At 28.0% G+C, this 62989-nt stretch overlaps 1 protein-coding gene and 1 pseudogene across 1 annotated transcript; both read right to left on the reverse strand.

Moving 5' to 3' along the window:
* Positions 1 to 26721: 26721 nt before the first annotated feature.
* On the reverse strand, positions 26722 to 32041 carry LOC136082626 (uncharacterized). The gene is made up of 4 exons (XM_065802040.1): positions 29734 to 32041; positions 27903 to 29665; positions 27631 to 27798; positions 26722 to 27432 (listed from the first exon to the last, which is right to left on the reverse strand). Exons 1-4 carry the CDS (start codon positions 32039 to 32041, stop codon positions 26722 to 26724), a joined length of 4950 nt encoding a protein of 1649 aa, XP_065658112.1.
* Positions 32042 to 33171: 1130 nt separating this feature from the next.
* LOC136082627 (uncharacterized) lies at positions 33172 to 36027 on the reverse strand (annotated as a pseudogene).
* Positions 36028 to 62989: the final 26962 nt, after the last annotated feature.

Genomic DNA, 62989 nt, shown 5'->3' on the forward strand with positions numbered 1-62989 from the left:
CGAAAATATTTTCTATTGAGAAAATAACTTTTTTCAGTTTGTTTTTGAAAGAAGAAAAATTCCAACTTTGGGAAAAATCAAAATTTTTTAAATTTATTTGGTTCCACAAATAAGCTCCGCGATAAGATATAAGAGACCTTCCAAAATTTGTATGCGAATAATGTTGATAAATAAAATTGTCATTTCTTAGATCATATTTGTTTTTGGGCTTTATTGCATATAAATTTTGAAAAGGTATTGGAGCTAAGTTTATCTTACATTTAAATATAAAGCAAAGAGTGCTAAAAACATTTAGTTGGTATATATTAAGAATACTCATTTTGAATAAAAGAGGTTTTGCATGAGTAAAACGATCTTTAAAATTTATTAATCGTGCTAGATGTTTCTGTTGCCGATAAAGAGGATCTAATTGACTTTTTTTAGCACTGCCCCATGCGATATTTGAATAATTTAGATGGCATTGAATAAGTGAGTAATAAAGTTGAACTAATGCGTGTCTATTTATCAATCTTATTTCGTTTTTTTCTTGAACGCTTATTTCGCTTTTCATGATATACCTATATTTATTTTAGCTGCTTTGTTATTCTTTTTTTTTTTTTTTTTTACTTGTTGAATTAAACACCCTTCCAGCCTCTACACTGCTCAACGCCGTTAATGCAAGTTCTCAAACTTTTTTGTCTTGTTTGTTCTCGGTGATAACAAACATAATTTTTTTCCGGTCTGCAACATTTGTTTATAAACAATAAATGTTAAGCATTAAAAGATATGTTAAGTTTAAACAATATCTATATGTATTGTTTAAAACTCAACATATCTTTTGCGATGGAGTAAGAAAATATGTATACATATTTTATACAAAAAAAATAAAAAATATATATATACTCAAATAAAATATATATATTAATCTAAGGTAATTTAAAGACCGGAATTTTAGTCAAATAGTTTTATCGCATCATAAATTAGGGGGGGGGGGGTCACATCACAGTAATGTTTAAATTTTGAGCTTAGACTCTTAAATAAACCTTAAAAGGTTTAACTTTAAAAGTCTAACGAGTCGTATGTCAATTTGTGTGTTCTTCACACTCATATTAATAAAAACTTTCATATAAAATGGAAAAAACAGATTTTAAACTTGAACTAACTAATTTTTTTCAATCTTTAATATGTTTGCAGACATATTACTAGTTAGAAATTAAACACATACCTTAAAACTTGTTTGAAAAAGTTATTTTCTCAATTTAATGTTTTATCTTCATTAAGAGCAGCACCATTTTATACTAAAATATGGCTCATCAACTATAAAGCAAAATTTTATATCTAAACTTGAGTAATTTAAAAAAAATTTAACTTTGTTTGATTTTAGGCAAACTAAAGCGCTAGGAGAAAAAAATATATATATAAAAAATAAATTATTCGGGCTAAAAAAATGCAGTGAAACATAACCTTTTTATAAAAACGCAAAATTCGTGTATTTTCCAGTACATGCATTAACGGCGTTGAGTACTGACAGATTTTTTTGTTGATATCAATGAAGTTTTTAAACTGTTAACACTTATTTTCCGACGCGCAAGAGCAACTTAAAAAATTACATTTGGTATGACAACTTTATTAATTTTTATAGAGTTATTCAAATAAGAAAATGTTATTAATAGTTATTCGAAAATTTTACTTACGCTTATTATAATTTTTATATGCCGGCTTAATTTTTTAAAATGCTGCTAACTATTTACTCTCCCCTGCTGAATAAACGGGAAGGGGTGGGGGTCTTAATAAACGGGAGGGTCGGAAATTTTTCTAAAATCTAATAAACTTTAATAACAACGTTTAATAAAACGGGAGGGTCAAAGTTTTAAAAAGCTTAAAATATTTTTATTGGTTGGTTGTTCATATTTTCATCTGATATTGAGAGAAATTTTTTCTCAAAGTAAAAAAATAAGAAAATATTTTATATTGCTTCAAAATTATTAAACGGCGGGGGTGGGGTCCTAATAAGCTCCGAGGATTCGGAAAAAAATTAATAGACGTCCCCCTCTTGCTTATTCGGCTAGCGAGAGTACATTCAAATCTTTTAAAAAGATTTTGACGCTAAAACTGCTCGAACAATTTTAAAAACACCAAAGTGGATAGAATCAAAGTATTTAATTTCATTTAGTTTCAAGAACGTGAAAAAAGGTTTGTTTGCTGTTGGTTGTTTTGTGTTTTTTTTTTTGGGGGGGGGGGGGGGGGAAAGGGGGTGCTGAAATATGCGACATATTTTTAATGAGAGAGGGGTGCATGTATATCTGATCGTTTGTGACAGGAGGCAGGGGTTAAAATTGACAAATATTGGGTGACATACTTTATGGACGCCCCCTTAATTGCATTTACAAACCATTTCTTTTACGAAAACAAAAATATAAAGTGAATAAGAATATAATTTAAAATAAAAATGGTTACACCCTTTTATTTGGTTTAAATACTAATACGTCACGGTGAAGTTTTTTCCGTTATGATCTGGCTCTTACCGACATAAAAGTAGTGGGATTTAGAGATATCTTTCACTTTTTTGGCTTGCTGGATAATTTGAGATAGTTAGAGTGCACAATTGCGCGCTGATTTTTTTTCTTCTGACAAATATAGAACTTTGACATTTATGTCTTGAATAGCATTCACAAAATCATTAGCTGATTGGATTTCAATTTTTCCAGACTTTACTCTGTTGGTTGCCAAACGCTTTACAGTAGCCCCAACGCCATCGACAACTCCTTTGCCGTGCATTGCTGTAAAAAATTGCCAAAATATTATTCTGTTAAATTTCTTTTCAAAGTGCATTATTGCGCTCATCACGACTTTATTTTTAAACTGCGATGTAGCATTATTGCTAAAAATGTGAGTTTCTTGGGTATTAAATAAAATAAACTCCAATAACTTATTCAAAAAACTTTGCAATTAAGGAGGTCTTTGTGTGATCCAGAGAGTCAGATGCAATTGTGAAAGTTTTAAGATTTTTTTGCCAGATAGCTGCAGTTAAAAGAGAAATTTGGTTTTGGCCATAGTGTGCTGCTTGAGGGTCATTCTGACTAAAACACTTAAAATTTTCTGCATAGTCAACCTGAATAGTAGCAACATTCAATGATGGATTCATGGATTTAGTAATGCTTAGTTTAAAACATTTAGATTGGCTACCCTTGATATTGGCATGAGTTGTAAATTTTTCTCTCATACTCATAATGTGAGCAATCAATTCTTTACCACTTCCAAACTTTTTAACTTTTTCGATTACAGCGTAACGCTTTTCATTTGGTTTCTGCCATTGGTACCAACTTGTTTCAAAGTTAAGGGGTTCAATGGTGGTCAGGAATTGCTGGAAAAACTTTAGATCTGTGTATTTGTTGCATTTGTTGTAGAAACAATCATTTAATGAGTCCTTACAAACAAAATTTTGAGACATATCTTTCCCAATTTTAATGTTAGACAACACTAAACGATCAACTTTCACCAAGGAATCCAAAGCAAATCGCATATTTTCGTGGTAAGTACAAACCCATTATGAGGTAAATTTGCAATAGATCGAACGTTTACTGGTCGGAGTTCACAAAACCTGCTTAATCCAATCTTAATATCTAAGTGATCATGTTTAAAAAGCTGGTACGCTTCTTTCATGGTTAAAAGAAACTTGAATCTTAATCTTTTTTCCATTTTCAATTACTTATACAAAGTCCCTAACATTTGGAGACAGTCGAATAATGTCATCTTTGCAGTAGAACCTTTTTACTTTTATTTTTACTTCAGTTAAAGCTGGATTATTCACGCTATTTAATGGAAGAGTAGTTTCTTTGTTGAATGATTCATTCAGCAATGTGGCTAGGACTTCGTAACGTTGTGCGGGATCTTTGAGCAATGATTTTTGGACTTTCTTGAGCAATTTCCCTTTTGTTTGAACACTCATAATGGTAGAAAAGTTAACTGTTTTTGCAGAATCTTTTTTTTTGATTCGATACTTTCGGACTCTTTCCTTTATTTTTTCTCTTTCTTTCATTTTTTTTTCCGGATCTTGTTTTATTCGTTGACGATGAGCTTTTTGGTGATCAGCATTCATATATTTTTTCCGTTCGGAATCACGCTGGCGATAAGCAGCTAGATAAGTTTTAACTCTCTGTTTAGAACTTTTAGCCATTTTAAAATACAAAGCAAATTTTGCTATGTTTTGCTTGAATAACTTTTAATTAATCAAAACTTATTGACGTATAAAGAATAAAAAAAAAACCTTTAGGGAATTGCGATGTAAAATAGTTTTGGTCTTTAAAAACAAAAGTAACTTAAAAATTTTTTTGTTTTTTTCAAACCTCTTGGGAGTTGCGGTGAAAAACGCTTTTTTTATGTTAAAAAATTTTACGATAAAAGCGCTAAAACTTTTGTAAATAAATGTAGCTTTAACTTACGTTACACAAATTCAAAATTAAAATGTGCCTTAACTAAGCATCGTTATTCAAATATCTTAATGTATAAATATAAGATTTAATATTCTTTCACATATAGTATTACAAAATTTAAGTTTTAAAATTAAATTTTAGAAAAAACAAAACTTTATCATGTTTTTGTTAACTTACGTTACATGAAAATTGCAAAAGTTATTTTATTATTTTTTTGAAATATATTTATTTTTTAAAGAAAAAAATCTGACCAACAAGAAATTGAACATCTTAGCTCCATTATCACTTTAAAATATTTCGGAATATACAAAAAAAATCATGGGTACAATAAAATTTTACAGTGATACTTTTTTAACATGCACAATGAGAAAAACCGTAACTTTCGGAACCATAAAAATGACTTAAATACTAAAGGTATATTTTAAATAAACTTTCATGTGTCTACATCAATATTCATTTGTTAAAAACTGACAAAAAAGAGTTTAAAATTTGACTACTTTTTCAGTTTCCGCCGTGGAATTGCCCATACTACAAATTGAATTTTGAATTTGAACGAAAGATCAAGAGCAAAATGCGTAATAAAATCTATTTTTGTTTACTCTCCTGATTAAACGGCATTTTGTGAAAATGTTTTTTTTTTTCAAATGAAATTTTTGTGAAAATGTTTACACGTCGAGAAAATGTTTATATATTTTTTTTAGTTTAAACACAAACCAATGACAATGATGTGATACCAGGTGTTTACTTTGGGTTAGTTTATACTATTTATAGGCGATTTGAATTGTAAAATTGATTGATAAAATAAAATGATTAATTGAGAAACACTGTTTAATTATTTAACTTATTAACGTTCTAATTTGTTGTTTTCTCTACTTTGTTGAGATCTCCATGTTGTTTCCTCTACTTTTTTGAGATCTCCATGTTGTTTTTTCTACATTGTCGAGAATTCTATGCTGTATCCTCTACTTTATTGAGATGTCACTCCATCGCACTGCCACAAAAAGCACTCCATTGGTAGATTGAAAGATTAAAGTTTGTAACATACTATAATTACACATTATCCACAGCATGAAGATCCACATTATCAAGTCCACATCAGAGGCGATATTACAAGGGTGTTCCACCCCCTCCTCCTCACAGAGTAGGCCATTTTCAAGTTATAGTCGGTTTTTTTTACGAAATTAGATGGACATTTGACCAATTTAGACGGGTTAATTTTAGTTTTGAGGACCTTTTTTTTTTTCAAAGCCAGTCGGTACTTTTTAAGGATTCACCCCCACCCCACCTCCTCATTTTAATTGTAGAATCGCCTCTGGTCCACATTCTACCTTTTTGTGAAGAAAATCAATGCAGCCTTGCCATCTTTGCTAAACAAACAGAGAATCTTTCTCTCCAAATTAAATCAACTTGGTTGAGATATATAAAGCTGTTTGTCACCAGGATTATGAAGAGAACTTGCTTAAGACAGTTTCTGACCAGTTTTTATCACAAAAACTGGAAGTGTCAAGAGGATTCTTAATTTGGAACACCTTGGAACTTGTTTTATATTTGATTTCATTTTACTGCTAATCTAAGCTGCATTGATACCTTTGGAGTCTCCATTTGCAAAGGTTTCTCAACGTTTAAGCAACGTTTTATATGTTTCTTGCTAGTTATACTCTACAAACTGTAAACATCTCAAAGGAAACAAAATACCAAACTAATTTTTTGCATTAGAGTAAGTATTTTGACAATTATACCAACCATGTTGAGAACAGTAAAGTAAAAGTTATTCAGAGATATCTGACTGATTGCAATTTAAGCATTATCTACCAGCATGGGCTCCCGCAGGATTTTCTGATCTTTTATAAAGGACACTTTCACACATTGTGCAAACTCCAAGCTTAAGTATGTTCATACCTATGCCAAATGAGAAGGCGTTTCAAAAATTCGGGATGGCGGAGGTTTGGGAACAAAAAAAAACTAAAACGCTTGCCTTTTCCACAGCTCAAACGTAAGGACACTGATGAAGTAAAATTTTAAACTTTACTATCTAAAACTAAATTTAAATTTATCGACAGATTTTAAATTTCGTAAAAATATCTTGTAAATTGCAAAAGGTATCACCATGCAAAATATGGAGCCTCCTCATATAGGGGGATCGGCCTCCGCCAACCCAAATTTTTTCAACGCCTTCTCATTTAGCGTAGGTATTAACATACTTAATTTTAAAGTTTGCTTAATGTGTTAAAGTGTCCTATCTGAAATATCAGAAAATCCTGCGGGCGCCCATGTCTACCAGTATTTTTTAAAACTCCCTATTTTTCGGCAAATCACATAGAACTTTTCTGTTTTATCCATGTGATTTGTGTATATCTATTTATTTTGCCTGTAGTTTCTTTTGTTTACTAGTTGTGTTTATTTTAAAAAAATGTGCTACTCAATCAGAGAAAAATGAAATAAAAACTAAAAACTAAAAACTCGTTTTGCAATTACACGTTCATCTTTTTGTTATGTATTACAAGTTGCCACTGTTAAGCTTGTAAAATCAATCTCTACCAGAGCAAAGAAGATATCGCCAATAAAATAGCAAAAAGCTTTCAAAGCATAAATTTGACTTTCTCATTTTGATTTACTCAGTTAAACAGTGAGACTAGAACAGTGAGACTGGATTCGAAACTTCCCCACAACAAGTTGATGCAGAAAAAATACATAAACATGTTAACATAAGCACGAAACCAAAGATAACTGTTGCTTTTAAGCAAATTTATCACCATCAACAGTCAAATTTAAGGTGTTCATATTGCTGCCATTGTTATTTTATGTAGCGATTTTTTAGTACCACCCCAGAAAACTCAATCTTAACAGCCACTCAGTTTGCCTTGTGCGTAAAGCAGAGCTGGTGACAAAAAACACCGTTTACCTTTATTTTTAAGTATGTAATTAAACTTTTAAAAAAGTGTTGATTGGATGAAACGATAGATAATAAAACAACCAATCGGTGTTTTGAGTAACAAAACGCCTTAATTATCGGTTTTTTATCTTGTGTGAAAATAAAAATTTAAAAATATTTCTTTTTAAATAAATATTTTTTATTTATTAATAGTAGTAACCCAAAGTAGTATAAATTTAGTTTGAAATATAAAAAATAACTTTAAATATATTTCGCAGTGCTCTGCGATAAGACCATTAGGGGTTCTTAGAGCACCTAAGTAACTACACACACACACACGCTATTTGAGACAGTAATATAAAAATATCAATTAAACAAAACAACGCAAAACTAAATATAAATAAAACCACCAGTTTCTTCTCGGTTGACTCTCCGGTTCAGAAAAAAATCAAATTAAGTGTAAAACAAACACAAGGAATCAAAATTACAAAAACAGATTTACCAATCGGCAGACCAAGGAATTACCTATCGGCAGACCAAGTTAAATAACAACGTCAGATTTATCGATCGGTAGATCAGACAATACACCAACTACAGCTGGCCAAGTTGCTGGGCATTATAGCAAAAGACAAAGTTTTGTTCCAAATACAAGTGGCTTTGTTTGTCACAAAGCTTGGCTGCCCAACCTGCCAAAAAGTAAAATCACTAGGTGTAGAAGCTAAGATGGGAATGAAAATATCTAAAAAATGGTTCAATTATAAGATTTCTTATTATGGCGAAGATAGAGAGCAACTGTTAAGTTAGATACGTAAGAAATATTTGATCGCAAAAAATAAGGACATCAAGTCTGCATTAACAATAATAGAAGAAGCTAAAAAAAAAATCTCTTAAAAAATATTATAAAGTCTTTAACCAGAGAGAAAATTGTAACAGCAAAAACTTTTAGAACTGCAAATAAAGTTGCAAAACAATATTTACGGGTTCCTGAAACTAAATGTTTTTTTCTTTATCAGCGTCAGTTTTTTCAATATCTAAGTTTGAAAATAAAATTGCTTTAGAGTTGCTTGATTCACCTCAAACATGCCATATCTGTAAAACGTTAATACGTGTTTTAGTTTCTGAGACCATTTTGATGTCTGAATCTGTATAGTCAACTATAATTCAACTATAAATCAACTAGTTGGCATAATGATGCAGCAACATGCTTACAACAGCCCCCTACATCAGCTTTAGAATTGCATTTAGCATTAAGTATTTCACCAGTAGACTGCTACAGCTGTGTAAAAATTTCTTATTGTTTACGTTTCGAAGACGCTGCAACATTACACTTTGTAATAAAAAAACTTATGGATGCTTTTACATTTTTATAAAATTTTTTTTAATAAGCGATAACCAAGAGTTGCTTTTCGGCTCCTCTTTTACAATTATGTACAGATATAGTTCCGTTAACAAGATAATCCTTGATAAAGTTGTGAGTTATATCTGACTAAAATAAAGTGTCTCTTGTTCAAGTTAAAATACTGTTATTTATAAAGTCATTGAAAGCAATAAGTTCATCATGTTTACGTTCACAAAAAACACCTTTAGATGCAACAACAGCTTGGAGAAGAACTAGCATAAGTTTTGTTTTCTAAATTAGAATCAAAAGAACTTATCACTCCAATAATATCTACTTCAGTAAAAAAATTTAATATGATTATAACTCCCACAATACATTCGACGATTTATGGGAAAGGTCTATTGCTTTATTTTTGACTTAAAAAAGTTAGAGTACTGGCACCTTTTTTTCTAGAAAAAAAGTACTATATATATATATATATATATATATATATATATATATATATATATATATATATATATATATATATATATATATATATATACAAAACTTGAGTATAAATTTTATAAAAAAAATCAAAACACGTTTTTAGTAATCCCAAGTAACTTTCAAAGTATTCAAAACAAAGTTATACATCGAAACAACGCAATGATATTGTAGGAAATTAGCATCGGTGGCCGTGAAAAAGAAATTAGCATACTCTTTTCACAAACTGCGTTGTTGACTTAGGAGTTCCTGAATTTGTCTTAGGAGAGATTTCATATTTCAGTTGTTTTTGATGAGTATAATGTTGCAGATTCTGTTATTTAAGAAATGTTAGAGTGTTTAATTCCCAAAAAATTTCTTAAAACTATTACGTTACTTGCATAACATAGATATTAGATAAAAATATAACAGATATTTTGGTAAAAAAAAACGTTTGTTATTTTTTCAAAAATTCAAAACTTCTATTAGAGGTTGCAATTTTGAATCTCCCGCCACTTTTTTTGGCTTTAAATACAAATAACTTAAAAATAAATAACTTTATGTTAGGTTACTTGGTGTGTATATTAGCTGTTATCAGACGAGCATTTGCTCAAATATTGAGAAAAAGTCAGTGAATTATTTGATTGTGCTGATGAAGAAGATCAAAGCGATACTGATTTTACTACTTGACTTTCAAAGAAAAAGAAAATGACTTTTAACAAGTTGATTTTAAAAATCAGCAAAGATGCCATCAGAAACTAATTAAAATTCTTACTTGCACGCCAAAACTTTTTTAAATATATCTTTAGTTAAACGTTTAACCGGTAAAGCTCAATGTGATGCTTTAACAAAACTTTAGCATGATTTAAACATTTTGAAAAACATTGTTGGTAAATGTTTCAAGACAATAGCCTGCAACATAGTAACTATAAAAGAAACAGTAACTTTTATCAAAACTGAGTTGAAAAGAACTTCTATGGCTGGCATGTTGCTTACGTCAAAATGAGCTACACATCAACGTACTTTCACCGCGATAGAAAAAGGAGGCAGCAATAGAGAAGATAATGTCTTGATGAAATTTCTGTCTTTATGAATCACTTTTTAAACAATTTCAAGCAAATTTTTCAATAACTAACATTCATTATTCGAACTTTATTATTATTGAGTGGGCTACTGATATTAAGTTCAAAATATTAAATCGGATAATTGGAGTTAAATCTTATCTATTTATGGGGGCAACTACTAATTCTATTTATAGGATTAAACCATTTCTTAATTTTAAATCACTAAAAGATTTGTAATTTGCTTTTAGTCATAGTTACGTAACATACTGTAACATCACTTGGCAAGTACTAATCATACAAAACTAAAAAAGCTTTACTGTAAACAAAAACATGCATGTCGAATTGTATTTGGTGCTAAAAAAGAAGAACCTTGCAAACCTCTCCTGTGTTTACTTGGAGCATTAAATATATATAAAATTAATTTACATCAAATTTTAGTCTATATGTATGAACTAAGTTAGGATTGGTTCAAAAATATTTGAATTCTACTTTAGTGAAATCTGTCATAAATACACTACAAGATTCTCGAAAAACAACTTTGTTGATTTAAAATATAGTTTCAAATTGAGCTCCTACTTAATTAAGTATCGTGAACCATATCTATGGAAAACATTCTCAGACATAGATAATAAAAAGATAACCTCTCTTGCTCTATTTAAAAAGGAATCTAAACAATACTTCTTATTTATGGATTACACTATGCTTGATTTTAAATGTTTCTTTTAAATAAAGTTTAACTCAAATATAAAATTAAGATAAATTAAAAAAAAAAGTTATTATCAAAATTCATAGAACAAAAATTATTAATGATTTAACCTCTCTCCGAATAGTATGTGTATATGTATGCGGATGTATGTAATGGTATGTGTATGTATGTAATATGTAATGTGTATGTATGTAATGGTATGTATATGTATGTAATTTGTATTTTTTTTTTTAGTAAAAAAACTTTCAATCTTAACCAGAATTATGACTGTAAAAAAGCACTTTTTTTACACCAATACCAAAATAATATTTAAATGGGAAATCGCGTTTCTAACATTAAATTTGTCAACCTTTTCTTTTTTTATTGGGCCACGTTATTTTAATTTTAAGTCAAAAAAAGTTTAAAATACACCATTTTTTTAAAACGGTGATCTCTAGAATAATTCCAATTTACTTAGAAAATTACAGGTATGTTTTTTATTTCATATCTACCTTGTATATGAGAAACGTTATTATTTTCAAAAATCGTCCGAAAATGAAACACCGTAGCGGATGCTAGATTTTTGCCTTTTTTTTAAGCATATCTTTAAATTATCTTTTTAAAGTCGTAGATTGTCAAAACTTGTCAAATCGGCTGTTATAATTTATACACAGAAACTGTTGTATATACTTTTTCTCAAATTAAAAATCAATGGTTGATGTTGCTAAAAATGTTTTTCATTTTTTGTTGTTGTTGTTGAAGTTAATTGTCAATTGAGCTTCGAGTGGGTAAGCCGGATTCTTAAACAAAGATTCACTAAGGATCATTCATTTGCATAAGATTAAATTTAAAAATGCTTTCAATGTTGTTAATGAACACTAATTAAATCTCATTTAATCAGTATTTATTCAATATTACATATAACTAAATTATACAAAATATTGCATATAAAATACAAATAAATATTAGCTGCAATGAAAAAACTCTATACTTCAAAGACATCCTGTGGAAAAAAAACTTTCAATGTAATTAATAATTTTTTTTACGCGTGATGTGGTCAAGGTTTTTCCGGATTGAAAAAAACTTACATGTAGTTGGTGGTTAAAACAAAAAATGAAATAATTTGTAAAATATTATATTCAACATACGCAAACAGTTTGTAACTGAAAAAAATAAAAAAGTTTTATCAATAGATTTATGTTAATTTATATAAAAAAATCCTAATAAAAATTTATCCACTTGTAAAGTAATTATTATTATATTATTGTATTTTATCTTTTGTTTTATAATAATCAAATGAAAGGTAAAATGATAAAACGTCATTTTACCTCATTTATAAATATTTACTTAAATTATTAAATCATATTTATTTACTAAATTATTAATAATTATTTACTCGTATTTGTTTACTAAAATATAGCAGGTTTGAGAACTTTTAGATTAAAAAATATTTTATTAATTTTTTTTAATTCCGTTAGTTAATTTTTGTATTTACCCAAGCAATATCCATGGCAAATAATTACATACTTTTAGTTAAGAATAAACCCTGATATGTGCATTAAGCATCATACTTAAGTTCCCATATAACACCTACGATTATCGTAAAGTTATTAAACGACCATATTTAAAGTATCTTAATTAGCTTTCTTTTTAGGAAGCATTTCCAGTTTAGTTATTTAAGTATCGGCAGTTTAATTTAAAAGTTCAATTTTATTATTTATTGAAAAATAACGTTTGGTAGGCAGCTGGGTCATTCATAAGGCTTTTGAAAAACCCAAATGCTTTCCAGGTGTTATTTTTAAATTAATAAAAATTTATCACGATTTTATCGCAATGACAAATCTTGTCTGATGAAGTACTGATAGTTATTTCTGCTGTTCCAAAAGCACGAGAAACTCGGAAGTTTCTAATATCCGCCTTATCCAATAATCCAATAATCCAATAAAATGAGCTTTTTAAATTCCAGCAATTATTTCAGTGGTTGACTCTAGCTAACATTTTGGAGCGAAGTTTTGACTTTCCCGTAAGGTCTATTCAAGTTGACGGAATGTGCAACAGGAATGGAAAGATAAAAATTATCAGTTCGAAAAAGTATTGCTATCAGACTTCTTAAAGAGATATCTTTTAAACAAATTCTCTGGAAAATGAATGACTTTGACTTCACCTAACAGTGTGCTAACTTCTCCTCATTAATATTTAAATCAATGTGTTGTCTGCTACAAGAGACAGACACCTTGCAAGCAGGGTATAACAAGTTTCACTATTTCAGATGTGACAATTACAACTCAGCTTAATTTTTAGTAAACTCAAAATCTTTAACTAATTCATCAGTTTCTTGGTGATTAAGAAATTGTGGGTTACCTTAATCTCACACTACTAATTGTCATAATTATTATAATTATTTGAACCAATATTTTTCTTTGCTACTTTATGGAGTAGAAGGACTAGAATGAGCAGATCATCATTTTGAGACAATTGAGCATGGGAGATTATATACAAGAACACACTTAGCTTCTCTATAATATAGATTTTACACAATTTTTTTTTAAATACTCCGAATAGCAAAATCTATTGCTGATTCAGTTGAAAAATCCAAATTTAGTTTGGGCATTTATCTAAAGCTTTTGATAATTGATAATAACCTCTTTTCAAAACTAAAACGCAAAACGTTGTCAGCTAAAAAGTGACAGTTTAACTAGCAGCAATTCCTTATGCCTAATAATATAAATAAATAATATTTACCTATATGAAATATATTATATGATAATTGATTGCAAGGTAGGCATAACGTTAAAAAACAGAGTGCGATCAAATATCTGGCGACAACATGTAAAAGGTTTATACCGTTTTTTTTTTTTTTTTGTTTGTCTCAAAAACCGATATAAAATAATAATATACACACAAATATGCCAAATAAGGCTCATGCATACATTAACGCGATATGTTTTGTGCAACTCTAACTAAAACTACTTAGACCACGTTACATTTTTATTTTTTTACATAATGGTAAAAGAGGGTAAAAAAAGCTCAAAAGTGTACATTTAAAATGGCGATGAGATTGATTGTGATTGAGAGATTAGTTTTTATATTTAGCTTCTAATTGGCGATGTTCAATGTTTTCAAAAAATTACGACTAACTCTGGTGAACTTTAGCTCCAAAATAAGCGCCACTATTCAAAATAAAACATCTGTCAAAAATAGTTTGGTAAAACGCTTTGTGAATAAGATTATTATTAGTCAAATCGTTGTTTGTATGTTTTGTTTTTTATTATTCAAAGAAAATTAGAGGTAAGTCTCTTTATTATTTAAATAAAAAACAATGAACATTAAATGACGTTCAACTTTTTATTAGGAACTTTACTTAGTTTATACAAACTTTTTTATTTTTATTTATGAGATATTTTTATCTATGATCACGCGCAGTTTTTTTTGGGCCCAGCTGTAATATTTAGCTTCGTAGTTGACGTATCATATTTTGATGCAAATATGTTTACTGATTCTTAATTAAAGGGCTCAATGTTTGGTGTATGATCAGTTAGATTCGAAAACCTAATTTTTTGTTTAATTAAGTTTCTAAGTTTCTATTTTAACTTGAATGAGCAAAAATCTTTTTTATAATGCTGTTTGGAATTTAGTTTTGAATCAGGTCTATAAACTACATACGTTTATAAAATAAAAATAATAATAATAACAATAACTATAGTATTAATAACAATAAAAATATTAACAAACGCGCCTTACTTATTATATTTTTAACTGCTGCTTTTTTTGTTAGCTATATTACCAGTTTAAATAGATTTAAAAGAAAACAATGTTTATTAAATCAGAAAATTGTTATCTAATATCGGAATATTAGAACTTTTATTGAATTCTTTTTCCCTCGTAAATAATTTTGATTTCATTATTTAAAAGTTAGTAAAACTGTTGTCAAGTTTTAGACTGAAAAGTAATTCTAAAGTTAATTTGAAAGATGCATCCTAATTGTATAAACTTCTTTTCTCTTTTCATCTGATTTTCTGTTGAAATCGCTTTCTTAGATATCTGATAATAGGAAAATTGATAATAGCTTGAGCAAACCTAAAAGTTCTATAAATAGACAGGTTGTTGAAAATTAATTAATTGAATAAACAGATGTTGAATATCAGAAATTTAAACAAGACCAAAAAACAAAAACAAAAAACTTTTATCAATTATGGGGTTATATGAACCTTTTTTATGGCTTTATTAAATAGTTTAAGATTTTCACCCTGTCATTTAGGCATTTTCAAATCAGCAACAATGAAATTCAAACAACATAGTTAAAAGGGTCAATATGCGCCACAAGTTCTCTCTCTTGCGCGCACGCTCTCTACCTGAATTTATGGTTACATAATTATTTTTTATTGCTCAATCTTGCATTTTTTTGAGAATACATATTAGGTTTAGGTCCAGACGATTACTCGGCCATACAAGGACTTTGACGCGATTTTATTATATTTTATATTTTATCTCTAAAAAATCCTTCACAAGCTTGGATCTGTGGAATGAAGCGCCGTTATGCGTAAAAATTGTGGTTTTGTGAACTGTTTTATACAGATTCAACTTTTCTCTGAGTAATTCGACATACTTTTGTTCATTTATGGAAATGAATGAACAAAAGTATGTTATCTCCTAGGACAAAAATGAATCTCCATGAACGGACTTTTGTTCATTCATAGAGATTCATTTTTGTCCTAGGAGATAACAAATATTGTCCAGCGGTACCTTATTTGCTCATGGCACCCCTAATCATCTGACTCGGTGGATGTTTCATGGTCGAAACGGTTTTAAACTGTCAAACAATGAACTGTTGTAATGTTGATTTATCGGAAAACAACACTTTTCCCAATTTGTCCACAGTCCAGTGCTGGTGATGTTTGGCAAATTCTAATCTTTTTTTTTCGTCAAAGGTGTCTGTGGTTAATTTTTAACCAAAAATTTCTTGTTAAGGCAACGCGAAACTGTGCTGATACTAAAAATAATACCTTTTGTAAAGAGCTGAGCAGGAATTTTTTTCCAGAAACTTGTTTGAGATCGCTCAACGATGCGTTTCACGATGTTATTGTCTCTAGGTCTTGTTTTGCCCGGTCTACCACTTTTCCATCAGTTGCCATAAAATCTTATAGTAAATAACAATCAAATCAAAGAGCAAAAGACTATAAATTTTTAGGATTTTTTGTTCATAAACATTTATTATGAGTCTCCAGGTCGCTCACAGAATTTTTTTATGTTTCAGATATGACTCTTTCACGCATTGTGCTAACTTTAAACTTAAGTATGTTTATACCTATGCCAAATGAAGAGGTTTTGCAAAAAAATGCGCCTGGGAACAAAAATACCTTAAGATTTTAGCCCCCCTTGCCCAAAGGTGCGGGTAGTCATGTAGTAAAATTTTCATCTTTTTATATTCTGTTTATATGTGGTATATTGATTTGTTCTTAGAAAACACTTCTCATTCTGATTTTCATTAAATTCACTGAAAAGATTTCAGGAGTAAGGTTGTTAGAATATTTATCCATAAAATTCCTAATATTGGGGTTCAAAAGGGGATCGGGGCAAATTCAATAAGAGAATTCAGCAATTGAAATGGCTAGCCAATAATTTGGAAAGAAACGGACACCGGTGGTACTACTTTGATATACATTTTAACTCCAATAGGAATCTCAACTTGCAACCCCACATACGGAATGATGATAACGACGACAACTGCAATGATATACCTTTCTAAACTTTATCGTCAACACTAGTTCTTGCATATAATAAATTATATACTATACTTACTCGTGGGATTTTACTCTAGAAAGACTATAATTAGACAGTTATAGACAGATGTACAATAGAAAGTAATATGTGTACCTACTTCTTCTACGAAAGCTTTAATTTTTTACTGGACATCTGTCCAATTTTAATAATCTGATACTAACTCTCAATCTTACTAGTTAAATCTTCCTTACTTCTCTCAGGCTATTACGGCTGCAATACCATGTTATTAAATGTTACTGTACCTACTACTGCAGCAGGTTGCAGGTCATTTATAAGTCTTGGATGTCACTTTTGAGAACTTTTGAGGTTAGACATTAGGTTAAAATTTTTTTAATTTAATAAACAAACTATAAATTTCAATAAAATGTAACTTCAATAAAAGTGTAGGAAAAAAATGTCAAATTGCAAAACTAAAATTTGATAATGAAGATATAAAGAAGAAAAAATTTATTTTGTACCTGTAATTTTATTAAAGCTAGTTTTTGTAATTAAATAACGTTAAAAAACAAAAAGCTTTAATATTTTAAAAGCAGTAACAACTGCTTATCTTTTTAAGTTATACTGAATTTACTATGAACTGCTTATATGCTCATCACAAGAGTTAAAAATACTGATAAAACCAAAACTTGTTAAATTATTCATAATGTTCCAAACTATACATTAAGAATTGAGTGTCTGAAACTTAATTCAGTTTCAGGCTTCTTGGTTTTATACGGAAAAAACCATCCAGCACAGCTTTATGATCGAGGTCGAGAAAAACCTGTACAAAAAAATTTTTTAAGAGACAACATCTAAAGTTGTGATATCGCTGGAATACTGCTCTGTAAGAAATTTAATAAGCTCTAAACAATCCATATCCTAAAAAGTTTTTAAATTTAGGGTTTGAATTTAAAAGCGACTTTCATTAACTATTCAAAACGGTTCTTTATTGTGCTTATCACAGAGTCTGAATGAGCAAAACTTGGTACGTAACAATAACAAAATTCTTTCGTATCTCCTTTTTTTTCATCAAGATCAATTTACAAAATAAAAAAAAACGAACAATATTAAAAAAGTTATGTCAAAAAAAAAGCAAATATAAAAAATTCTTGTATGTAAATAAACTTAAAAAAGTTTATAAAGTACTATTCGGCAAATTTTTTTTGGTTATTAAATTACTAAACTAGTATATTTCATAAGTTTCTAAAACGATAAACACATAATTTTGCAAAGACGGTTAACAGCAACCAATTAGCTTTAATCGTTTTTCAGAGGCAACAACTCGAAGTTAAGGCACAAAAAACATGTGGAGTGCGTGAGGTTCGTTAGCAAAACCTATTCTAAAAAGAAACATTGTTTTTATAACTGTTTTATAAAAATGAAGGCTTAAACTACATTAGTAAATAAAACGTTAATTTACGCTGCTTGATTTGGCTCTAAATATGACTGCATAAACATTACAAGTACTTTTGAAGAAGGTGTTGGCATTATGAGGAATCCATCTAAATAATTGAATGTTTCGAATTTATGCATTTATATTGTTATTAATTAATTATATTTTTACAAAATATTTTAATGTAAAGTTGGTAATTAAGATTATCTTAATGCAGCTAGTTAAAGTAGGGTTGAAAAAGATAGACAAAAGATTACAATGAACAACAAAAGATTAAAGGTAAGACGAAGAAGAGAAGAGAAAAAAAATAGTATACGAGATCACATTGTTAGAATATATGCAACAATCAGTCGGATAATACGCGGTAGTGGTGAAGTGGTAGAGCGCTCGCCTCTTAAGCAAGAAGTTCTGAGTTCGATCCCTACCACGTCCCTGGTAATACCGCGCTCAACTTATTTCTCCGCGCAGCGGCCTTGTTTGTCGAGGTTCGTATATAGATATATATATATATATATATATATATATATATATATATATATATATATATATATATATATATATATAAATATATATTAGGGTGATAACTTTTATTCAATCTCGTTTCCCTGTATCATAATTTGATGAGCTTTTATTTAAGATTAAATAAAATATTACATTCAAGGTGATTTGATAAAAACCTCACGCACAAAATGATTTTAAGAATTTTATTTATAAGCTTTTTAGCCAAATTTTTGAAGTCACTGTAAGCAGATACAATATTGAGCACAAGCTGTAGAGTCATATGCATGCAACATTATATAGGATCATCAAACGCACAAGGAAGTCAAATATTCACGAAAATGTCATTGCTACTTTGATGGCACGCTCGCAGCACTGGTTGCTTTGGGTAATGTTGATTGGAGATTCATCTGTTTTCCAGTGGGTTTTCAAGCAATTGAGAGCTTTTGGGTAATCGTTCAGAACTTCAGATAGTTCTTCAAAATCTTCAGCGCAGAACAATTGACTGCTGAACCAATGGTCAGCCCATGAGTAAGAAATGAATGAACAGATTTTACACAACCTGATCCGGGTTTCTGGCATCAGAATAAATGCAAGAAGGGCTAGAATGGCAGTTCCAGCGTGCTTTGTTGATGTTTGGGATCTGTTTGAAATTGACGAAGGGGATCTCATTCCTCTCAATTAAGTGACGGAAGACACGAGAGAGATGGTAGAGAAACTTTATGTCATCTCTCCAGCCGCCTGTTTCCTTAATCTCAGTTTTACCGTTGCTGAAGGCTGCTTTCAATTTATTGTAACTGCTCATCAAATCCTGCACAAAGAAATACTCGACGTTTGGTGATTTAGTCGACCCATGGAGCTCATCGTCCATGACAACGCTAAGAACGTAGTCTAGCACATGGTGCTGGCAACTGATAAACTTGGGATTGGGGTGACCATTCTCTTTAAACATTTGTTGCAGCCGAACAACAACGCCTTGTTTTCTTGCTGGTATACACGTTTGTTGTGTCAGCAACAATCATCACAACTGATCCCCACATATTGAACTTCTCTAACATATCCTGGAGCCCTTCTGCGATTGTTTTAGCTTTCCCATCTTTCAATTTTAGCGCAGTCAACTTAATTTCTTTAGATTCATTCTTGAGGACCACGGCTTAATATTCAAAGCCCTCAGTGTGTTTGCCATCAAAGTGTCTGCTCCACTCCTCCAGATGAAGCCTGCTAACCAAGTGTTTTTTCACCTAAGCAGCTCTCGTGTAGATAACCTTGTGGATTTCTGATTGACATGGGGTTGGAATTCCAATGCCCTCACCAGAAAGCTGGCGGCACACCACTGCTGTTCCGTGGAACGACAGCTTTGAGCATGTAACAAAAAGTCTTGCAATGCCTGTTGGGTTATGCTTCCTTTTGCTCATTGATGCTGCATTGTCATCCTCCCAAGGACTGTCTGTACTGTTCTAGGATGAGTCCGCGCTACTTTCGGAACAATCACGTAGCACTTAGCTGGTAAGCGTGGAAACTTCCATTGCCCTCTTTCACTTGAATGGGATGATGGTATTGGCACTAGCAGGTTTGCCAGCCGAATAACTAACGTGAAATTTGCTCTCAATATGCAGTTTGTAGAGGTTCTCAACCTCTTCGCACAACCATTCGCCTTTCATCATGGTTATTGCAAACAGTTCATTCAATGAATCAAAATTTTATTTTCTGCAGCGCTCGTAGTCTTTCAGAAGTTTTACTAGTTTTGCACAAATGGCTTGATCAGATACGTGCGGGAAGTTCAACGTTTTGCTCCATAGTTCTTTAAGCTCTACAGCAATTAAACCGATCCTCTCTCTCCGTTCTCTGACAGAGGATTCAAGAAATTTGAAGCATCCAATGAAGTTGTTTTTTAGGAGCATGCGACTCCGTTTGCTCAAGGGTGCTTCATAAATTGCCACGTTGCCTCTTCTTGATGGGGCTTGAAACTGGACTAAGTTCGTTGTCCAGGTTTCCTTGTTCTTCTCCGCGTTAGAAGAGCTCTTCTTGAACGACATGTTATCTTCTACTCAGCAACTTGAAAGGCCTTGACGTCAATATTAATTACGTAACAAATTAATGAAACTGTTATTAAGTTTTCAATTGAAGTATTATTGTTAATATATTTTATTTATTATTAAGCTATTAAATTAAGTTATTGTTAATATATTTTATTTATTATTAAGCAAATAACGATTATAGAAAATGAAAAAGACAACCCGCGGTGCTTTGTGACAAGACCGTTAGAACTTCTTGGGGCACCTGAAAAAACAAAAAAATAAAAAAAATAAAATAAAAAAACTTCTTTGCTAGAAGCCTTTATGTATAATATAATTTTTAACATTTTTACAGCACTTTCCGTTACGCATTTTGCAAGCGTTTCATATCCGTTCCTGCCTTTATTAGTCTTTTTTCGATAGCAAATGCAACATTCTTCCTCCGCAATAATTTTTCCTGAAACAAGGGAATTATTTTAACTTTGAAATAGTACATAAAACAATAAAAAACGTGAAAATTGGTGAAAAATGGTAATTTTCTTTCCTATGCATTTCCCACCCAGGGGTTTTTTAATTTACCTGATCAATCCAAGCTGAGATTCTACGCTCAAATGAGGATGCATCATCCATGCCTACACTCGCGTTTACTTTTTCTGCTCTATTTTTTGCTCTATTCTGCTCTAATGTTGTAGAATGTTTATGATTTTAAAGTCATTTTGAATTTGTCTATAGTAAAAAAAAATATTATTATCAAATCCATACAATTTTTTTCCGTACCATTGTTTTTGGCAGTATATGAAGAAATAAATTGAGTTGGACATTTAATTTGTGACTTACCGAGCACTCTTCACTTTCGCAAGCGCATTTTCAGTAAAACCATGCATTTTCAGTGACGGTGAAGCGTGTTTAATTTACTGCCATTAAAATTTTACTGCTATCGTTATTACTTTACTGACTTTTTTAATATGCAGTTTTCGGCGTTTGTTTTTTTCGGCGTTTTCAAGATGTGCAAAAAAATTAACTTTCATGACATCAGGAAATATTTGAATGAAAAAAAATTTTCCTGAAGATGTAAACGATAGAGGAAAAAAGACAAACTTTAAAAGGCAATGTAATAACTTTGCAATTATAGACATCAAATTGATGTATTGCAAAAGAATATTAGCATGGTGAGGTAAACTTTTTAACTAATTCAAAATTTCAAAAAAAATTTTAACATTCAAAACATTTTTTTGGTTCTAATTATTGTTTTTATTTAAATGTCTACAAACAAACTTTTGTTTCTCGTAGGTGATAGTGGAAATAGATCGAGAAGAGCAACTAAACATAGTTAAAGAAGTTCACGAATGTCTAGGAACTTTAGAGAAAGCTGTTGCATTAGCCAGTCACCTTGCCATTAATGCTGTTAGAAAGCAAATATCTTTTTTTTTGGCATTTTATAGTGATATCACAAAGCATATAAATCAATGTGAGCGATGTCAGAAAACCTCCAACAGAAATCTTAAAGCCTCTCCTGCTTTAAAACCTGTTAAAGTGGAACAACGTGTAATAAAGCAAGTTGGTATGGATTTAATTTAATCACCTGAATCGAATGGATTCAAATTTGTGATATTTTTTGATTATTTTTCTAAATGGACTGAAGCTGAACCTCAAAGCTACAAAACAGCAGTATCAGTAGCATCCTTTCCCTATAAGGTTATATGCAGACATGGTTGTTTTAAAATATAAATCAATGACCAAGGTCAGGAGTTTGTAAACTCTGTATCCATTGCATTACATACATGACAGGTACTCAGCAGCATGTTACTTCGGCTTACCATTCACAAGCCAATGGCCTTGTCAGGGTTGTCATTCACAAGCCAAAGACCTTGTCTCAGAGAGACAGAACCAAACAATTAAGAAAGCAATCATTAAGGTCTTAAATGAAAATGTTCAAAATTGGGTTTTAGTTTTAGATAGAATTCTTTTTGCTCTACGTGTTAAAGTGCATGATTCAATGGGGTACTCACCATTTTTCCTTATGTATAACCGACAACCCTGCCTTCCAATTGATGTAAAATACGTAGATAGACTCTATGATGAAGAATATAATCCTGTATATGATAAATTGGTTTTACAAAAAACTTTAGAAATGAAAAGAGGAATTGAAAGAAAAGTCATGAACAATATTGTTTGTTCACAAAAGAAACAAAAAATTGACTATGACAGAAAGCATGCAACAGCATCAAAGTATTGTGTTATCCAGAAAGTACTTTTAAGAAATCTTAAAAGAGATGTTAGGAAAGGTGCAAAAATGACTTTCTCGTGGCTGGGTCCATATGAGGTTCTTGATATTTTATCAAATTCTACATGCCTATTAAGTAAAAGTAAAGGGAACAACACATTGCAAAAAAAATACTCTCTACATCATCTTAAACCATTTATTGAAAAGGAAAGTAATTAAAAAATGTCTGACTTATCTTTAGAATATGATGATAAAGTTGAATTTCAACGCCGCCTCAACCTAATGATATTCGCCAGAAAGTTCCTGATAAACTTGCTCTCAAAATACTTGTTATGTAAGATCTTATTGATGAAAAAGAAAATGATGTACCTTTGAAAATGCATGCATGCAAAGCTGATGAAAGTTGTTTTTTACGAGCAATTTCGTTTTTGCTGTCAGTTTCTGAATGTCAACACGCATGTGTTTGCAATCTGGTTTTGAAACCCATGACAATAGAACCTTGCTCCAGTCTCTTATCAGGATATTTAGGTGATGACGTGGAAAGTTATCTCACCAAAAGTGGTATGGCCGCAGATGGTATATGGGCTACAAATGTAGTGATTCTTGATATTGCAAATCTTATTGGAATTGATATAGCGGTGTGGTTATTCACAGGACAAAAGCTAACATGGCTAAAATACCCATCTTTCACTAAACTTGACCAACTAACATCTCATACTATTCTTTTAGAAAACAAAAACAATAATCATTTCAATGTTGTTTTGTCACTAAAAACTTTAAAGTGAGAAAAATTTGTACTGAAATAAATTATTGTCGGTTCCACTTTTTTTTCATGTTATTTTAGAAGTATTTATAGTCCTATTGAAAGTATATATGAACCCATTTGTCAGATATATACGTTAATAATTTATGACCTTCAGTTATTGGTAGACTTATTTGATATATGTTCCTAAATGTAAAATCTTCTAATGCAAAGAATAAGGGAAAATACATAACTTTACATAAAAAGTAAACTAAAATCAAGCCTGGAAATTAAACTATCATTTAATGTATGCATTAAATAATAAAAGTTTTATAGGAAGATAAATTGAAGTACCCTTAATTATATAAAACATGTATATTTTTACCCGCCTCTCCCATAAACTTTAACATTTCTTCTTTACTTGATGACAGCAAAAAAATAACAAGCCCAGTAAAATTTTAACGTAATTTTACTGCGCAATAAATTTTTAACGTTAAAAATTTACAGCGCAGTAAAATTTTAACGGAGTAAAATATTAACATTACAACGGATCCAGTATTTTTTGATGTATGAGGAGGACAATGAAGTCAAAGGGCTTTTTTGTTCCCAGCCTCCAATCATCGCAATTTTTTGCAAAGCCTTATTATTTGACATAAGTATAAACATACAAATGTTAGGAGTTTGCTCCATGTCTGGAAGTTAGCTATCTCACAGACCAAAAAATCCTGGATCTGTCATTGCGCAATTTGTTATTATTATGACCAACTTCTCCTTGAGTAAGTATGTAAGTATTTTTAATTTCTTTTTTAGAAACTAGAGTAAGATGCTGCGTTTTTTTGGTACTCGTTATTATTTACTTTAATAATAATAAATAAATAAAAATTTCCATGTGGCATGTAAAGATTTTTAAATTTCTTAATTTATATGGAACAAGCCTAAACAAAAATTAGAATGCCCACTCAAAATGTTTAGTTTTTAATTTTTTTTTAATGTAGCGACCGGACTATTATAATAAATTATTGTAATAGTTAACAATGAAGCGTGTTTTGTAAAGCTTTCAGTAGTATGAAACAAAAACATTAAACTTGTTTATTTATTTAAAGGATAATCTAAAATATAAATTTGCTTTTTTTCTTGATGATCTTTAAATAAACTTACTTTTAAAGGTTTGAAATTGGACAAATTTACATCAAGGTTAAAAAAATTAGACAATAACAATTTTAGACAATACTCAGACTTAAAATTGAAAGAAGTTTTGTCTCACAATGAAAAGCTTCGAGATTCAAATTTTACCTATGCCTCTTGATGTACCGCGCTCAACCTGTTTCTTCACGTAATGGTCATGTTTAAGAATGTTTGTAATTTGGATTAGGAAGGAGACTTAAAAATAAAACCTAACAAAAAAATAACGAGTAGCCTCCTCGACTGTTGTGGCCCCCTGTATTTCCCCTCTGAAGCATTGGGAAAGTGCTAAGAATATATATATATATATATATATATATATATATATATATATATATATATATATATATATATATATATATATACATATATATATATATATATATATATATATATATATATATATATATATATATATATATATATATATATATATATTATTAGCACTAAATAGTATATATACTATTTTTAATATAGAATTTAGATTACACTCAATAAGCATGACAAAAATAAAATAATAGTCTGGTTAGGTTTTTCTTGTAAATTTTTAAAGTTTTACCTTTATAAAGTTAATATTAAAATGGGTTTAAAGACTATTGATTAATTAAAATGGCTTTGATGGGTTTAAAAAAAAAATTAATTAGAATTTTAAAACTGCTTGTTTGATTTGCTCGTACTGATTTTAAAATAGATTTAAAGGCTATTGATTGATTAAAATGGCTTGGATTGGTTTAAAAAAAAATCAGTTGAAATTTAATGATTTTAAAATTATTCGTTCTATTTACGAATGCTTACACCAAATCAAAAAACTTTTATAAGACTGCAAATAAGCCTGCGGACCTATTTGCCAACTTTAATGATCTTTATGCATTTAGATACTTAGCACAAATATTTTAGGCTATTTTATTCAATATTCATTTATACTTAAAGTAAATACAAAATTATCAAAAAAAGTGCAGAAGTAATCAAAAAAACAATAACACCACAAAACAACTTCTATGTCATCTAAGACATTTTACTGCAAAGATAACTAGATAACAAAGATAAACTAATTATTTGTTGTTTGAGCTTGTTGCGTTAAGCAGGTTTCTCAATTTTTTAAAAATAGATTGGTTCCTTCTCGTATGCGCAAATGAATATATATATATATATATATATATATATATATATATATATATATATATATATATATATATATATATATATATATATATATTTATATATATGGGTAGAATTCAATAAATACGGCTGCGTATAAACTTTTTTTTTAAGTATATATATACTTTTTAATAATATATAAAAATAATATATAAAAAATAATAATATAAAAAAATATATATATATTAAAAAAAAAAAAGTGTATACGCTGCAGTATTTATTGAATTCTACCCATATATATATATATATATATATATATATATATATATATATATATATATATATATATATATATATATATATATATATATATATATATATATATATATATATATATATATATATATATATATATATATATATATATATATATATATATATATATATATATATATATATGTATATCCATTTATTTAACGATAAAATAAGAAAAATTTACAATAATATATTAAAAACTTACATAAATAAGGTTAGGTGTCACTCATAAAGATAAAAACTAGTCAATGGAGTGACACCTAAAAAAAAACAAAAAAAAAACATCAAAAGCAAAAATACTATAAATAAAACACGGAAAAAATTTAAAATAAAGATTAAAGAAACGAAACTGTTCCTTGAAAATCAGACTGAACTTTTTTGGTTTTGATAAGAAATATATATATATAACATAACCCAAATTCTACAATATTTTCACAACAACAAAAAAAACGTGGCATTAAACCATAATGTCTTGCAGCAAAATCCAGACCAATCAGTATAAGAAACAACGTCACGCGATGCGTACGGTACTTATTACTGCATACGTACTTATTACTGATGCATACGTACTTATTACTGACTGATCTGGATTTTACAAACAAGCTAAATTCGACATTCCCTACCCTGGGATACTAAGTATCCCAGAACAATGAATTTTTAAGTATTAAATTTTCTTTTTAATTCAGCGGTAATAGCAGCCATCATCTGGTATTTAGGTTCAGCGGATTTAACTTTTTCTGTGTTTTTAATCTTTACTACTTCGAGAGGAACTAAGCGTTGAAGTGGACGTTTTATAAAGGATACATGCCCATTTATACAAGTCTTTAAAATGGCACCCCTAACTCTTTTATCATTAGAAATAATTAATTCCTCCACGACACCTTGCTTCCATAAATTTCGCTTTAACTGATCATCGTTTATTAAAACAACATCTCCAACTTGTAGATACTCACCGCACTTTTTCCTTTGGTTTTTACTATCATAGAGGTGTCTTTCTCGTAATTGAGCAATATATTCACGACAAAAACGTTTCCAGTAATGATCAATAATAGTTTTCAAGTACTTTAATCTGCTGTTGTGATCATCAGAATTATCAATTTGAGAATCATCCATCTGAGTTTTTACATTAATTGTTTGTAATCTTCTTCCAATTACAAGATGAGATGGGGTCAATGGTTCATATACTTCGTCATAAATATAAGTTAGTGGCCGACTATTAACCGTCATTTCAATCTCATGTAATACTGTTTCTAATTCCTCATATGACAATCGAATTTTTCCTACACATTTTTTCAACGCATCTTTGACAACTCGAATAAGTTGTTCATAGAATCCTCCCCACCAAGGTGATTTAGGCAAAATGAATTTCTATAATATACGTTCTTTTGCTAAAAACTGTTTTAACTGTTCACTTAGAAAGGTTTTGAAGTTATCACTGATTATTATCTCTATACTTCCTCTTCGAGCTATAAAACGTTTTAAACATCTTATAAGAGAATCAGTTTCCATGGAAGGCGTTAATTCCACATGGACATTTCTGGATGTTGCACAGGTAAACAAACACACATAAGCTTTATACAATGAATTTTCTTGTCCATAAATATTTTTCACAAACAAAGGGCCAGCATAATCTAATCCAATATTGGTGAACGCAAATTTATGTGTTGCCACTCGAAAAATAGGTAAATTTGGAGGTCCAGGACCATGTAAAGTTTTTGCAAGCACTCTTTTGCACTTGACACAATCTTTAATGTACTTCTTCACTATTTGTTGTCCCTTACGAATCCAGAACCTACTTCTTAATTCATTTAACGTTCCTCAAGTCGCAAATGCTTTACTCTTTCATATGCAGCTAGTACTATTAGCTTTGTAAAATGGCTATAGCTTCTCAATATAATTGGATACTTCTCTGCATATTCTAGCAAACTATTTTCAAACCGCCGTTTTAACCGTAGAATGTTATGTTCATCAATAAATAAATCCAGCTGTTGCTTAATGTTTTCATAATCCTGACTAGAATCATTCTCCCCTTTTAGCAGACTTTGTTCAGACTTAATCCATAATTCTTCAGCTGAATTAATCTCTTTTGTCGTCAACTCTCCTTGGTATTTAACAACTTTATTTTTAATATTATTCCCGAATCGTAAACCGTATGCTGAAACTCTCAATAGCTGAGTTAAACTGCTAAATTTTTCTGCTTTAATAATATACTGAACTCCGTCTTTTGGCTCATCAATATAGTTGACACAAGTAGTTACAGAACTTTTTAACTCACTAATACTTTCTACCATATTACTATCAAAATACTTCCTTTGTTTTGGTGTGATATTAGTTTTTAAAAACAAAGGACCTTCCCACCACAAGCAATTGGCCTGAAACGTTAACAGATTTAAGTCTCTAGTTGGTATATCTGCTGGGTTGTTTTCTCCCTCAATATAGGACCAATCTTTTTTGCTACTTAATTCTTGAATTTTTGACACACGATGCTGGACCCATAACTTCCAGTCTCTTTTAGAATTTTTTATCCAAGATAAAGATATTTCGCTATCTGTCCAATAACAAATTTTTTCCACAATTAAAACGTCTTTAAATTTTTGAACAACCTTGTGCATCAAATTCGCTAATAACAAGCAGCCAAGTAATTCCAAACGTGGAATTGTTAACTTTTTTATTGGAGCAACTTTCGTCTTTGAGGCTATCAACTTGGACATCCAACCCTCCTTGGTTTTTACTTGAGCATATATAACTGCTGAATAAGCAACTTGAGAGCTATCACTAAAACCATGTAAAGTAACATACTTTGCTATTTCATCTTGTTCTTTAAAACAGTATCTTGGTACAGTAATGCTGGAAATAACTTCTAGTCCTTTTAAATACGCTAACCATTTTTCGTGGATTTCAGAAGGTAATTTATCATCCCAATCAAGTTTATCAATACACAGAGCTTGAAACAATAGTTTTGTCACAATAACAATTGGTGAAATAAGACCCAATGGATCATAAAATTTTGCTCCAACCCTAAGCAAATTTCTTTTTGTAAAAGGTAGATTCAATGCTTCTTGTACAATAGCTGAAAAGTTGAAATGGAACTCATCGGTTTTTCCATTCCATAATAATCCCAAAACCTTTACACAATTAACTTCCATATCATTACTTCTATTTAATTCAAATTTTGCATAACTGTCTTCCTCATTCAGCAAGGCTTTCTCTTTTTCTTTATCTGCAATATACCTGCTTAACTCTGGTGAATTACTAAACCATTTTCGCAGATTAAATCCTCCCTTTTTCATAGCTTCTTTTATAAAGTTATAAAATTGAATACCTTCGCTGACTGCATTAACACCAACAGTAGAGTCGTCAACATATAAATCTCTTAGAAACTTTTTAGTAAATTCTTTAAGTGTATCTGAATAATTTTCCATGTGCTTTATAATTGTAGTATTTAACAAAACAGGACTACTAGTGATTCCAAATACTACTCGCAGGAAACGATAAATAATTAACATGTTGTTCTTATCATCATACCATAAAAATCGCAATAGATCCTTATGCTCATTGCATATACCAACATTTAGAAACGCTTGACGGATATCAGTCCTATCTTAAACATGCGAAAACGTAAAAGTGTACTATATATGCATGTCAGTAAACATGGGCCAGTATACAAACTTTCATTAATTGAAGGACCACCCTCTTTTGCGGAACCATCAAACACTACACGTAACTTTGTTGTCTCTTTATCATCTCGTAGTACTGCACGATGAGGTAGATAATGAACTTTTCCGGGTTCACCTGGATCATAGATTCGCTCAATAATGTTTTCGTTTTCGTACGAAGTTATTACTTCTTGGTATCGTTGTTTTAAATCATTATTTATTTCAAACATTCTTTGTAATGAAATAAATCTTTTTAAACTAATATTATAATTATCAGGTAAAAATTCACAGTTTGGTTTCAATGGTAGCTTTGTCACATGTTGTTCCCCATTAAAAGTATTGTCATTTTTAAATTGCTGGTAAAAATTGTCTTGCTCTTGGAAATCGCTGGATTCAGGTTCCCAAAATTTTCGTAATTCCAACCTTAAGACATCATCATCTGATTGTGAAGTTGACACTAAATTAGTTTGAATAAAATTCTCACGTACACCGATGTCAGATGGACCACAAACAATCCATCCTAAAATACTTTCAAGAGCAACTGGACCATTATTGCAACCTCTTATTATTTTTCCAGTAATTGTTGAGTAATAATAGTCTAACCCCACTAGGATGTCAACAGATTCATTGTTCTTTAACGGGTAAGATTTAGCTAAAGGGATTCCTTTTAAGTAAACATATTTTTGTTGCAAAAGATTGAAGTTAAGATTTTTTAATGGTGAACATATGAAAGGAATACATAATGCCTCTATATAAATATTATTTTTCGGATCTCTACCCTTCAAACAAACACGAACAACATCTAGTGTTTTGATCAAGCCTTCATCTGATGCAAATCTTTTTATTATTAAACTTTCTGTGCTTATCTTCTTCAACTTCAATTTTTCACGTAATGCATCTGTAATATAAGTTCGATGACTGCATCCATCAAATAATACTCTAATGCAACTGGATAAAGTGTTATCTGGGTTTGTAGCTGTAGCTTTAGCAGACTGTAGAATAACATGGTTGTTGGTAGCCGTATGCTGGTTTTGATGAGTAATTGAATAACTCTGGACTTCTGATAACAATTTATTTGGAACCTTGTTACTTTCAGTATCGCATAAAGTTATGTTATGCTTCTTTTTGCATTTTATGCACTCATAATTTAATCGACAAAAACTCGCTTTATGTCCTCTTTTTAAGCAAACAAAACATCTGCTCTCCTTTTGAACTATACTTCGACGGTGTTTTACATCTGTTATATTTCTGCATCTAGATGATAAGTGTCGTTCTTTACAAAACACACAAGTGTCTCTAGTTTCTTGATTATTTCTTGGGACAGTGTTATAGTTAAAATATCTTTGATTATTGCTCAAATGGTGGTGATTATTTTTTTTAGTATTAATGTGCATATTCTGTAATGTAATTGGTATATTTTCTTCTACTTCGATACTTGTATTAGTAACAGCTTCACAACGCTCTAGAGCTGTAAGTTCTGTCATAATCACATTCATGAATTCATTTAAGTTCCAGTCATCATTTTTAAAATGTCTTGAAATAATAATGCATAACTGACGTGGAATTCTTTCTAATATAATGGCAATAAGAAGTGATCCATAAGCACATGTTTCAACATTTAGGTCCTTTAAATTTCTTATATTTATTTCAAGCTTATCATACATTTGACGGAGTTGTTTTACTTCTTTTAAATTTCGCACTGGATTTATTTTTTGAAGATCATCCATATGCGCTGCAATAAGACTTTGAGTATTACCAAACCTATCCTTTAAAAGTTGTATTGCTTCCCTATAATTGCCTTCGCTAAGCGTAAGTCCTTCAATTAGCTTTTGTGCTCTACCAGAAAGATATGATTTTAAATAATTAAACTTTGCTATATCTGACAGATCTTCATTACTGTCAATTGCAGTTGAAAACTGATCCCAAAACCCTTTCCATGATAATATATCACCAGAGAAACTTTGAATTGTTAATTTTGGAAGCTTCATGGAAATTTTAGAAGTAAAACTTCGAGTGGATGAATCTTTCTCAGACTCTTTCACCTCTTTACTAAGAAACCGTAAATTCTCTATGTTACTTAAAATATCACTAGTTAATGAGCTAGTATCCTCAATTTCGGATATAATGTCATCTTCGTCCGCCAACAAGTCCATAATTTCGTCGTCTAAAGTCTTTATTATCACATGTTTAGTCTCTATATTAGTCAATAATAAGTTTATCTTTTTAATTTCTTTTAAATCGTCGTCAATTTCTGCGAACAACCTTATTAGGTAAACTCGATGTCCATTTCTTATTTTCTTTTTCTTAACTAAGGAAGCCATCGGCAAAAAATAATCTATAAATCAATATATCTCTAAAATAATGTCTTTAAAATCAATAAATGTACGGGTTTCGGCACCATAAAGAAACGAAACTGTTCCTTGAAAATCAGACTAAACTTTTTTGGTTTTAATAAGAAATATATTTAACATAACCCAAATTCTACAATATTTTCACAACAAAAAAAACGTGCATTAAACCATAATGCCTTGCAGCAAAATCCAGACCAATCAGTATAAGAAACAACGTCACGCGATGCGTACGGTTCTTATTACTGACTGATCTGGTTTTTACAAACAAGCTAAATTCGACAAAGATAAAAAAAAACAAAACAATAAACAAAGGAAACTTAAAAAGAGAGAGAGAGACAAAAAAAAAAGTAAAGAAAGTAAAGCACTAATAAATAAAGATAATAATAATAACTGCAATAATAATATAATAAAAATATAATAATAATATGGAATAAAAAAAAAACTTTACAAATAGTAACTATTATGATTACGTTACTAAAAATTATAACTAATGATAAAAACTATGGTAAAAGTAATTATAGATATACTTATTTATAATTATAAATTATTATAAAAATTATATATTTTTTATTATATACAATAATTATATATTTTTAATTATATATAATATATATATATAGATATATATATATATATTTATATATTTATATATATATATATATATATATATATATATATATATACATATATATATATATATATATATATATATATATATATATATATATATATATATATATATATATATATATATATATATATATATATATTACTAATTATAGGTAAAATAATTATATAATAATAATAAAATAATTATCATACCTTGCTATTAATTATTTTTGACATACCTACCAGCAGCCTTATTCATATTTAAATTTTGAGTGTCAAAATATTGTAAAAATATAAATTTAAAGTGCATATAATTTTCATTCATACATTTTTAATTAAAAGTAACCCATAGTTTTAGGGAAAAAACTTTTTTGCTAAGCAAACCGGTACAACCAAGGTGATGTTTGGAAAAATATACATTGTCCAATATATATTTATATTTTGCCATATATAAAATTACAAAATAAGTGTTAAATATTATAGCAAATAATTTTCGCAATCATAATTTATATACAATCTATTTTATCCTCCAGTATAGAATATATTAACAAAATATTAAATATTGTAGTTATGGAATGCCAAAGGTGCTGTTCATCAAGGTGCTTTGTACTAGTTATCCGTACATAAGCTCTAAAACGGTTCCTACAAAAAATCTATGCTTTAAACAAAATAAATCAGTTTTTAAAACTGTTTTAAGTAATAAATTTAATTTTAACATTGCGTCATTATTAACTTGAAACAAGCTAAGATTAAGAGAAAACAAATCACAAATTATTTCTTTTTTGCTAAAGCATTTCATAATATTAATAAAACTCTAACATTTGTTATAGAAGCAGAATTGTTTTTAATTTTAAATTACCTCATCACTAAACTCATCAATAAAGACAACACGATTTTGCTTATTGTCACTGGCAACTTTATTATTAGCTGACAACGTGCCATCAATATCTTGATGATATTTGTCATTACTTTTTGACCTCAACAACTCTGAATCCCATTGAATTGATGTTCTTGAACTGAAACCAATCTCAGTATCAATACTTAAAGAATCAAAGAGCTTTGGAGAATCCAATGAAGTGGTTTTCTTCTTTTTACTTATTCGGCTCATAAACACTCCTGCAAAAAATGCATAAATATGATAAGAAAATATAACAGTAACAAACATAGTTTATTATAACAAAGTAATATTTCTATAATATGCTAAATAAGTCTATTGTAGAGTGCAAATGAAAAAAAAGCTCAAATAATGCTAACAAAAACAAAATTTTTGCCGTTGTAATCATATCTAGATAGTACCTGTCTATAACAATACTTGTCAATTTGATATATGATATCATATAACAATACCTGTAATTTCAGTATGATGTCATCAGTGCACGTCTAATACAATATTTTTAAAAAAATATTGATAAAAAAAACACTGGTTTTAAAATATATATATATATATATATATATATATATATATATATATATATATATATATATATATATATATATATATATATATATATATATATATATATATATATATATATATATATATATATATATATAAATATACCACTTGGTTCTGAGCCAGAATTCTACCCACTGCGCCACAGCTGCTTCGGAATATTAGTGTATAATATAATAGTATAATATAAAATTTTATAAAAAATAACTCATACCTAAAGTATACATTTTAAGTAATATTCGTCGTTTTAGAGGTGAAATTAAAATGAAATCATGTTCTCTTTGCATAAGTCTTTTATGGAAACTTGGCATGAGTTTGATAAATTCTTCTGAAGTTTCTCTAACAGAACTTTTAACAGACATACTAAAAACAGAAACAAGACTCAACTCATTATGAGCTTCAATAAGTTCATCCAATAAATCCCACAAAGTGTCATGAGTAGGATCTGATAGTATCTCTGCTTCTCTACAAAAAGCATTGATAACCTTTATTTCATGTGCTAACTCGTGAACAGGTGCGAATAAAGGTATTGTCCTTGTGGAGTTTTTTAAAATTTTCGTGGCTTTTAAAGAAGCCATTAAGTATTTCATTGTGTTATTCCCAATAACTTTTGTTGAACTGTACGAAAGACTCGGCCAAATTTTTCTCTTAGTTAATAACGAATTATTCAAAATGAATAATAAACTATCCATAAAAATGCAAATAATAACCATACAATATTGATGGCTTCAAGCATTTGAAGAATGGTAGGATAACGTAAAAATGAAACTATCTGAAAAGTTTCAAGAATCACCCAGGGAGGCCTAACTGTAAAATTTACTATAAGAGAATTACAGAACAAAACAAAATGACACATAGCTAACATAAAATTTAAACATCTCACTCTAAACGGCTGCTTAATAAGAACAGTTAGTGTTGCAACAAAAAATAACAGTGTAACAATTGCAGATGACCAGAACTCAGCTCTAATAGAAAATGCAAAAGCAACATTTAAAGCAATTTTAAAAGTAAATTTCCATTGATTAGAGAATACCCAAGATCTTTGAAATGATGAAAACAAATGATACTGATTAAGTTCCCATAATTTATTTAAACCCTATTCATACTCAGCTTCCTTTAGCTGCAAATATCCTTCATGTCGTGCCCGATCACCTGAAAATATTTTTTCTAATATCCATTTCCTCAGCAAATAAGGATAACATAAAAACCGTATAAAAAATATTAGTGATACAAAAATAGCAAGAAATAAATATGATACATTAAGACACTGTGTTGCATTATTCACATCCATAACATATGCATTTTCATTCAAACGGCAATGAAATATTCGTGCACCAACAACACCAAACGGAATGCTTAATAATTGTAATACAACAAACATAACCCGTTTCCATCTTGCAATATAAAGTAACAAATAAAGAGGTCTTCTGCTCATCCATTTCACATAAATTAAAACAAAACATGCAGAAATAAGAAGTTATGTTTAAATCCATAATGCAAAATACCACATATAGTTGAATTTTAAATTAGATGAGTCTACATATGAAGATGCTGAATGATTGAAAGCTCCTGTAAAAACCTTGTTGAACTCCCAAATGTCAAAATTAAAGAGCAACGTAAATGGGGTAACTTTAATCCAAATAATTGGCCGCTCCCAATGATCAGAAAATGATAAGAGAACAGCATAATATTAAAGATGCTCAACTACAAGAGCAACTGCATCAATAAACCAAAGAGTTATATCTTTCCTTTTTAATGGTTTCTCATTATAAAAATCATTTTCAACATCCACATCAATAGCTGTTGTTCCAAATTTATTTTCATAAAATAAATGGTCTTTAGTATTTTCCAATTTTCTGAACATTTGAATATTGAATTCTGAAGAAACTGTCATATATAAATATATACGTGTGTATATATATGTATATATATATATATATATATATATATATATATATATATATATATATATATATAATCTAGCGCTATTCGACAAAAATTTGTTAAAAAGTATGTCTAATTGCGACATTAAAACAGCAATTTCATATATTTCAAGTGCGTCTAATAAAGCTTTCGTAAGAATATATATATTTATATACACATATGTATATATTTATATACGCATAAATGCACACACGCACACGCACACACACACACACACACACGCACACACACACACACACACATATATATATATATTATATATATATATATATATATATATATATATATATATATATATATATATATATATATATATATATACATATATACATATATGTGTGCATATATGTATATATATATGTATATATATATACAAACATACATGCATATATGTATATATATATATATATAATATATATATATATATATATACATATATATACATATACATAAATATGCATATATATGCACATATGTAATATGTGTATATATATACATATACATTAATGTGCATATATATGCACATATATAATATATGTGTATATATATACATATATATATATATATGTGTATATATATATACATATATATATATATATATATGTGTATATATATACATATATAAATATATATATATATATATTTATATATATATATATATATATATATATACATATATATATATATATATATATATATATATATATATATATATATATATATATATATATATATATATATATATATATATATATATATATATATATATATATATATATATATATATATATATATATATATATACGGTACTGTGAATAAGTTTTAGATCACTTACATTTTTTCAAAATATCCCTGAGAATTCTTCTCTAATATTTAAGTTTGTAGTTCTAAATTATAAACTTATTAAAACATAGGTATTTCACACAAAATATGGAACAATTACAAACTTTTTAATGTCAAACTTCATAAAAAACTCTTAATGTTTACTATGACCTCCTTTTGCCTCAATCCCAGCCGATATTTGCCGGGAAATAGATTCATACAAATTAGTTATAAAATCCTGGGGTACGTTGTGCCATTCTCTTTAAAGTACTTCAAAACATTCTGCAGCATTTTGGGGAGCATCTTCGACCTTCTTTCTGTCCAGGTAATCCTAAATATGCTTAATTATATTCAAAACTGGACTCTTGGGAGACCAGATCATCAATTCCAGTTCTCCTTCCTCTGCCATTTTATTTAAATAATTTCTTGCTACTCGGGAACAATTTTTTGGGTTATTGTTCTGCTGCAGAATAAAGTTATGACCTATTAGTCTCATTCCAGATAATACAGCATGGTGCCTTAGGATATCCACATAATGTTTCCCGGTGAGTCGCTCCCCTATATTGATCAAATCATTTACTCCAGATAAAGATAAACAGCCCCAAACTTGTAAAGAGCCTCCTCTGTGTTTAATAATACGGTTTAAACACTCGGGCTGATAGGCTTCTTCAATTCTTTTTCTAACATATTGAAACCCTTCTGTTCAAAAAATTTCGAATTTGGACTCATCGGTGTTTAAAACCCGATTAAACGTTTCCTGGGCTCAATATGTAAGTTGTTATTCTTCATTGCCACACTGTAATAATGGTTTTCGAATTGCATCTCACCCTCTTAATCCCAACTTGAGTAGATGCTGTCGAATAAAAGAAGTGCTGACATTTTTCACAGTTGGTGAGTTAATGTCTTTTGCCAGCTCGGTTGATGCTTTTTTGGTATTTCTTAAAGGTAGGGTTTTTAAATATTTATTGTCATCTTTTGTTAGCTTAGGAGGTCTATCACTTTTATTTCTATCTTCAAGGGAGCCAGTTTCTCTAAACTTTTTAATAATTTCAGTAACAGCATTCTTCGAATATCCTGGATGTAGTTGTTTTGACACCATTTTAATAAATAAACAAACAAATCCCTCATGTTTCCTCATCAATTTTGTTTATTTATTCACAATAATATATTCTTTCAACTTTTCTTATATATTATTAAACTTAAGTAGGCTTTAAAAAAATTATATAGGAAAAAAATTGTAAATACGTCTAATCCTACAAGTGGTCTAAAACTTATTTACAGTACTGACTATATATATATATATATATATATATATATATATATATATATATATATATATATATATATATATATATATATATATATATATATATATATATATATATATATATATATATATATTAAATTCTTAAAAAAAGCAACAAAAAATGTGTTTAACTTATTTTATATAACTAATATAAGAAATTTTAATAAAAATGTGTATTAAATATTATAGTATGTTTAACATACTTAAAATATGTATTATATATTGGATGTTTAAAATACTAAACCTATCCAAAAAATTAGGATATGTTAAGTACTGTTCAGGTTTTTCGCTGTATTACTACTTAATTGAAAATCCTTTATTTTGTATGACTTGTTTATTTTAGAGATATACCATTAACAAGTCTTGTCATTTGAAGCTTTTATTACCCAACATTATCAAGGTGTAAAACAAAATAACAATAATATTTTTGTAATATTAGTTGTTTCTTTGCATATCTAAGTGTTGAATTTTTCCTTAAATATTTTCCAACTGTGATATTGACCGTTATAAAATAAAACACAAAAAGACTCAAGATAACTTTGAAACTATTTAAATCTTTGCGCTTAATGCACCTCTGCAATCTTTTGTAAGACTCTCCTTTGTTAGCAGCTTCAACGATTTTTCCAACGGTTATAGTCTGTTTTTAGAACTTTAAATTAATAAATGTGGCCATTTTATATTTTTGTAAACATTTTGTTTATACAATAACACATCTTCTGTCCGGCATTTTGGCCATTCTAGCAACATTAAAATACTAATTATGGAGATCACTATGCGCATAACTCCTTTTTTTAAATAACTTTATTACAATTCTACTCATTAATAATGTCGATTTATTAAAGAAAAATTATCAATGATAAAAAATACAGATAAGCTATATACTATAGAAATTAAGCAAGTCTAATTTCTTGAAGAGATTTCTCATTACGGCAACTACTAAGCTATGTACGGGTCGTTAGGCAGGACATAATGAATTTAAAGCCTGATTTACATCTAAAATATAAATTGTTCCAAAGCTTTTTATTTTATATGTTCCTTCTACGACAAATAAAATCTATAAAAGAAACAAAAAAGAAACAAAGTACAAAACAAAACAGAAAATTGTAATATTAAAACTTTCGCAAGTTAATTTTTTGCTATGTTTTAACATTTTAAAACAATAATGACTTATGAAATATTAGCAACTTGGTAAGCACAAGTTAAAACAATTAAAGAATCATTTTTTTTACAACAAAAAATTCTGATGTGCTAAAGAAACTAAAGATAGGAGTAGATAAATAAAAAACATAATGGGAAAGTTTGGTAGCCCCGGACGGCGCACATTTGATGCACAGTTTAAACTAAAGAAGCTATGTGATTTATTTGAGTGAATAATATGGTATATTTCAAATTATCTATCATAATATGTCGGAGCAATTGGCTGGGAGTACAAGTTACTGTTTCCCACTTCCCAGAAGAGCGATGTGTCATAACTTTTGAATCGCATATTAGTATACCTAATTTTTATGCTAAATAAAATTTTTTATCGATTAAAGATACATTTTTAATTACAATACTTATTAAAAAACAAATTCGTTTAATACTTGAATTCACTGGTTTTAGAACGAGTATTTGGGAATGAAGTATGATCGGGTGGTATCGGACACACGTTTAGAGGGTAGTTCCGGACAACTTAATCCAAATACATAATAAAAATGAGCAAATTTTAGTATAAATAATAATATATTTTATATAATAGACAAAACCATAATAGTAATTCATTTAGTTCAAATAAAAAGACGTAAGATTTCAAAAAAGTGTTATTAAAGTGTTTTCATTTGTAAAAGGCTAATGTTTATATTTCTAAATGATGGCATTTTCATTCCCATTCCTTATATATCAAGAGGCAATTTTTTAAGGCAACTTTTTGTGAAATGTGTTGAGAATAGTCCAATGCTAATTATTTATATATTATATTTGTGTTACATTGTAACACAAATATAGAATATTATTAATTAGCATTGGACTATTCTAAACACTTTAAAAGAAAAAAAAAAATTATGTTAGAAAAAAGGATGCTTCAAAATTGGAGGGTAGCCCTGGACACATAGTTTAACTATGATTTTACCTTTTTTTTTACCCGTGTAAGTTTCACGAGTAAAAAAATGATAAAATTATGGTTCAACTATGTGTCCAGGCCTACCTTCCAATTTTAAAAGATGCCTTTTTTCTAACATTTTTTCTTTTATGCTTTATATACTATTAAGGTACATAACAATTATTTTTTTGTTTATAGTTCAATAGATAAATTTTTATACTTTTAACAAGTCTCGTGACGCTTTGTTTTTTTTCAGTACATGTGTACAATCAACGTTTTTTTTAAGTGTCCGGGGGCTACCCGACTTTACCCTATAAACTTTTATCAATATTATTTATAAAAAAGCAAAGCATAAATCATATAGAAATTTTAAATTTAAATTTTTAAACTAACTGTTAAAAGTTTTGGATTCTTTTAAGTTAAATTAAAAGTTTTGGGACCTTTTTGAAATGACGGGTTGAACTGTATTATTCGTTGTCATATAAACTATGTGAATATTAAGCAGGAAACCACTCCTAAAACAAACCTTCTTCAGAATTCAGAATTTAGCTGATTGCTTTTAAAATCACTTTTCTCAAAATAAACAAAACCTTTAAGAAATTAATGTTTTAAATGCATATTCAGGGTTCGTGGGAATTTTTTTTTTGATGTTTGAGTAAGTTAAGTTTCAGACATGGAGCAAACTTCAATCTTGGATATTTTTGTATTTATATCAAATAAAAAGCAGCCTTGGTGTAGTGGTTAGAGCCATATATGCATTGGTAAGGAAGAAGCTTCCTGAAAGAACTTCCTGGTTAAATGCTCTATGATAAGACCGTTAGGATTTCTTGGAGCAAGTAAATAATTAAAAGAAAAAAAAAAAACCTTGCCAAAACCTACTTTGATTGGAGCCTGAAACAACTAAAACGTTAAAACTTGTGCAACCTCAATGGTAAGAGCGTAACCGTAATTACGTAATCTAATTACGTAATCGTTTACTGAATTTTTCATTATTGCTATTCTAAACTAAATTTATATTCATTGATATGTTTCAAATTTCACTAAATAATATTTTAGTGTTCAAATTTCATTAAATAATATTTTAAAAAGTTATGATTATGTAAAGTTTATAACCCATCAGTTTGAAGGGTTTGTAACCCTCTTAGTTTGAAGGGTTTATATACTTTACATGGAAAAACTTTACATAGAAACTTTTTAACACTAAAATGTATACATTGATAAAATTTAAGATTTATTGATGAATATAAATTTAGTTTCAAATATCAACTATTTGTTTTTTAACATTTTATGCTTTATGTTTAAATGTAGAAAAAATTTGTCATCCAAAGGTATTTATAATATTCTTTATTGTTGAAAAACCTAAAAACAAATATAATCTTTGTATAAATAACAATCATATTGTCTTGTTCTGCTTAAAAAAAGGGGAAAATGATTTCTTGTCTATCTTTAGAAAAATAAGGCTATTTTTACGAGGTAGAAAACAGATAACGAGTAAAAAAAGTGACAAACACCATAAAAAGACACAACCTTAGCAGAGGTTTATTTTGAAATAGATTTTATAGATTGTTTTCAGGAGAGGTCAGTAGTAAAAGATAGAACGAAGAAACAAAGAGTTGCATGGATATTTAAAACTTTCAAACTGTAACGAAAACTATTTTTTGTGCCCTAGGTGTACAGGGTGCAGATAGATATACTTCTGTACACCTATACTTTTAAGTTGCCAACTAATTCTAAATTTCTAAAAAGGTTTTTTTAGACGTTTTCATATTTATTTATTTTAAATCTAAAAAACACCAAAAACTAATATTTTTTTGATTAATTTTTTTTTTTTAATGTATAAAATAAAACTTTTTTCAAACAGTTTTTGAGACGTTCATAATGGTGGAAAAACTGGCTTTAATTGAATAACTTTGTGACATAATATCTTCTGTTATATTCAAATTTTTTTTTAATGAATTCTTGCATTATATTACTTTATTCTGATTAACATATACATTTTTTATTAAAGGGCTTATTTAAAATTTATTCACGAATTATTTCAAATTTCTTTGAAATAATATGTAGTTGAAGTTAACATATGAACTAATTTAAGAGGATTGAACAGGAATATTTAAAATCATTTCTGAAGCATACTTTGTATACCCTACAAATGTCAGGCACAAATTATTAGCCAATATACAGAAATGGCGTTTCAAAGTTTCCCTATATTATGAAAATTAAGTATTAAAAAAATAGATTTAAAGTTTTTTAAAGTAAAATCATATTTAATGCCTAAGAGAAAGGTGACCATGACAACCAGAAATGTATGTCCTACTAGTTTTGTTTGAATTATGTTTATCATGAAACCCTTCGGCTGCTGATCTTAACTTTTTTTATACTCCTTTGTGCTAACTTTCAATTCATTTACTTTACAAAAGAATTGTCAAACCGAATAAATTCCATTACTGTTAACTACTCACTCAAATGCAATTTCTTTAAAACATTTGAAATATCTTTAGGTATTCAAGTGGTTACGCAGTATAAAAGTAATAAAATTCGATCAAGAATTAGAAAAAACTAAGTTATTAAGCAAAATAAACAAACAAAATTTTTATTAAAGTTTATTCTTTGTAGGATCATCTACAAACAATGTTAAAAACGCTTGAAGCAACTCTCAAACAAAAATTGAATGATGTACATTACGATAAAACTCTACAAACCAGTGGCAAATACTTATTATTTGCGCTTAATAGATAATCATCATCACTGTGATAAATTTAAAAAAAAGTGTTAAATAATAAAATTTTGTTTTTTTGCAAGAATTTTTTTTTAATCAAACTATTTTAGGATGAGTTAATCATTAGTTTTGCAAGTCATAACAATCTATAACCGAATTTCGTAAGATGAGGCTCTATCAAATTTGTAAAGCAATGATCCATTTGCTTTTTAGTTTCCAATGGCCAACTTTTTTACAAAGCCTCATTTATCGTTAAAAAATTTTTATTTTTGTGATAAAGACATTAGGAGCTTCTGGATGTTGAGTTGAATTATGCGGTACTTTTTGGTGCAAAAAACTTATTGCCTTATTATTTTAGTGTGCGTGTTTGACAAAGCCAAACCTTGTATTTTGAGTTTTCACACTAGTTGAAGCTTTGTTTAAAACTTTATAGCACTTTTTACCATTGAAATGGTTTGCTGCTGCAGTTAATGATTTTGCAGATTAACTTTCATATATTTTTTTGACAATCATTGCGATGTTCTTCTTTATTTTGGCTTTTTTTCTCATACCGAACTTGGTTAAAAATATCGCAATGACTGTCAAAAAAACAGCTGAAATTTAATCTGCAAAATCAAGAATATCATGTGTATATATATATATATATATATATATATATATATATATATATATTATATATATATATATATATATATATATATATATATATATCCTTACATGGTCATTTTTAATTTTATCATTGTTTCGATGGGAAAAAAATAACCAGTTGACAAAAGACGTGTTGAAAACCTCTAAAACAAGCTCATATTTGCTGGAATTTTTGAGAATCTTTAAAATTGTCCAACAACAACGATAATTTTCCCATGATAATTTATGATTTTAAAAGTGGGTTTTCTTCAAAAATATAGGCTTAAACATCAATATTAACATTATTGTTAACAATAAAACTGCATTGCTCGTAAGTTTATAGTCTATAGCTGCGTTTATCAATAGCATGTTTAAAGTACTTTTTGAAAAAAGCCTAAACAGCAGTAAATGTTACGTGAAATAGAGGCTGGGCTTGTTATTATGAAATATTATATATAAACTATGGAAATCTATAAAAAATATAAAAATATATATAATAGGTATACAGCTATAATGAAAATACTAATATACCGATTAAAATTTTTTTTTATCTAAAAGTAAACAAAAAAAAAACAACTATATTTTATAAACTCTGAATAAATTAAATCTCTACTGTTGTAATTAATGTTTAAGATTTAATAAAGCAAATAAAACAGAAACAAGTTTTCAATTTTTTTCCCAATGTATTTTTATATGTTATATATATGTATTATAATGTTATATATATGGATCTTCAGCAGTAAATGAACCAGAATAACTTGTATTACGTCTTAAATCTTCTATATCAGTTGGTTCTTGTGCACCAGATATCAAAATCTATAAGAAATTTTTAATAAAAAAACAAACAATATAAGTTATTGATTAATAATTAATTAAGTTAATTAAGTTATAAAATTAGTATTAAGTTTAAATTAGAAATAACTTAAAAAACTGAAAGCTTTTTAAATGTTATTTTCAGATGTTAACTTATAAATGTCATTTTATTCGACAAGTAATAAAATATAAAAAAATTATAAGCGTAGTATCAAAAATATATATGAAGCACAAAATTAGAAATTTAAATAATATTCTTCTTAGGTAGAAAATATACTAAAAGCAACATATTTAAGTTTAATTGATCCTGATCTCAAAATGTGTTTATTTTTAAACAAATGTGATTATTTTTAAACAAATAAAAAGAGAGAAAAAAAAAAAAAATATATATATATATATATATTGAGTTTGTATAAATTTTTGAATATTATTTGAATATATATAAAAACTTTCAAATTTTATCTTAAATACTTTTATCAATTTTTATATGCATTTATTTATTGATGCACTCCATCAAATCAACCATCAAAAACAAACAGAAAAACTGACTTTATATAAAAAATTAAGAATTTATATTATTTTAAAGATAATAATATCAATATGACTTAGCACATTTAATTGTAAAATACAGGGCCGGATTAGAACATTTTTAGGCCTGGGGCTGTAAGTATAGGAGTGCCTAATGTGGCGGTGAGGTAAAAATGCCGAGCGTAAGCGATGCTAAACCCGGGGGTCAGTGGGCCGGAGGCCTCAGCCGGGGGGTTTGGGGGGCCATGTTGGTATGATAAAAACCCATCTGCACTTTTGCTGATATGCTCACGCAGGTCGTCAGTTATAATCCACTCAGCCACATCGGTGTTGACAGTGTGGGTCGTCAGAGCCAGGGGTAACACTGCTGAGATAGTTGAGATGCTTGAACTTGCTGTAGCTGAGTCTGCTGAGACACTATTAGAATTACCTGGAACTGGTGCTGACATAGTTAGTGAGTTTGAACTCGCTGAATTACCTGTAACTGGTGCTGACATAAATGAGTTTGAACTCGCTGTAGCTGAGTCTGCTGAGACACTATTAGAATTACCTGGAACTGGTGCTGACATAAATGAGTTTGAACTCGCTGAACTATCTGGAACTGGTGCTGACATAAATGAGTTTGAACTCGCTGAACTATCTGGAACTGGTGCTGACATAAATGAGTTTGAACTCGCTGTAGCTGAGTCTGCAGGGACACTATTAGCACTACCTGGAACTGGTGCTGACATTATTGACATAGTTAGTGAATTTGAACTCGCTCTCGCTGTAGCTGATACCGAGACACTACTTGCAGTATTACAAAACTCAGTCATTTTTTTATTTTTATTCAATAATTCATTTATAATTGAATCTCATTCTTCTTTTTTTGCATTTTGTCCCAACCGCTCAGGCCGCTCCTTTTCATTTTTTATTTTAATTTTGTAAACGAATGAGCAATGCTGTAATTTTCTGCGGTAACGGAAGTGATCATAAAATAAAATAAAATAAAAAAAATTATGATGTTTTAATGTTTGAGAACATTCAAGTTTATTTATGTTTCCATCTATGTCCGCACAACTATTAGTTTTTTAAATAGACGCTAAAAAATTAACTTCGTGACATAAATTTTCTTATCAAATAGGTTTTATAAGAGAGTGCTTTAAAATCATTTACTAATATAATTGTTTTTTCTTTAAAAGGTTTTTACATCAACGAATGCTTTAAAAGCATTCTCTTATAAAACCTATTTAATTAAAAAATTTATGTCACGAAGTTAATTTTTTTAGCGTTTTTTTTAAAAACTGATAGTTGTGCGGACATAGATGGAAACATAAATAACTTGAATGTTCTCAAAACATCTTTATGCGGGAAGATAATTTAAAAAATATTTGCGAATACCAAAAATCCGCCAAATATACGAAGATAGAGATATAGTATATCTCTATTCATTTATTTATTCACAACGCCTCCGCAGCTCCCAATAAATTGATTTAAAAAAACTGAGAAACAGGAATATTTATCTGGTTCCCTAAAAAAAAAAAAAAAGTCGCGGGCCTTAGGGCCAATTTTTTTTATAAGGGCCTGGGGCTGCAGCCCCATCCGCCCCCGGCTTAATACGGCCATGGTAAAATATGATAGATGCAAAAGTAAAAAAAATCTACTTTTACTATACAAAGTAGTGTGATATCATTATTATCTTATGAAATCTTTTCTATAACATGAATAATTGTATTTTTAGAACAACCTAATAAAGTATAATTGTTTAATTTAAAATGTTATTAGGTCAAAAAAAAAAAAGGTACTTTAGAGATATGAGACAAAATACTTATTAAAAATATTGGAGAATTTGTATGATATTTTTTAAATTTGCTGAACTTAACAGTAACTATAGTGTAAAACTAACTTAACTATTATTGGTAAATTATAAATAGAGTAATTTTAATGAATCTATTATAGTTATAACATATTTCCATAAATATATCCGGCATAAGTGCTAAGAGAGCATCAAAGAGATAGGCAAACAACTTTAGGTCACCTTGTTCAAAAGAATCCAGGGAGCTGCTGGTTTCAGTAGCATCGTATAGATCACAAACAAAGAGCTTGGTTTTAAAAATATTTCACTGGTTCAACACATCCTTGGCTACAATTACCACCTAGTGATCTCAACCCATAAAGATCTAGGGTAATTCGCTCATTAAATCATTTCTATGAAGATATTCCCACTCCTCACCAATCTGTTAATTTTAAAGCCGGTAGAAGGTTGTCACAACTCTGGTTAAAACTAAAACAGCTTTGTCTGTTTAATCATCTTTCATCTAACATTTCAATGGGAAAGCTGGACACCTTATGATAACGATGTTAAGAAAGTGGAACGTATGCTCATTGCTCTTTAGTCAGAGGGAGCAATATTTTGGTACATTGTTCTCAAAACACTTCATAATAAAAGATCCTTCAAAAAACTAGCAGGATTATGTTTAAGGAAACATTGTTGTTTATAAAATCATATTGTTCATGAAATTTTTAACTATTTGTGACACCTGCACTCTCAATACAAGTTAGTAAAATTTTCATTATTTGTTTTTAAATGCATATGATTTAAAAGATAATTACAATTTATTTTACGTGGTTCTTATGATGGCTTTAGTGGAATAATAGAGATTTTAAGTTCTAAGCTATTTAAAAGACCAATTCCTTATTATGGGTGCAATGCACATATTTTGAACTTTGTTTTTAAAAAAATGGTAATTTTTCATTAGCCAACGCCAAAAAAATCAAATGCTAAAACTAATTTTAAGCTTAAAAGGAAACTAAAGAAAAGTTACTACAGCACTACCCGAATTTACAGCTATAGAATTATTAAAAATTTAAATTCCAAAAATCAAAAATCATAAAAAAAAAAAAATCAAATTTTGTTTGAATTGAAAAGTAAAATTGTAGCACAGTTAAGAGCATTTTAATGTATTATAGGCTTTGTCATTGATTTCTCTGACACTTAAGTCTTTATGGATGCTAGTGCAGAATGTAAAGATTGAATATAAAGCACTGTGCACGTTAGCAAAAAAATGCATTTTTTAAAATAATTACAAAGAAAAACTATTGGACATGCAGTTCTCTTTGATCAAAGATCTGAAACCATTCTATATTTATAACATCGGACAAGCCAGAGCAAAAAGCGTTGCAGTGCTATTGTATCTTTACCAAATTTAAAATACTTATTTTAAGATTAATTTACAAATACGAATTATAATAAAAAGTAAAACTAAATTGAAATCAAGTACAATTTTACTGACTTGTTTATTCAACCTGTAATCAGCCATAAGGTGAATGTATTCAATTTTATTAGAATTAGTAACAGATATATCTTTTCCAATTGACTTAAACTCGAGAACCTTTAAAAAGAATTAAAATAAGTATTATTAAAACTAAAATAAACAAATATCTATTAATAAGGCGTTTTAACTGTGGCTACAACTCTCTCTCTCAACTCTTTTACTGCAAATCAGAAGTCTTGAGCACTGCTAATGCTTCACAGCATATTTTTTAATACAAAGTGTTAGCATACATTAACAAGTGCTAACACAAAGTGTTAACATGTTAAAACATTTTAACAACATTTTTAAATATATTTTTAAATATATTTATATTTAATATGTAAATAACTGTTAAGCAATCAATATGTACTAGCAGATGAAAAAACAAACAAACAAAGAAACCTCTGATACATAAAGTGGATGAAGGCGCTTTGTTATAAAATAATAATTCACACAAAGAGTATTCACACAATATATTTGCACTTTATAAAACTACGCAACTTAAAGTAAAAAAACAATTGTTCATAAAACTATAAAATAGTTGTTATTAACATGTGTCATGTAGAGCATTAAAAATAAAAATATACAAATATATTTAAGCATATAAACTATTAAAATGATATCTTTAGAACCGTTTAATATGATAATAATCTTTTGCTAATCTATTGCAAATGAAAAACTGTTCATATGCAATAGATTAAGTTCTAGAGAAGTAAAAGAATTTTTTCCAAGTTTCATGTTCAAATTTTGGTAGCGTTAATAAGTGCCTAATATTTTTAATCTCATGTATACTCTATTAAAAGTAATTAATAAAACTGTTTATTAATTACTTTCAAAAGAGTATACACAATATCAGAATTTTTGAGTTAAATTTTCAATTAACGATTTTTGTTGTGCTGTTAAGTCAATTAAAATTATGTTAATGGTAACAGTTAAAAGTGATTTAATAATACTAAGAATATTTAACAGAACTAATAATGAAAGTGATAATTCTTATTATAAAAAATTGTGGATTACATTAATAAAACATTGATAATTAAATTTCCAAAAATTTTTTCTTTCTTCCATAACCTATATTCCTTAAGCACCAGAGCAAAATTTAATAATTTAATAACCTACAAAAACGATACAAAATATTTAAAAATCCTACTTTTGTTTCTCCATATTTATTGTTTGTTACAAAAAACTTAATGAGATTTCCCCCACAACTTTTTTATAATTTTTTAAATATGTTAAATTTCTAAAATAAGATTTACAAAACTCTATAAAATTTTATTTAAATTCCATAAAATTGAAAGTGTTTTTTATTAAAAATTATAAAACATTACTGTGTAACCAACATACTGGTATAATTCAGGATCTAATGATTCCAGATGATAAATGTCAACAGCTAAAACATCTTTATTTAATAACTTACACAAAAAAAAAAAAATTAGCTAAAGGTAATTCCAACATCATAGATTCAAATATAACTTTTCCCAACATTCGCCCAAGAAAATGTAAATGCTTTAAATAATCTGGATATATAAGACTTATACCAGGGTTAGCATAGAGAAGTTGCTGTGAAGTTGTTTTAAAAAAGCCGATGCTTGGATAAAAGCCACTGCGAAGAAGTTGTGACATATATTCTCTAAGATGAATATCTTAATCATTAAATAAAGTAACAAAAAATTGAATCAGTGCCATATGCAAAGACGCAATCACCATTTTTATTTATTATTGTAGTTAAAAACTTTAGTGACAGTGAAAAAAAAAAAAAATTAAATAACAAGTTTCATTTAAATTATGAGCTCATGTTACAATACAATTAGAAACTGTATTAAATATAACTATGCATCTATTAATAACATATTTTACATAAAGTATATGAATAAAACTTATATTGTTACTAAGAGCAACACCAATATACTGACACTATACCGTTAAATAAAAATTATCAAAGTAACTTATTTAGACTGCTCATAAAACTTTACATTATTAAACCAAGTTATTTTCACAAATATAAACATATCTTTTTTTATTTATTATATAACATATTCGCTGTATCAAGTTCTATGAGCCACTATAGTCAAGGAGAACACATTTTTAACATTGTTTGAAATCTATACCTGCTCATCCAAGCCTTGTGCATTAATCATAAGTATTCTGATAACTATTTAAACATCATCTGCTCGATCCTGTGAGACTTGGTCATAGGCATTTTGATATAGATATTTTCTGTTTACTGTAATGTTGATACTATGCGATGGTAAAACATTTTGAAATGTATTTTGACTCTCGCTTTCTTATTCTCAGACAAAATACGTTGATAGATCTTTTGTAAATAAATAAATATATATATGTATTAGTTATATCCGTAGTAGTTATATATATGTATATATATATATATATATATATATATATATATATATATATATATATATATGTATATATACATATACATATATATATATATATATATATATATATATATATATATATATATATATATATACATATATACATATATATGTATATATATATATATATATATATATATATATAAATATATATATATACATATAAACATATATATGTATATATATATATATCTATATCTATATATATATATGTATATATACACATACATGTATATATATAAATATATATATATATATAAATATATATATATATATATATATATATATATATATATATATATATATGTAATACTATATATATATATATGTATATATATATACTTGTATATATATATAATATATATGTAATTTATATATATATATGTATATATATATATACTTATATATATATAATATATATATATACATATATATATATATATATATATATATATATATATATAGATACATATATATATATATATATATATATATATATATATATATATATACATATACATATATATATGTAATAAATATATAAATATATATATATATACATATATACCATATATATATATATATATATATATATATATATATATATATATATATATATATATATATTAATATATATATATATATATATATATATATATATATATATATATATATATATATATATTAATGCTCAAACTATTACACCTAATGTAGTTGGATTTAATACTTTAACTCATTGGAAAAAATTTTTGTTGATAATACAAGTTTAGTAGCTTTGTGCTGTACTATTTTCATGTTGTCAAAATCAGATTTAAGAAAGAGAGACCTGACTGGAACTGCAAACTTTGGTAATGTCATTATAAAAGTTAAATAAAAACATCAAAGTAATTTAAAGTCAAAATTAGAAAAAAGTTTCTTGATGCAGCCAACCATTTGATTTGCTTTGTTGTAAGCAGTAATGAATTAATTTTTCCACTTTAGATTCTTACTGAAAAGCATAAAAAGATATCTTTCTGTACTAGACTCACTCAATTTAATAGCATTTATATCATATGAAACGTTTTTGTTGTAATGACCATAATGCATAGCTACACAACTTGAGATGTTAATTAGAAGAAACCAATTTTAAGACCATTTGTAGGCATTATCTAGATCTGTTTAATGTTTAGTAGTATACTGACCTATGAAAAGTTTTGAGAGTTTTTTATATAATCTGCATACAGTTTGGTAAGATAAGGGAAATTATTAGGAACGTCATTAATATACAAAGGAAATCGAGCTGCGGCAATTATAGAACCTTGTGGTACACCACTGAAAAACTTTAACCCAGTCAGAAATGATTTTGCCTTAAACAACTTTTTGTCTCCTGCTTCCTAGGTAAGCTTCAATTCATCTAAAAATCAGGCCATCAAAGATGTATGCTTTCAGTATTACTAGCAATCTATTGTGTGGAACATTATCAAAGGTTTTGGCAAAATTTAACAAACCTTATCAACTAAAATAGCGACATCTAAGTTTGATGAAATGCATTCAAAGCGCTCAAACATATTAGTGGTACATAACATGTTTCTAAAATCATGTTGCTCAAAGTTAAAGAAATTGGACGGTAGTTACTTGGCAGAGTCTTATCAACTTTTTTGAACAGTGCTGTTATGTTCTCTGGTCTGAATTAAAGCTGGTTATTAGTTAAATATGCTCTATAAATTAATACTGGAGGAACACCAAAAGGGTTCACCACCGTTTTTAAGCAGAAATGGATGCATATTATTGGGATCGCATGCTTTATTTTTTTTCGAATTTTAATTTGTCAAACACTATTTTGCAACTGATGTCATTTAGATTGAATGGTTAAATGAAATTCAATTGTGATATATGGAATTTCACTTTCTTCTTCATGTATAAAAATATCTTGCAAAAATTTTTTTATTAGATTTGCCATTTTTCTAGGTTTTTGAGTAAGATTACAATTAGCTGTTTTTGAGGCTCCCATGGACCCTTTGACTAATTGTTGGCTTTTGAAATATTTGTATAGGAGCTTTGAATTCAGTTTGTTTTTTTCAACTAAATCATTTTAATATGCAATACAAGCTCTTTTATTTTGTTTTTTAACTATCTTGCAAGTTATTTTGTTCTTTTTTTTAAAGATTAAGATCATTTTATTTGAATGCACAGTTTATGCATCTAAGATTTTTCTTTTTTCTAATTAGATTTTTAAAATCGTTTTTGATCCATGGAACAGCTGGTTTTTTTATTCTAGATATATTAAAAACTAAAATAAGAAAAAAGTCAGAAATTTTAACTGTGTTAGCTGTTTTGTAAATATATTTTAGGCAACTGTGAAATAGATAACTAACCTTACTTTTAATAATGAAATGGAAAAAGATGACCAAATGACCTTTATTTATGTCACCAAGGACACAGGCGCTTTGGTCAATAGCACAAATGCTTCCCAATTGAGTTGTGAAAATTAGAAAAAGATGTTGCTAGCAGAACCATTTGAAATTTCAAAAGTCTGCATATTGCTGATACAAACTGTTTTGGTAAGAGTTGATACAAACATATTGGTAAGAGCTTGATACAAACATTTTAGTAAGTTTGATACAAACATTTTGGTAAGAGCTGATACAAACATGTTTTGGTGAGAGCTCCACTAAAGTTATGCTCAATACCAAAATTGTTTTTAATGTTTGTGGTTTAACCATTTAACAAAACAATTAATTAGAAACTAAATTCCATTGAAACTAGTAAGTCTTTGTATCCTTTTTTAACAACATATTCTGTAGTCTTTTAAAAACCACTTGAAAATTTTCTTGTCAATAAAATTATGTGGTCTGTAAATACAACCAGCTAAGTACTTGTCACTTCCAAAATAAACTGTATCCCAAATTTGTTCAATTTTACTCAAGTTAAATTCATTACAGTCAATTAGTGTTACGTCAACTGAAGTTATTAACGTGATAAATGCTATAAACCCAAGAAAATTTGCTGGATCAGATGGAATTCATCCTTTTATTTAAAAAAAATGTGTAAATGGTTTTTTTAATTCATTAACTTTATTATTTAACCAATCAAATTACGAAAGTGGAAGACAGAAAACAAAACGCCGTTGTTTAAAAATAACAGTAGAAATAAAGTTTCAAAATTTTGGCCAATTTCCTTGACTTCAATTCTTTTAAAACTTTAGAAGGTTTAGTATCTAACTAGCTCTTACATTTTTTAAAGACTAAAAATTTAATATCTTCTGATCAGCATAGTTTTACAAAAGCTAAAAGTTGCACAACTAATCTCTTAGAGTACATGGATAGAGCAATGATAGGTGTTGTAAATGGTAAATCGTTTGATTTCCTTAATGCTGATTTTAAAAAAGCGTTTTGCAAAGTTTCCTATAAAAGGTTAGCACTAAAACTTGAAGCATACGGCATTATATTGATGTCGTTGTAGTGAATATTTTCTTTTTTAAATGAAAGAAAGCAAAGAGTTGTACTCGGAGGGAGTGTATCTTTTAAAGGTGGACATAGTAAGCGGTTTACCACAAGGTTCTGTACTTTGTCCAATTTTATTTTTAATATACATCAATAATCTTTCAAATCAACTTACAAACCAACTATTGTTTATGCAAATGATTGAAAATAATGGTATAAGTAAATAATGAAACAAATGCAGATGCTTTACAAAATGGAATTGCTATCTTAGAAATGTGGGAAATAAACTGGAAAATGCAAGTCCATTTTAAAATTTGTAAAATCACGCATATTGGTTACAAAAATAAGAGTTATAAATATTTCATGACTAACAACAATATAAAGCAAGAATAAATTACTACTAAAAAGGAAAATTAACTATGCGTATTTATTTCAAATGACCTAAAATGGGAACTACAAATCAATTTTGCATCATCTATTACAAACTATAAAGTTGGTATAATATGTAAATCATTTAAGTATAAAGATAGTAAACTAATAAAATTGCTGTATTGTATTATATACAGCCGCATTTAGAATTCGCAATGCAGGTATGGAATAAGGTATGTTAATCATAAAATTATTTAAAAAAAAGTTTACTTTTAAAGAAAATATATCTTTATAATTGAATAAATGATAAATACACCAGAGGCCTAGTTTCCTATTTTTTTCACTAATGCTATAGTAAAACATTGAAAGGCCTCTAAAAATATGTTCATTTGAAAATTGTCTAAATCTAAGACTTTCTGATTTTCCTTCTATGCTCATGAAATCCACAAATGCTTAATAATTAAAATAATAATAAACTTTTTAATGACAATACTTACAGTTTTTTAAAATTCAAAGGACCTTTTTTGCCATACAGTAATAATTACTTCCTTGTGGTATCTATTCTTTGGCTAAGATAAATACAAACTGCATCATGCATCATTTTTACTCTATGTGGCCAAGTTTTAACAATATGCAGTGAATGCGGCTAAGACTTAGCCACATACACTGCATTTTGCTAAGACGTACCCACATTCACTGCATGTTGCTTAGAATTAGCCACATTTTGAAAATATAATAAACAAACACACTGCATCTTGCTAAGAACATAGCCACATGTTGTAAAAATATAAATATTAAATTTATAAGTAAATTATAATAATCGTTTCTCAAGATGATTTCAAACATAATTTCATATCCTTATAATTTCTAATGTGTAATACTTTGTCTAATTTGTTTTACTATTAACTTGATGAGAATTTTAATGGAGCCAAAACATTGATGTAAAAACGAAAATGTAGCAATTACACTGAAGTAAGAAATAAACTAGGTTTACTCTTGTATTTTTTCATTATTCTAAATGGGCGAATAAACAAAATATGTACGTTCAAAAAACGTCTTTATGGGACATTCAAATGACGACTTCTTTGAGTACAGTTAGTCCAAATTTATTTCATAATGATTCGGTACAAAAAGGAAACTAAAAAGACTTCTTTTAGATGTTTTCTTGGAACAAATTACCGACGCTTTTACTTCGGGGTAAGATCGTTTATGAAGGACGCAAAAATAACGTCTTTTGAACCTTTTACCGGGACTAAAAACAAAAGCTTGAACCTCATACATAAAAGATCTGAAAAAGACGCCTTTGGAATGTTTGAAGTCCAACAAATTTGGCTAGGACTGCCCTAGGGCTGCTCTAAAACACTAAATATTCTTCTGATGTGTTCAGTAAAACAGCAGCTTTTAAACCTTATTTAAAAGTTAATATAATGCATTTTAACTTATTTTTGAAGAGCTATAGAAAGCTCAGATTATAATATTTGTACACTAACATTAAATAAAAATAATTTTAGAAAAAATCTGGTTCTACAACCTAATTTCATAGTGATAATTACACTTTTTTATCTTTAAGTTCAGTTATGCGACCGAACTTTTGCAGACTTGAATGCAACCAAAAAAATCCCTAAATTATTATTTCCAAGTCAAAAAATTTTTTATTCTATTCGTATATAATCATAAGAAATCTTTTTAATCTTTTTAGTTAAAAGTATAAATATATTTTGGTTTAAATGTTGTAATAATTTGCCCTATAGGTTTATTCACTTTTTCAAATAATACAAAAAAAGATAAAAATAGCTGCTAACAATTATCAAATTAATCTACTTGGTTCAAATATTTTCTAATCAAAATTTATTTTAGTATAAATCTAAAGGTGTTTCTAAAAGAATTTCTATTACTGATATATGTAATCAAAATGTCTTGAAGACAAATTATAATAAAATGCAAATAAATCGAAGTAGCAAACACGGGGACGTACACAAAACGTAAAATAAACGTTCAGACAGAATGTCTTGGACGCGTTTTATACTGATTCAAGATTAGACGCTTAAAGACGTTCTAATGACGTCGTAAAAAGACTTCCCGTTAAAGTGCACTTATAGAAAATTGGTCAAGAAAATACGTCTTTTAAACGTTCAAAATACGTTTTAAACGTCTTTTAAATGTTTAAAAGGCTTATTTTCTAAGGTCTACTTTCTAAACTCTATTTTTGAACGTCGATATATATAAAGACGTTTAAAAGACATTTATTATACAATAAGCGTCAGAATCAATTACAGAATTTGTTGGGTTTTGGGAACAAAAATTTAATATTCAGAAAACTTAACAGAATTGCCCAATCAGTGCGCCTTTTTTTATAAAACAAACAAAACCCAAAATTAAAAGTATACACAAGATTAAAACATAATTCAAACTTCAGATCTAAAATGTGTATTAAAATCTGTTGTCGTTGTTAAAATTTCAGTCACTGACGCTTTTTTTTATCCGCCGCTCTTTTCAGTATATCTATATCACAGTTTCCTAGTTCATAGTTGGCAAACGAAGTCATGGTCTCTGCAAAATACAAAAAAGAAAAAAAAAATGAAAATGATTTATAGAATATAAAATAGAGAATAAAATAAAGTTCAATCTAGTTAGCTTCTACAAATAAAAAGGCTAACTAAACTATTATTATTATGCAATAAGTAGTTAAAGTTTAAGAAAAAAATACCTTACTTTTATGGATAATATGATATTTTCATCAAAACCATGAAACCAATAAATCGATTAATTTTAAAGTCATATTTTTGGAATCAAAAAAATATAACCTTGTTATTTAAAGATCATATTAAGGATCTGCAAACTTTTGACTTTTTACCACATTTCAAATACTGATTTTTATTATCTATTCCAATGTTAAAATTATTTAAAGCTTTTTTCTTCTAAAAAAAGAGAAAAAAAATACCGATTTTTGTTGATGCCCAACTATTACTAGTTCATTTTTTTATCATTTTTTCAAAATCAATTTACTTGATCTTTGTAAGTTTTGCAAATGGGCTCCTCATATACCAGCTTAAATTTTAAAAAATTAATATATTTATATATATACATATATATATATATATATATATATATATATATATATATATATATATATATATATATATATATATATACATATATATATATATATATATATATATATATATATATATATATATATAATATATATATATGTATATATATATATATATGTATATATATATATGTATATATATATATATATATATATATATATATATATATATATATATATATATATACATACATATATATATATATATATATATATATATATATATATATATATATATATATATATATATATATATATATATATATATATATATATATATATATATATATATATATATATGATAGGGGGTTGCAGGCACCAGAATACATCACTAAAGACACACTATATAGGCTACGCCATTATCTAATATTATGTGGCTCTATTCTTCCTTCATCAATAATATATATATATATATATATATATATATATATATATATATATATATATATATATATATGTATATATATATATATATATATATATATATATATATATATATATATATATATATATATGTATATATATATATATATATATATATATTTATATATATATATATATATATATATATATATATATATGTATATATATATATATATATATTAAGGGTTTGCGTCTCGTAAGAAATTAATTTCAATACTAATACCAAGACAATTCCATTATAGTCTTAAAATGTTTCAAGACATATCAATACTTTTTCAAAGTGGTCTTGTTACATAAAAATAATTTCAAGAAAATCAAGACTTGACAAGACTTTTCAAGACCAAAAATTAAGTCTTGATATTGTTTTTTAAATAACAAGACTTCAAGTGCATTTTTCTTTTAAAAATTTGGAAAGGAATTAGTTTTTTTCTCAAAATATTTATTTATCATATTTTTTCTCAAAAAAATCATAGAACTGTTTTCAGTATGTAAATGTTTAGTTTTAATTTCCAGCTGGGTTTTTTCGTTTCTGGACGTGAGTTTTCACAAAGCTATTCTTTAACTACATCAATTTCTTCAAATGCTTCTTCTGCTCTTTTTTTGGCTAAGACTTTAGACTTCAGAACATCTTTGAAGATTTGGGGATGCATAACCTTAAGATGTTTCAGCATCCCAGATGTATTAGAGTTTTTGATGGCAAATGTTTTAAAGCATTTCTTACACTTAGCTGTAGCCACTTCACCAGCTTCTTGAACATGTTCAAAGTGCTTCCACAAAATTCCACGTGGACGAGGCATGGTTTCACTTACTGTTTCTTTGAAATAAAATACTGAGACAATTCAATTTTTGCGTTTAAATTTGGCTAGCTACAGAACGGAAATAGATGCAGTGTTATTAATAAAAGCATGAGCAAGTCTATTTAACTTAGTCATTATATATTTATTTAGTTATTTAGATTATTATATGTTCTTGCTTAAATGTGCACGGAACTAAACTCTTATGTTTAAAGACATAAGAATCACAAAAATAAATAATATAAAAGATAATTAACTTACATGTTATTATGTTATTTATTATAATTTTTTAAAAATGCTTTATTTACTTATTTAAACCCTGAATTTAAAATTCTAAACTTAATTTTTAAGTTCTTAATTTAACGATTTTGCATCGCTGCGCTTTAATGTTTTCAAAAACGTGAAGTCAGTTTTTGCGAACTTAAAACTATTTGAAATATTGCAATACGCATAAAAATAAGAAGAGTAAAAATTTGGATAATCTAAAACATTCCTTTAATTGAACGCGTAGTAATTAAACTGTAATACTAAAATAATTTTTGTGACGTCACATTCGACTAACCCTCTCTCTCTCCTTGTCACAAAATTTTGCTTCACCTACCCCCGACTCCCCCCCCCTTAATTAACGTGACGTACCTTATTGATGACCCCTTAGTACAAGGTTAAATTTGTGAACTCGTGTTAGAAATCTTTTAGGTTGATTAGTCTAGTCTTGATTTAAAAAATACCAAGAAAAGTCTTGTTATTTCTTGAATTATTAGTTATTTTTTAAATTTGGTCTTGATTCATTCAAGACTTTTCAAGACAAGACTGAAATGGTCTTGTCTCGTCTTGTATTGGTATTGTCTTGTCTTGCTAAAATGAGTTTAACAAGACTTTTTATTTCAAAACGCAGACCTTTTATATATATATATATATATATATATATATATATATATATATATATATATATATATATATATATATATATATATAAAATATGAAATTCTACAAACATTCATACGAGAAAATATTTGTCAGAATAAAATATATATATATATATAAACACATATATATATATAAACATATATATATATATATATATATATATATATATATATATATATATATATATATATATATATATATATATATATATCAAGTAGGGTCGGCCGAAAAATTTTATTTTCTGATTTTTGACTCGCTGTACCGCAAAAAACTTGTCTTTAAGATGATGCAAATATAACTTACCTAAAGATGATGCAAAAAAAAAAAAAAATTATTTTTATATGTCTGGAGCCTACGCATCACGCTTGAATAATTGAAGAAATTTAACCTTTATATAATTTTCTTACAAACAAAATGAAATTGAATAAATTCTTTAATAAATATTTGGAGACAATACATGTGGAAAAAGTATTGGAATGGTAAATAAGAAATCTTTTATATTATTATTATTAAAAAATCATCTTTTTCGACTATAACGTTTTTAAAGAAATATACTCTTTTAATTTTTGCTAATTTCTGTCGGTAAAATATGATTTGAAATATGATTTGTTTGAAAAATCAGGCATTGAGGATCTGGAGTTATGTGTAGTTCTTATAATGCTATCTCTGGAATTGAAGCCAGCTACTTTTTGTAAAGCCTCTGTTACAAGCTATACGCATCATTCTACTGCTTGGGTGTGGCATGTAAACTTTCAAAGTTTCACTCAGCCTCTGCTTCACCTGATTAGATCTTTGAGCAAATATTTTTATTTAAGACTCTACGCGGTAAAGGTGGCGGTAAATCTCTATATTGTCGCTAGCAAGGAAATTAAATTTTGGTGGTTGAAAACTCCTAATAAACTTTCTTTGAAAAGTTAGGGTTCTTGCCTTTATAATTCTTCTAAATCCCATTTCCCTAATATGAACCCGTTTGTCTACTACCATTTTTAAAAGCTTTCTGAATGTGCAAAAAAAGCGTTTCTCTCAACTACTAGCTTTATTACTTTAAGCAAATCATTGGGCAGGAATCTTTAAAATTTTATCATTTCAAATACATGTGAAGTATTCTTGTGAAGTATTCACTTTTTTTATAAGAAACCACCCAGGGGCATATATTTTTAAAAGATAAGAAACTTTAAAAGAAGATTTTGTGCTCCTCAGTTGGGGTTTCAAGACTCAAATACAATTGTAAAATTCTGTTAGCAGTTGTTAACCACCTTAAGTGTGAAATTGTTCCAGGTTCACGATTAGATAAATCTTCAGAACAACAGTCTGATTTAATAGGAGAACATATATCTTACAAGAACTGCTGCATGTAAGTCTTTTTGATCTTTTTACATATTTTTTAATTGTGGAAATAACATCGGATTTCCATCCGGTGTTAGTAATAGTGCCATCGCATCTGTTTACGTCTAGTTCATGAAATAAAAATCTAGCTTAAGTCAAATATAAAATAATGCTAATGGCATTGTTTTCAGTAGACCCATAAGTTGGTGAAACATGACCAACATAAACGGAGCTTAGTTCTTGTAAAATTGAATAATGTTTGTCTTTTATGGTTTGTCGAAACCATTTTAATTTAAGTTTTTCAACCACTAGAGTTTTGTCCTTTCTCCCATCAAAATACAGTTCTTGAAGTGGGTTATATTTTTCCTTGCTCTGCATTTGAATTTGTATACAGTTATCCACTTTTGATCTTCTAATTTTAATTTTGTCAACAACAAGGCTGTGATCATAGTTGTTTACGATACCAAAATCTTGCAGATCACTTGAGGCAATAGCTGCCATTGTTCTGTCCGATAATCCATAGCGATTGCTAGTCAGAGCAGTATTTTTCATTGGAATATGTATCTGTATTGATGACTTAATTAGTTTAAATTCTTCTAATTTTTCATTAATGACTTCTTCATTGGCTACGGAGGAATCACTATCTAACTCTTTATGCTTTAGTGTTTCACCTAAATGGCTTGAGCATGAATGTTGTGATAATAGATTATTGGGAGGAAGAGTTCTTTTAAATTCAGCAAATTTCCTATTGTGTCTTTGTGTAATTTTTTTTGTTTCTTTTATGCCAACACTTCTAATTTTACCAATACCGTGCAGTCTTTGGAAGTACAAAAACTTTTGTTCAATGATGAGGATTTTTTTTTCTTTTTCACACTTACAGATAATTGAAACAGTAGACTCTCATTCACAAATTTCAGCGACCATTTTAAATTTGCAGTCTAATGTTATTTTACACTTACACGCCGACACATCAAACAATCACAATTATTTTTTTAAAAATCTTTAACTCTCTTTTTGAACTTTCCTTTTTCTTTATCACGCTTGAAGGATTTCATAAGACTGCGATAACTGTTATGGAATGCATTTTTTAACTGGACAACTCTGTAGATCGTTACTGTGGGTATTGAAGCTTTATCAAACACTGGTTTAACTTGTTGTGCGACACAATTTGAAACTTAAGAAAATTTAACTAGCTTGGCGTTTGATTTCAAGGATAGTTTATAACTTTCATTAAAACAACACTTGAGAACTTCAATTTGAAGGTATGAGCCTTCCAAATACTAGTTTTTTACTTTTCTTCGAATATAGACTTATTACATGATATTATCCAAAACAATGCATTGATGCATTATTTTGGATAATATCATGCAAATTGAATGCAAATTTTATAATAACCATTACTGGCTCAAACACTCATGGTAAATCAATTGGCCTTCGCCTTGGCATTTATAATAAAATATGAAGAAACAACAATTTAAAATAGGAATAAAAATTAATTCAAGATTTAGATTTTCAAATACAATTTACAAATTACAATCAAAATAAAATTATTATTCAAAACATTATACATAATCTCGATAAATTAATATTTAGCGTCTCTAATTTTTAAAATTGCGTCTCTATTTTTAAAATCTTTTTAATACAAAAAGAAACTTTTCACACTTCATTTAGATACTTCATACTGTAAAGAAGCAAGAACGTTAAACGAAAATGGCTTCACGTGGCGGTCTGCAGACTTTTAACGTAGCCCTGAGAGAAAACACTGATATATTATTCGAAATATAGAAATCAACCAGTTAAGAGATACTAGAATAAACAAAATAAACTAACCAGTCTTTAAAGACACCTTTCGAAAAGCTTATATCAAAAAGCGATTTGATAGCAAGTAACTCCACGGCATGAGTGTACCTACATTCAACAAAGTGTAAATAAAACCAATATAATGTTAACATTAATAC

Source organism: Hydra vulgaris, chromosome 07 (genome assembly GCF_038396675.1).
Source record: "Hydra vulgaris chromosome 07, alternate assembly HydraT2T_AEP".
Lineage (NCBI taxonomy): Eukaryota > Metazoa > Cnidaria > Hydrozoa > Anthoathecata > Hydridae > Hydra > Hydra vulgaris.

Coding starts and splice junctions, on each gene's coding strand:
- LOC136082626 (XM_065802040.1), bottom strand. CDS start 32,041: ATGGCTTCCTTAGTTAAGAAAAAGAAAATAAGAAATGGACATCGAGTT. Junction 29,666..29,733: donor TGGTCCTTCAATTAATGAAA/GTTTGTATACTG, acceptor CGCATGTTTAAG/ATAGGACTGATATCCGTCAA. Junction 27,433..27,630: donor ATTCATTGTATAAAGCTTAT/GTGTGTTTGTTT, acceptor CGTATATTATAG/AAATTCATTTTGCCTAAATC.